General features: G+C 36.6%; 3 protein-coding genes and 2 long non-coding RNA genes across 6 annotated transcripts; 3 read left to right on the top strand and 2 right to left on the bottom strand.

Moving 5' to 3' along the window:
• The first annotated feature begins 43,885 nt into the window (after positions 1–43,885).
• On the top strand, positions 43,886–45,006 carry LOC135643698 (uncharacterized). The gene has a single exon (XM_065161008.1). The coding sequence runs from the start codon at positions 44,038–44,040 to the stop codon at positions 44,866–44,868; it is 831 nt and encodes a 276-aa protein (XP_065017080.1). The 5' UTR covers positions 43,886–44,037; the 3' UTR covers positions 44,869–45,006.
• Positions 45,007–48,346: 3,340 nt separating this feature from the next.
• On the top strand, positions 48,347–49,392 carry LOC135643697 (uncharacterized). Its single transcript, XM_065161007.1, has one exon. It carries the CDS (start codon positions 48,388–48,390, stop codon positions 49,228–49,230), a length of 843 nt encoding a protein of 280 aa, XP_065017079.1. The 5' UTR covers positions 48,347–48,387; the 3' UTR covers positions 49,231–49,392.
• A 2,969-nt stretch (positions 49,393–52,361) lies between these two features.
• On the bottom strand, positions 52,362–66,263 carry LOC135643699 (uncharacterized). The gene is made up of 12 exons (XR_010498341.1): positions 65,971–66,263; positions 64,284–64,493; positions 63,220–64,121; positions 61,520–62,391; positions 58,844–60,115; positions 57,760–57,978; positions 57,142–57,648; positions 55,540–55,749; positions 55,089–55,377; positions 54,217–54,480; positions 53,133–53,386; positions 52,362–53,021 (listed from the first exon to the last, which is right to left on the bottom strand). It is a non-coding gene; the product is annotated as an uncharacterized LOC135643699 (long non-coding RNA).
• A 42-nt stretch (positions 66,264–66,305) lies between these two features.
• Positions 66,306–70,617, bottom strand: LOC135643700 (uncharacterized). 2 transcript variants are annotated; one of them, XR_010498342.1, is made up of 5 exons: positions 70,338–70,617; positions 68,737–68,946; positions 67,673–68,574; positions 66,589–66,923; positions 66,306–66,494 (listed from the first exon to the last, which is right to left on the bottom strand). It is a non-coding gene; the product is annotated as an uncharacterized LOC135643700 (long non-coding RNA). The 2 variants fall into 2 exon arrangements; XR_010498343.1 differs by having other exon boundaries at positions 66,589–66,842.
• Positions 70,618–70,649: 32 nt separating this feature from the next.
• Positions 70,650–71,381, top strand: LOC135642905 (uncharacterized). Its single transcript, XM_065159385.1, has one exon. The coding sequence runs from the start codon at positions 70,650–70,652 to the stop codon at positions 71,379–71,381; it is 732 nt and encodes a 243-aa protein (XP_065015457.1).
• The last annotated feature ends 708 nt before the right edge of the window (positions 71,382–72,089 follow it).

The raw sequence follows: 72,089 nt of genomic DNA, 5'->3' as shown, positions 1-72,089 counted from the left end.
TCCTTCAATGGGCGAAGACCAACTACCCTCTTATAACTCTTTTTTCCTTTTACAAGTTTAGGAGATTACCTTTTATAAGCCTCACACCAATTTTATAGTGGTTCGATCGTCGTGACCTACGTCCACTCTCGATTCCTCCTCCGTTGAGGCCACTGGGATCCACTATCGATCTTCCTTCAATGGGTGAAGACCAACTACCCTCTCACAACTCTTTCTTCTTTTTACAAGTTTAGGAGGCGGAGAATACTTAACGCTTTTTTAATACTTTTACAACCAAAATCTGAAGACTTTTTTTTTACACTTTTCGTGCTCTTTTATGCAGGAAAGAGTGGGGTATTTATAGGCCCCAATGGCTTCAAAAATTGAGTCATAAAATGTCTCATCTTGGGATTTTGAGTTACTAGCGGTACCATCACCTATAGACTAATATTAGGCGATACCACCACCTAGTCTGGTGGTACTACCACATAACAAAGCTATTAGGAACAAGTCGGCAATAAAAGGGGGGGTGAATTAGTGCAGCAGATAAAAATTACGTCGGTTTAAAAATCTTTTGTTTCGATTAAACCCGTTTCAGAAAGATATTAACTTGAAACATATTCCTAAGAGTGTGTAGCTAAATTAATGAGGAAGTTGTTGAATCTCGTATTTTGATGATGAAACCACTTGATATGTGTTTATAATTTAAACTACATTTTGAGCGATGCAGGTCTACTCGATCAGGTTTAGACAGTTGATGCAGGAGGAATTGACGTTGCGCCGGAAGAGATCACGTCAGGATATTGGATGGCTGAATGCTTTGAACGTCGGGCATCAGGCCAAGGAGAGCGAAATTGCGCCAAGGATATCGGGGTTGTGGAGATCAACTGCCGATTGGGCAACAAGCCGCAAGAGAGGACGATGCACCGAAGAATCAGACGAAGCGCCAACCAATGACGTGTCGGGCAACAGAATGTCAATTCGCGTTGTAATAATTGTCTAGATCGGAGTTGAGTTTTGGTTTGTGTGTGCAGGATTAACTACGATAACGATGAAGACATAAAGCGAAACAAAGTGCTGGAGTCAAGCGCGAAGGATTTGTTGCGAGTTCGAGAGTTCGACGGAAGTCCGAAGGTTAGTCGGGAATGCTGTTGGAACTAGCCGAGAATGAGTAGGGAGCTTGCCGAAGGGTTTTTCGGAAGCTCGCCGGAAGGTTCGTTGGAAGTTCGCAGAGCTTGCCGAGAAAGATCGGAGCTTGCCAAAGAAGCTCGTTGGAACTCGCCAAGATCAAATCGTGAAGTCTATGAGCTTGTCGGGAGTCCGCAGAATGGTTTCCGAGAGTTTATCGGAAGACCGTCGGAAGTTCGCCGGAAGCTCGCTGGAAGAAGTCTTGACTTACGGACTTTGTAATAGCTTATAAAATGTCTTTAAATTCTTAGTTAGCATGTTAATTAGGGTTAGGATTAGGTGTTAATTTTATAACCCAAGTAGGGGCCAATTAGGCCCGAGTTCGGACTGGTTTGGGCCAAGTTTGGAGCCCAACCAGTGAGCTGATTTGGCCTAGGCAGTGGCACCGCCTAGGCTGGGCGGTGGCACCACCTAGCACTCGAGAGCTGGGCGGTGACACCTCCTGGGCTGGGCGGTTGCACCGCCCAGCACCCGAGCGCTGGGCAGTGGCACCGCCAGCATCGGGAACATACGAGAATTCAAATTTGGAGCCCAAATTTGAATCCTCTTGAGGCCTATAAATACCCCTCAAGTCTCAGCTGAGAAGACAACTTTTTGAGTAGCAAGTGTTTGAGAGAAAGGTCTTAGAAAAGTCCTAGCTAATCTTGTTTTCATTTTGCTAGTGTTCACCTCCTTCTTTCTTGCTGAAAATTTGTAAGAGAGTGAACCGCTTGTAAAGAGTTGTAAGAGGGGTATTTACCCTTCCCTTTCAAGAGATTTGCTAGTGGAAGGTGGGAGCCTCATCAAAGAAGGGCCTCGCAAGTGGATGTAGGTCATTTGACCGAACCACTTTAAAATCAACGTAATCTCCGGTTTGCGTTTATGTTTAGGCATTTATCTTTCTGCAAACCTTTACTTTGCTAAGTTCACTACCCTCATCTTATTACGTACGCTTTCAACGCAATTGAAACGGTTTCAAACGAAACATTATTTTTATCGTACGAAAGATTTTCAAAAACCGAAGTTTTAATCTGCTGCACTAATTCACCCCCCCCTCTTAGTGCCGCTCCGATCCTAACAATTGGTATCAGAGCAAGGCTCACTCTCATATTTGGTTTAATACCCAAGAGAGATGGCTTATTCCGGCATGCAAGAGGGACACTCTATCACACATCCACCTATGTTTAATGGGTCGGATTACACGTATTGGAAGACCCGTATGAGGATCTTCCTCATTTCTATGGATTTCGAGCTTTGGACTATTGTCGAAAATGGATTTCAAAAATCTTCTCTTCCGATGAACGAATGGAATGAATCAGAGAAGAAGGTTTTTGCCTTAAACGAAAAGGCTATGAATGCCTTGTTTTGTGCTTTGGACAAAAATGAGTTCAATCGGATTTCAACGTGCGAAACGGCTTTTGATATTTGGCGAACACTTGAAATCACGCACGAGGGAACTAGTAGAGTCAAAGACTCGAAAGTTAACATTTCAATACATGATTTCAATCTTTTTCGAATGAAGCCAAGCGAAACCATTGTTGACATGTACACCCGTTTTACGGATGTCGTCAATGGTTTACAAGCTCTTGGCAAATGTTTCTCGAATTTTGAACTTGTTAGTAAAGTTTTACGATCACTTTCTAAAGCTTGGGAATCAAAAGTAACGGCAATACAAGAAACAAAAGATTTAAATATTTTTCCACTTGAAGAACTTATCGGCTCATTGATGACATATGAAATGGTGCGCAATGCACATGATGAACACAATGAACACTTGGACCACCTTCCAAAGAACAGGAAGGATTTGGAACTCCGGACAAATAAATACCACTTGAGCGATGACTCAAGTGATGAGGACAATGATAAACTTGAACTTCGAACACTAACTCTTAATAAGTTCATTAAACAAAAATCTAAAATAAATAATGAACTTGAACGGAGGAAGAGGCCAAAGAAGAGGAAGGCAACCAAGGATGAATTAGGAACTTCCAAAGGTGAAATGACTAGGGCTTTGACGAGCTTCAACTACAAGGTAAGTAACTCAACTCTCTTGAATTATTTTGAAATTACTTAAAGTTTTTAATGAGTTCTTAATTTAGATAGTAGGAATAGGAAATAAAAAAAAATTGTTTTTCAAAAATTATATCATGTTTTTCTTTTTAGCATCTTTGAAAAAATTAAAAATTTGATCATGAAAAGTATATTGCTAAGGTTTCATACATGTTATGTTTTGAAATGTTGAATGATGTATGCAACATTATGGATGATAGTTATATATAATGCTTAGGATTAATTCATGCATGTGTATTTTGATGATTTTATGTCATGCATGAGTTTTTGAAGTGAATATTGATTTGATACTCTCATTTTGGATTAACATGTTTTTGGTTTAATCATTTTTATGATGAATTAAGATGACATTCTCATGACATATTAAGATGACAAAGTGTATATACATCTATGTATGAATTTCTTGATAGTCTTTTGATGATAGATGTGATATCATGATGTTTTATTTTTGGTGTGTTTGGTCTTGATGGTTTTATGACGAAACTTTTGTTTTGATTTTAAATGATGATACATGTTTTCACAAAAAGATTTGAACACCCTCACATGAAATCAATTATATGAAATGGAAATAAATTTTATATCCTATTGAGATTAATGAATTTAGTTTACCAATCTTGTGAATCTCATGAAAATAAACATGATGAATATTTTAAAAATAAATGAGTGTATCATGTATTTGGTCTTAATGATTTCTCTTAAACATATTTTTTTGAAATCATACTTGATGATGAATATCAAGATATTAAAAGGATGTTATCATGGAATCATACTTGATGATTTGTTCTATGAAATTTACCTTTCCGTCTTAAATATTGACACTTGTTTTATTAAAGGTAAAGGAATGCTTATAAGAAGCAAATCACATGAATAGAAATTTATAAAAACGAAATACGATCCTCTATCTTATCGATTTTTCAATAAATCTATGCTTGTCATGTATGAATTTATTGAATGTGATTTTGAGGATGATTTCGGATTTCACAAATGCTTGATTCATACTTATGACATGAGACACATTTTAAATATGAATCATGTTCAATGCTTCAATCATATTATATCTCCCTTAATTCATTTTGTTCTCCTAGATTTATTTATGAAAGAGGAGAATCTTCCAAAAATAAAATGATGCAAATGAATCACTTATTGATATATCTTTTTGAAATATCTTTTTAATGTGATGTTGATAATTTGAGATGCCTATTGGAATTCATGACATAAGATAATTGAATCCTTGACTTACTCTAGCTTGAAAATAGATGTTTAAAATCTTGCTTGATTAGCTGTTTTATAAGATTTTGCCTTTATGTCTTGAACTTTCATGCTTATCTTGATTTGGCATATAATGACTAAGGCATGCTTAGATGAAAAAGAATCACTTCAAAAATGCTTTTCCCATCGGATCAAGATTAATGATTTCATGATATTTTATGAATCTTGAAATTGATTTTGATGACTTGATTATGAGTTTCAAGTTACCGATTTGATTTGAATAAGTTTTATTTAAATCATAATCTTGATCTTGTAAAATTGGAATCACAAATAAAATCTTTTGGTATTCATGAATTGATACTCACAATATGAAAGTATTGGTATTCATGACTTGAATTTAATTGAAACATTGCATGCTTAAATTAATCATTCTCCTATGTTTCAAAAATTCCTTAAAAGCCTTATGAGATGATTGAAAATTAATTTGCTTTATGATGAATCACGAATCATGACTTGATCTATGATATTGATATATTTTAATCATGATCCTTGGTTGTATAATCCTTTTGCTCTATTAAAAGGATTTATTGAATGAATCATGTCCTTCTTGAATTTTCTTGATATCATGACATGATTTTGTAAGTTGGCTTGTATAATGATTAAAATCTTTTGGCCATCAATTTCTCCCTTCTTTTTGGTAATGACAAAGGGGGAGAAATATATGAATTGATACTATGAGTGCCATATTTGAATGATAAATATATGAATTAATAAGTGCCATATTTAAATTTGAATTATGTTGAGATATCAAAAGAAGCTTGCATTGAAATATATGGTAAATTGATAATCGAAATGCTATGATTGCCATATGCCATGTTTGCATCATATTAAGATATCAAGAACTAGCATTGTAATTTTACTTGCTGATATCTTGTCATATGATGAAATGCTACGAATTGTTGCTAAAATGATGCATGCAACACTTATGCTTTTTATGTGATGTATTGCATATGATGTGTATCATGAATGCTTTAAATGATGAATGTTTGGTATCATGATCAACATGTTGATAAATGCTTGAAAATTTTAATGTTTGAGTATCATGTATGATATGCTTATTAATGATGATTGATTTATTTTTCGGTATCGTGCATGAAAAATAAGGTTATTGAAATTGTGTATGTTTTAATTTGAATATATAATGATGCACAAATAAGAATGATACTTACCTTTGTCATAATATGAAAATTGATATAAGGGTCTTCCCTTCTTTTTGACAATGACAAAGGGGAGCAAGAATTTCTAGCGTGGACATCATGAAAAGAGGCAAACTAACTAGCTTGCACAATTCAAGATGAAAGCAAAAATTGCACTTCTCAAAAGAGAAGATGCAAATGTAACATTTGCCAAATTGTTTGCTTGCCTCATGTAAAACATTATCTCTTGCTAGTTTGACATTTTTGCTAGCTTGTATGTTGCAAAACTTGATCACTTTTTCAAACATTTTGCTAGCTTGCATGATGTAGAACTTGCTATCTTGAACATTACCAAAAGTGCTATCTTGTATGCTATAAAACTTGCATATCTAAAACTTGATAGCTTGAATGTCCTAAGCATGATGCAATACTTGCTAAATTTTCTAGCTTCAAAACTGCATGATGATAAAACTTGATATTATATTTTTCATTCAATGAGTTGAACTTATATTAAAAACACAAAGAATAGTTGTACTTCTCCTTTTTGTTGATGACAAAGGGGGAGAAGTATGTTGATGACATGATATGCATAAGTTTATGCATATATTCATGATGATGTGTTGTAAGTATTCATGATGAATATTGCAATGACTTGAATTCAGTTTGAATTCAAGGTTCTATCAATATGGCATATTGATAGGGGGAGTTTGTTTAAACTCCCGAAGTTAAGGTTAACTCCGTCATCAAGTGGTTGTCATCATCAAAAAGGGGGAGATTATTGAATCTCGTATTTTGATGATGAAACCACTTGATATGTGTTTATAATTTAAACTGCATTTTGAGCGATACAGGTCTACTCGATCAGGTTTAGACAGTTGACGCAGGAGGAATTGACGTTGCGCCGGAAGAGATCACGTTAGGATATTGGATGGCTGAATGCTTCGAACGTCGGGCATCGGGCCAAGGAGAGCGAAATTACGCCAAGGATATCGGGGTTGCGGAGGTCAACTACCGATTGGGCAACAAGCCGCAAGAGAGGACGATGCACCGAAGAATCAGACGAAGCGCCAACTAATGACGTGCCGGGCAACAGAATGTCAATTCGTGTTGTAATAATTGTCTAGATCGGAGTTGAGTTTTGGTTTGTGTGTGCAGGATTAACTACGATAACAATGAAGTCATAAAGCAAAACAAAGTGCTGGAGTCAAGCGCGAAGGATTTGTTGCGAGTTCGAGAGTTCGACGGAAGTCTGAAGGTTCGTCGGGAATGCTGTCGGAACTAGCCGAGAATGAGTAGGGAGCTTGCCGAAGGGTTTTTCAGAAGCTCGCCGGAAGGTTCGTTGGAAGTTTGCGGAGCTTGCCGAAGAAGCTCGTTGGAACTCGCCAAGATCAAATCGTGAAGTCTAGGAGCTTGTCGGGAGTCCGCAGAATGGTTTCCGAGAGTTTATCGGAAGACCGTCGGAAGTTCGCCGGAAGCTCGCTGGAAGAAGTCTTGACTTACGGACTTTGTAATAGCTTATAAAATGTCTTTAAATTCGTAGTTAGCATGTTAATTAGGGTTATGATTATGTGTTAATCCTATAACCCAAGTAGGGGCTAATTGGGCCCGAGTTCGGACTGGTTTGGGCCAAATTTGGAGCCCAACCAGTGAGCTGATTTGGCCTAGGCAGTGGCACCGCCTAGGCTGGGTGGTGGCACCGCCCAGCACCCGAGAGCTGGGCAGTGACACCTCCTGGGTTGGGCGGTTGCACCGCCCAGCACCCGAGCGCTGGGCGGTGGCACCGCCAGCATCGGGAACATACGAGAATTCAAATTTGGAGCCCAAATTTGAATCCTCTTGAGGCCTATAAATACCCCTCAAGTCTCAGCTGAGAAGACAACTTTTTGAGCAGCAAGTGTTTGAGAGAAAGGTCTTAGAAAAGTCCTAGCTAATCTTGTTTTCATTTTGCTAGTGTTTACCTCCTTCTTTCTTGTTGAAAATTTGTAAGAGAGTGAACCGCTTGTAAAGAGTTAGAGGGGTATTTACCCTTTCCTTTCAAGAGATTTGCTAGTGGAAGGTGGGAGCCTCATCGAAGAGGGGCCTCGCAAGTGGATGTAGGTCATTTGACCGAACCATTTTAAAATCGGCATAATCTCCGGTTTGCGTTTATGTTTATGCATTTATCTTTCTACAAACCTTTACTTTGCTAAGTTCACTGCCCTCATCTTATTACGTACGCTTTCAATGCAATTGAAACGATTTCAAATGAAACATTATTTTTATCGTACGAAAGATTTTCTAAAATCGAAGTTTTAATCCGCTGCACTAATTCACCGCCCCCCCTCTTAGTGCCGCTCCGATCCTAACAGAAGTATGACAATTTGCAATTAAAGTAAAGAGCAAAACAGAAATGCAAATCGAGTTTATAATAGTTCAATCATCGTGACCTACATCTACCCCCGATTCCTCCTTCGTTGATGCCACGGTATCCACTATCAGTCTTCCTTCAATGGATGAAGACCAACTACCCTCTTACAATACTTTCTCCTTTTTACAGGTTTAGGAGATAACCTTTACAAGTCACTCTTTTATAAGTATTCCCTCACACACCTCCCTTAGGACTAACTCTAAGTACTAGGAGGAGGGAACTCAAAGTTTTGGCAGAGTTTACTCATTTTTTTCTCTAGAATTCTTACTTGTTTCTTGCTACCCAAGTGGGGTATTTATAGGCCCCAAATGGTTTCAAAAATGGAACAAAAAATTTAAACTTCCAGGTCTTTCGGGTATGGGCGGTACCACCACCTGTAGCCTAACATTGGGTAGTACTATCGCCTGACACACTATCATTGGGCGGTAACACCGCCCAATCTAGTGGTACCACCGTCTGACAGCCTCGGAGATCGTGTTTTTCAAGTTTTCCAACACAAGTGGTTCTACCGCCTATTCTGGTGGTGCCACCGCTTGGCCCAACATTTGGGTCATTGAATGGGCCTCTCAATGAGCCCAAATCACTTCCAATTTAGGCCCAATTGGCCTCTAATTGAGTTGGCCTAATTCTAACCCAATTATATGCTAACTACGAATTTTAAGACATTCACTAAGCTAAATAAGTCCGTAAGTCTAGGTTTCTTCTTGTGATCTTCCGGCAAACTTCCGACGATCTCTCGACAATATTCCAACAGACTCCTAACAAGCTCCTGGACTTCATGATGATCTTCTTGGTGAGTTCCAACGAGCTTCTTTGGCAAGCTCCTGGACTTCTCGGTCAATTCCGATAGAACTTCTGATGAACTCTCGAATTCCTAATGAAATCTTGTTCTTGACTCCGAGACTTCATTTTGTTTTATGCCTTGATCGCTATCATAGTTAATCCTGCATATTTAAAACCTACTTTAATCTAGACAATTATTATAAAGCAAATCAAATATTGTCCGACATGTCATTGGTTCATCGGCGCTTCGTCCGAATCTTTGGCGCATCGTCCTCTCTGGCAGCATATTGCTCAATCGGCTAGTTGACCTTCGCAACTCCGATTTACTTGGCATAATTTTTGCTCTTCTTGGTCCGATGCTCGAACCCATGACCCTTTAGTTCCCTCCTATTTATAGAAGCACCCTGTTAACTTAACCCTAAAGGATCATACCATATTGGATATTGGATCTCTATCTAACTACCCAAGCTCTTATATTAGTGGGTCTCGACCCAATAATCTCATATTGGCTCTTATTATATCTCATTCATAGGATTCAATAATTCAAGGGCTTATTAGATATCCAATAAGATAGGGGCTCCAACGGATATCTCATATCCGAACCTGTACTCATCGTAACACCTATTATATGTGTGTGACCCTCTAGGATTAATATCGAGCTGGTCATGAGTCATACCTATTAGAACTCCTTCTAGATCAGTGAATTATTATCTCTATAATAATTCGCTCGACTTATTGACTGCGGATGTACTAGGCCACTACGATATAGGAAAATTCAATCTATTGGACATGTCTGTCCTTAGTTATCATGTATCTATAGCCCCTCATCTATCTAATATCCTAAAGATCGTATATCAGGCACAGTGTCATCAGGCCTATATGGCTTCTACTCGAATTTCGCTCTAATCGGATTCTCCCGAAAGACTCTTTCTCTCTCAATCTGAATGATCGTAGCTAGAGATTTACCTGAGTAAGAACATATGAAATATTCCTCTCATGACACTGAGAGAGAATGATCCTCTATTGACACTCGATAGCTCTCCTAAGATTGGCTGTCACTCCCAATAACTAGTTGTGTTAGACTTGGAACTTCCAAACTTATAAGTTTGGCATCAAAGAGTGAAATACTCATACAGGACTAGACACACTATTGGGATGACGAAATCACTATCTAATAATAATGCATCATCAACCATTTAGCATTATGTGAGCGGATGAATCAATAAACTCATTCTTCAATGAGCACTTGCATTATATCCCTAATGTCCCCATATGAGTAGTTATGAGACTAATCGCCTCCATCATATGGAAGGGTATACGGTATACCAGTCTGTCCTATTATCTCGATATCCCTCTCGAGTAACATATGATCAAAATTATTTCGGGTCTATGTTTAAAGGCGAATCGGTCTTATTATTATAATCTCATCATGATCTGATTCCTATTACACATATTTATGAACATCATAATATATGCAGTATGCAAAATAAAATGATAAAATATAAAATAATATAATAAGTAAAAAGAATATGTATCATGTCATATGTGTCATCACTCATGTGATTAGCTTTTAAGGCACCTATGACTAGCACTCATCTATAGGATCTAATAATTCAAGGACTTATTGGATATCCAATAAGATAGGGGCTCCAACGGATATCTCATACCCGAACCTCTACCCATCGCAACACCTACTATATGTGTATGACCCTCTAAGCCCAATATCAAGTTAGTCATGAGTAATACCTATCAGAACTCCTTCTGGCTAAGTGAATTATTATTTCCATAATAATTCACTTGACTCATCGACTATGGATGTACTAGGCCACTACGTTGTAGTCCCCAAACGGTATAAGGGAATTCAATACTTTGGACCTATCTATCCTCAGTTGTCATGTATCTATAATCCCTCATCTATCTAATATCTTGTAGACTGTATACTGGGCATGGTACTGTAAAGTCCATTGGTTTCTGCTCGAGTCTCTCCCTAATCGGATTCTCTTGGAGAACTTTTTCTCTCTCAATCTAAATGACCCTGGCCAAGGATTTGTCTGAGCAAGAATACATGGGATATTCCTCTCATGACGTTAAGAGTGGATGATCCTCTATTGACACTTAATAGCCCACATAAGGTTTGCTACCACTCCCGATGACCGGTTGTGCTAGATTTGAAACTTCTAAGCCTATAAGTCTAATATCAAAGAGTGGAGTACTCATACAGGATATCCTTGGTGTCTTAAATCTAAGGATGAGATATACCACTAGGACGACATAATCACTATTTGACAATGAGGTATCATCAATCATCCAACATTTTGTGAGTGAATCAATAAGAAACTCATTCTCCAATGAGCACCTACACTATATCCCTAATATCCCCACATGAGCAGCTATGAGACTAGCTGCCTCCATCATATGGATTGATGTATAGCACACTAGTCTATATGATCATCTCGATGTCTCCCTCGAGTGACCTATGATTTAGATTATTTGAGGTCTATGTTTAAAGATGAATAAGTCTCATTATCATGATCTCATCATGATCAAATTCTTATTGCACAGATCCATGGACATCACAGTATATGCAGCATGCAAGATAAATTAATAAAATTTTAAATAATAATAAGCAAAAAAAAATGTGTATCATGTCATACGTGCTATCACTCACATGATTGGCTTGTAAGACACCTATGACTAGCACCACCCTTATTACAACTCTTTTCTCCTTTTTAAAAATTTAGAAGAGAACCTTTATAACTCTTTTTTTATAAGTAGTCCTCACAACTCTCTTAGATTGACTTTCAACAAAGAATCACAAGTTTTCAACAAAGATTGCGGAGGAAGGACTCAACACTTTCAAAAAAGATTGCACACTTAGAATCACAAGTTTTCAAGCTCTTTTCTTACTATCTCAAGCAAGAATGAGTAAGGTATTTACAGACCTCAAATGACTTCAAAAAATAGAGTCAAAAAGTTTCATCCCCGGGTTTTCGAGGTACTGGCGGTGTTAGGATCAAGTTAGCACTAAGAGGGGGGGTGAATTAGTACTTACGATAAAAATATCGTCGATTCAAAAAACTTCAATGATTTTGAAAAGCTTGATTTGACGAAACTTGTATCAGAATTGATATCGAAAGTGTGTTTTACTTGAATTAAATGTAATAAGCAATTAAAAATAGAGAATAACAGTAATGAAGAGCAAAAAGAGAGTGCACACCAAATTTATAGTAGTTCGATCGTCATGGCCTATATCCACTCCCGATTCCTCCTTCGTTGAGGCCACCGGCATCCACTAACAGTCTTCCTTCAATGGGCAAAGATCAACTACCCTCTTACAACTATTTTTCCTTTTTATAGGTTTATAAGACAACCCTTTACAAGTCTCACATCTCTCTTATATTGATCATAAAGCTAAAGGAGGAGGAGGCAAGTTAGCACTTTTTTAACACTTTTACAACCAAAATCTCAAGACTTTTGTTCATACTTTTCATACTCTTTCATGCAGAAAAGAGTAGGGTATTTATAGACCCTAATGGCTTCAAAATTAGAGCAAAAAAGTATCTCATCTCGGGTTTCTCCAAGTATTGGCAGTACCACTGCTAGTACTAGGCTGTACCACCGCCTGCAAATTGACATTGGGCAGTACCACCGCTTGATAGAGCCACGGAGATTAGGCTCTGGTGATACCATCACCTGACAGCATTAACTGCCAATAATACCACTGTCCAGTCTGGGTGGTACCATCGCCTAAACCACCTAGGAGGCTGAGCCTCAAGCGGTTCCGCCACCCAGTTCGGGTGGTGCCATCGCTTGACGTGGCTCCAAGTGGCTAAATGAGCCATCCAATTGGCTAAATGAGCCATCCAATTGGCTCAATTTAGCACTATTTATGGCTCAATTGGCCCCTAATTGAGTTAGTAGGATTTCTCCCAAAACTTACTTAAATTAAAGTCCTAACTACGATAGTTAAGGCTAAAATAATTTATGATACAAGGAATCTAAGTTGTTCGACATGTCAATTGTTCTAAATTCTCGGTGAACTTCTAGCAATCTTCCTTCGAGCTTTCGGCGAACTCCCGGTGAACTTCATGAGCTTTCAACAAACTCCTGGTAAACTTCTAGCGAGCTTTCACTACATCGTATGATCCTTCGGTGTATCACCCGATTCATCTGGCCCGATGCCCGATCATTAACTCTGACCCAACATTAGATTCTTCTTCAATCGGTTTGCCTATCTCACAATTGTAGTTAATCCTGCATTACTTATATCAACACATGGATTAGATCATTAATTCATCAATTGATTTCATCAAGATTCAATAATCTCTCCATTTTTTATGATGATAACAAATTGATGATAGAGTTAACCTTAACTCCCCCTATCTATATGTCATATTGAGATAAGACAAACTTGAATTCAAAAGGAATCATAACATTTGAATTTAAATGAAATAATTTCGATCATAGTGATCAAATGTAATATATCATACCAAAATTTTATACATTGTGCATTATCATAATTTCAAGTCATCAAAGTATAACATGCATGATTTCATCGCCTCATGCATGATAATAGAATTAACATTATTTTGGGCATGATTCCAAAACATTCATCATTTCTCCTCAATAACAGAATTAACATTATTTTGGGCATGATTCTAAAATATTCATCTTTTGTCTCCTTTTTTCATCAAGAGAATCATTCAACAATTTGTGCAAGTATTTTAAATTATGCAAGTAAGTTTTACATGCAAGCTAGCAAATTTGTAAAATGAGAAGTTAAAGCAAAAACTTTACAAAATAACTATTTTTATTTCTTGAAATGGGAAAGCTAGCATTTTTGAGTGTAAGTACTTTTTGGTTCTTCTTGAGATGTGCAATTTTTTTTTCTTTTGTCATAAAAATAAGAAGAAGAGGAAGAAGAATAAGGGAAGAATTCATTCATCACAAGAAAAATCAAGTTATAAGAACCAAAGCCATAAAAGGATTTGAACCAAATCAAATCCAAGAAAAATAAGTTCATTGAATCAATCTTCTACTATCGCAAAGAGAAAGGATTCATCATAAAAGATCAAAATCTATATTCTTGTATCAAATCCCTATAAAGGATTGCATACTAAAAATTTATGAATCAAATCCCTATTCTTGTAAATAGAATTAAGAAGGATTCATAAAAGATCAAGTTGGCCAAAAATCCATGAATCGAATCTCTTCTTTAGGTAATTGCAAGAAGAAGGAATGAAGGAAATGATCTTGATTTAAAAAGAAAAGTTAAGTTACAAAAAATCAAGAAATCCAAAAAATATATAGAGGAATTCATGCATTTGGAAGATTTAACATGTCTAATTCTCTTCTAATAAAATCAAATTATTCCTTATTTAAAGGTTTTATAAAAACATCAGCTAATTGATATTTTATATTAATAAATTCTAAAGATATATCATGGTTATTAACATGATATCTAATAAAATAATGTCTAATGTCAATATGTTTAGTTCTATAATGTTGAATGTGATTTTTTGTTAAACATATTGTACTAGTGTTATTACATTTTATAGTTATGTTTTTCTAGTAAATTCCATAATCTTCCAATGTGTTTTTCATCTATATGACTTGTGCACAATATGTACTTGTTGCTATATACTTAGCTTCGGTTGTAGATAATACAATTGAGTTTTATTTCTTGGAAGACCAAGAGACAAGTACATAACCTAAGAGTTAATATGTTTCGGATGTGCTTTTTCTTTCTATTTGACAATTAGCAAAATCAGCATCGGTATAAGCAATCAATTCAAGAATTTTAGTTTTTGGATACAATAATCCTATATTAGGAGTTCCTTTTAGGTATCTAAAAATCTCTTTAACAGCTTTTAAGTGAGATTGCTTGAGATTTGACTGAAATCTAGCACATAGTCCAACACTAAATATAATATTAGGTCTAGTTGCTATAAGGTATAATAAACTACCTATCATACCCTTATAAGTCTTTTGATCAAAACATTCTCCATTAATGTCTATATGTAATTTTGTAGAAGTGCTTATTGGTGTATTCATAGCCTTAGCACTATCCATATTAAATTATTTTAATAGATCTAATGCATACTTAGTTTGAGTAACAAAAGTTCTAACACTAAGTTGTTTGATCTGTAGACCTAGGAAAAAGGTTAATTCCCCCGTTACACTAATTTCGAATTCATAACTCATACTATTGATAAAAGATTCACATAAAGACTCATTTGAAGATCCAAAAATGATATTATCAACATAAATTTGTACAATAAGAAAATTATTTTTAAAATATTTAATAAACAATATGGTATCAACTTTACCATTTATAAAATTATTCTTAATTAGAAAGGAACTAAGTCTCTCATACCGAGCCCTTGGGGCTTATTTCAAACCATAAAAAGCCTTAGATAACTTAAAAATATGATTAGGAAAAATGGTATTTCCAAATCCGGGTGGTTGTTCAACATAAACTTCTTCAGAAATGAAACCATTAAGAAAAGTACTTTTAACATCTATTTGAAATAACCTAAAATTATCACAACTAGCATAAGTAGAAGAATCCTTATGGCTTCAAGTCTAGCCACAGGAGTGAAGGTTTCTTCATAATTGATACCTTCTTCTTAGTTGAAACATTTGGTCACTAATATAGCTTTGTTTCTAACCATGATACCAAGTTCATCTTACTTTTTTCTAAAGACTCATTTAATACCAATTACTAAATGGTCACTAGGTCGAGGAATAAGCTTCCACACCTCATTTCTCTCAAATTGATTTAACTCCTCTTGTATTGCAATAACCCATGAATCATCTTTTAGGGCTTTGTCAATGCATTTTGGTTCAATTTGAGATAAAAATGCTGTATTCGCACAAAAATTTTTAAAAGAAGAATGAGTTTGAACATATTTTGATGTATCTCTAATGATTAGCTTCTTAGGATGAGCATCTACATACTTCCAATCCTTAGATAAGGATTCTTTGGAAGAAGATGCATCCAAGTTGCTTAGGGAAGGAGAATTTTTATTCAAATTTAAATCATCAAAATTAACATTATCATCAAAATTATTTTTTCTTAAATTCAGGAAGTTCATTAAAAACAACATGAATAGATTCCTCTATAACTAAAGTTATTTTATTAAAGACACAAAATACTTTAGATATAGAGGAGTAACAAAAAAAAATGCCTTCATCGGATTTTACATCAAATTTTCCTAAGACATCTTTTTTATTAAAAATAAAATATTTACAACCGAAAACTTTAAAAATATGAAATATTAGTCTTTTGTTGTTCCACAATTCATATAGAGTTTGAAAAGTAATGGTCTTACGAGAACCCTGTTCATGATATAGCATATTGTATTAATGGCTTCGAGGGTTTCTTGGAGTAGAGAAGTCATAGTTATATCTATTTAAATCGTAAATTTTTTTAAAATCATGGTTTTGAAATTCACGTCTATAATTACTTTGAATAGAGGCAATCATAAAACTCTTTTTATTTTGAACTAATTTAAAAAATATTTAAAAATATTTAAAGCAATTATTTTTATATACCAAGAAGTATGTCCAAGTATATCTACTATAATCATTAACAATTACAAAGGTATATTTACTACCTCCTAAGCTTGTTGTATTAATTAGTCCAAATAAATTCATATAGATCAATTATAGTGGTCTAGATGTGCTTATTTGATTCTTTGATTTGAAACTACTTTTTATTTGTTTTCCTAGTTGGCATGCATCACAAACTTTATCTTTTATAAATTTAATTTAGGTATACCTCCTACAAGTTCTCTAGTTGAAATTTAAAAGAATAGTTTCATACTAGCATAACCTAATCTCCTATGCCAAAGCCATGCATCATTGTCTAAAGCCGAAAAACTTGTTTTATCGTAAAAATCATCAATATTAGTATATATATTATTATTTTTTAAGGCAATCATAGATATATTTTTGTATAGTATTTTAGTTATACAAGCATTAGATTCAAATTTGATGATATATCCTTCGTCACACAATTGACTAATGCTTAGTATATTATGTTTTAAACTATCTACTAATAACATATCTTCAAATAAAAGGTTTGACTTGTTACCTATGGTTCATTTGCCAATAATTTTCCCTCTATTGTTGTCTCTGAATGTGACAGATCATTCATCTTGGCTAGTGAGCTTAGAGAAGTATGTTGGATCTCTAATCATGTGCCTTGAGCATCCACTAATCATGTGCTTTGGGTCCGTCGTGAAAAGGTCTATCTATTTTGATTAATGTCATTGAGTTATTTATGGTTCCTTTAAAAACTCAAACTAATTTGTGTGAACTATACCTTTTAAAAGAACATCTATAGGCATAATATCCATATTTTTTATAAAAATTATATTTATCTCTAGGTGAGACGTACAATGTAGATCCTTTAACGAAGATTATTCGCCTTTGTTGAGTGTGACTCACAAAGCCAATTCATTCCTTTATATGGACATGACCCTTATTAGCAAAGATCATGTTTAGATATTTATTATCTATTTTAAAATTTTCTAATATTTCTTGTAGTAAAACATTTTCATTCTTAAGTGAATCTATCTCATCACACTTAGTGCAAGAAGCTAACATACTATTATCATGCTCATTTTTAAATTTATCATATTCATTAACAAGAGAAGCATACTCCTTTTTTAACAACTTATATTTTTTACCAACTAGCTTACATTCATTATATAGATCATTAAAAGCAATAAGTAAATCATCATAAGCTAAATGAGATTTGATTAAGTTATTTACCTTATCATTAAGCGTCGTTAGAGCGTAATTTATAAATTTGTCTTTGTTGATTGGCTCATCATCTTTAGATGTACTCGAATTGTCCCAAGTTACTTTGAGTGCTTTCTTTTTTTTTTGGTAGCTTCTCCTTTACTTAGGGACATTCATTTTTGAAGTGCCCTAGCTTCTTACATTCATAGCATATTATTTGGTCCTTCTTAAGTTCACTTTTGTTCTTAATGTCTTATTTTATTTTGTTCCTTCTTAAGAATTTTTTAAACTTTCTTGTAAGGAGTGTCAAGCCATCGTCATCATCATCATCATTATCATACATGAGTTTTCACCCAAGTGGCCTTCTTTGATTTTAAGTGTCATATCCTTCTTATTCTTTAAAAAGTTATTCTCTCAAGTTCTTCATGTGCTATACATGTTATTTCAGAGGTCATCAAGGATCCAATAAGTTCTTCAAGCGGAAAGTTATTTAGATCATTTGCTTCTTATATTGCCATTACTTTAGGATCCCAACTTTTTAGAAGGAATCTTAATATATTGTTAACAAGTTCAAAATAAGAAAAACTTTTACCAAGTACTTTTAGACTATTGATGGCATCCGTAAAATGGGTGTATATATCTCCAATGGTCTCGCTTGGTTTCAAACAAAATAACTCATAGCTATAAACTAAAAGATTAATTTTTGACTCTTTAACCTTTCTTGTGCTAACTTCGAGTATTGCCAAATGTCATGTGCAGTTTCGTAATTAGAAATCTAATTAAATTTATTTTTATCAAGAAAATTCTTATTTTTATCAAGAGCCAAATGTCATCCATTCATTCATTGGTTTCAAAAACTTCTCAAAATCGCTTTCAATAATGATCCACAATTCGAAATCCATAGAAAGCAAGAAAATTCTTATTCTAGTTTTCCAATACATGTAGTTCGTTCAATTGAACATAGGAGGACGAGTAATAGAAAGACCTTCTTGATTACTAGCAAAAGTCAGCTCTCTTGGGTTTTAAATCAAATAGAGGGTAACCTTACTCTGATATCAATTGTTAGGATCAAGTTGGCACTAAGAGAGGGGGTAAATTAGTGCTTATGATAAAAATTTCATCGATTTGAAAAACTTCAATGATTTTGAAAAGCTTAATTCGATGAAACCGTATCGGAATTGATATCGAAAGTATGTTTTACTTGAAGTAAATGTAATAAGCAATTAAAAATAGAGAACAATAGTAATGAAGAGTAAAAAGAGAACGCACGCTAAATTTATAGTGGTTTGGTCGTCGTTACCTACATCTACTCCCAATTCCTCCTCCGTTGAGACTACTGGTGTCTACTAATGGTCTTCCTTCAATGGGCAAAGACTAACTATCCTTTTACAATTCTTTCTCCTTTTTATAGGTTTAAGAGATAATCTTTTACAAGCCTCACACCTCTCTTAGATTGATCACAAAAGTAAAGAAGGAGGAGGACACTTAGCACTTTTTTAGTACTTCTACAACCAAAATCTTAAGACTTTTATTCACACTTTTCATGCTCTTTCATACAAGAAAGAGTAGGGCCTATAGACTGACACTGGGCGGTACCATTGCCCAGTCTAGGCAGTACCATCGCCTAACAGAGCTTTGGAGATCGGGGTCTAGCAGTACCACCACTTGACAGCATTAACTATCGGTGGTACCAACGTCAGTTTAGGCGGTACCATCGCCCGTCCACCTGGGAGGCTGAGCCTCAAGCAATTCCATCGCCCAGTCTAGGCGATGCCATCACCTAACGTGGCTCCAAGTGGTTGGATGGGCCATCCAACCAGCCTAATTCAGCCTTGTTTAGGGCCCAATTGGCCCCTAATTGAGTTGGTAGGATTTCTCCCAAAACTAACTCAAATTAAAGTCCTAACTACAATAGTTAAGGCGAAAACAATTTATGATATAAGGAATCTAAGTTGTCTGACATGTCAATTGTTCAACCGAAACTCTCGATAAACTTCCGACAAACTCCCGACGATCTTTTGGCGAGCTTTCGGTGAACTTTCGATGAGCTTTCGAAGAACTCCCGATGAACTTCTGGCGAGCTTTCACTGCATCATCCTATCCTTCGGTATATCATCTGATTCATTCGGCTCGATGCCCAATCATTGATTTCGGTCCAACATTAGATTCTTCTTTAATCGTTTTACCTATCTTATGATCATAGTTAGTCCTACATCACTTATCTCAACATATGAATTATATCATTAATTCATTAATTGATTTCATCATCAAAATATGATATTCAACAAGCGATACTACCGCTAGTGCTAGGTGATACCATCTCCTACAGCTCTAAGCACTGGCGGTACCACCGGAAGTCTAAGTAGTACCACTTGTTGAATCTCGGATTTTGATGATGAAGTCAATTAGCATTTGTTATCTAATCCATATGTTGAGATAAGTGTGTAGGATTAACTACTATGGCAGTAAGACATGCAGCAGGAGTTGCGCCGAAGTCAAGACCATGATCACATTGGGGGTTCGAGAGTTCGACGGAAGTCCAAACGGTCGTCGGAGGTTCTACGGGAAAAAATCTGAGAAGTCCAGAAGCTTGCCAAAGAAGCTAATCGGAACTTGCCAAGTGGATCATCACAAGTCCAAGAGTTAGGCGGAAGTCTGCCGGAGCATCGCCGAGGGTTCGTCGGATGTTCGCTGGAAGCTCGCTTGAAGAAGCGATTGACGTACCAGAGCAAGTTGCAGTATTAATGTCTTAAATATCGCAGTTAGCATATAGATTAAGTTAGGAATGAGAGGTGATCCCATTAACTTAATTTAGGGGCAATTGGGCCCTTGACAGACCCAAATTGGGCCGAATGGATCAGCCCATTCGGACCCAGAATTCCTGGCCGATGGTGGCACCGCCCAGGAGACTTGGTCTCCTAGAATTCTGGGCGGCGGTACCCCCCCTGTCAGGTGGTGGTACCGCCTGAGCTCGGTCTCCGAGTGGTGTCAGGCGATAGTACCACCCAGTTATAGCGGTAGTACTGCCAGGACCACGAAAAACCGAGAGATAACACTTTTTAGCTCCAAATTCAAACTAGTTGGGGCCTATATAAACCCCACCCTTTCCTGTATGAAAGGGCACCGAAAGCTTGCATTTATTTTGAGAATTTGAGAGCTTAAAAGTGTTGTAAAAGGCTAGAAGTTCTTCTCTCTCTTTTCTTCTAAGTTTTGATCATTCAAGAGAGGAGTGAAAATCTGTAAGGGTTGTCTCCTAAGCCCGTCAAAAGGAGAAAAGGTGTAAAAGGTGATTGACCTTCGCCTATTGAAGGAAGGCCTCTAGTGGACGTCGGTGACCTCGTCGGAGGAGGAAGCCAAAAGTGGATGTAGGTCAAGATTGACCGAACTACTCTAAAATTATCGTGCTCTCTAGTTTGCATTTATTCTTGCTATTTACCTTACTGCAAACCTCCATATATGCTTTACTTCCTCATTACTTTTGCTGCACTCCTTTACGAACTCGCTTTCAAGTTAAGTTTCTGAAAATGGTTTTACGTCGAAAATGATTTCATCGTACGAACGTCGTTTGAAATCGACGAAAGTTTTTCCGCTGCACTAATTCACCCCCCCCCCCCCCCCCCCTCTTAGTGCTCTTGATCCTAATAATTGGTATTAGAGCCAGGTTAACTCTCAATCGGATTAAAACCCAAGAGAGATGGCATATGCCAGAAACCAAGAGGGCCACTCTATTACACGTCCGCCCATGTTCAATGGGATGGACTACACCTATTGGAAGACCCGAATGAGGATCTTCCTTATTTCCATGGATTTTGAACTTTGGAATATTATTGAAAATGGATTTGCAAAGTCTTCTCTTCCAATGATCGATTGGAATGAATTGGAGAAGAAGACTTTTGCTATTAATGCAAAGGCTATGAATGTCTTATTTTGTACGCTTGATAAAAACGAGTTCAATCGTGTTTCAGTTTGTGAAACTACATTTGATATTTGGCACACACTCGAAGTGACTCACGAAGGCACGAGTAGAGTGAAAGAGTCAAAAATTAATCTTTTAATATATTTTTTTGAACTTTTTCGAATGAAACCGAGTGAGACTATAGGCGACATGTACACCCGTTTCACGAATGTCGTCAATGGTTTAAAAGGACTCGATAAAAGTTTTTCGGATTTTGAGCTCGTGAATAAGATTCTAAGATCCCTTCCAAAGAGTTGGGACCCTAAAGTCACTACTATTCAAGAGGCTAAAGATTTAAACAACTTTCCTTTTAAAGAATTAATAGAGTCATTAATGACCTACGAAATGACTTGCAAAGCTCGTGAAGAGTAAGAAGACATCCTTTCAAAGAATAGGAAGGATATGACACTTAGAACTTTAGAAGACCACTTGAGTGAAAACTCAAGTGATGAGGACTATGACGATGACTTGACACTTCTAACAAGGAAATTTAAAAAAATTATTAAAAGAAACAAGTTTAAAAATAACACAAAAAATAAATTTGAACCCAAGAAGGACCAAGTTATTTGCTACGAATGCAAGAAGCTGGGACACTACAAAAGTGATTGTCCCCAAGCCAAGAAGAGAACATCAAAGAAGAAGGCACTCAAAGCAACGTGGGATGACTCAAGCGCGCCCGAAGAAGAGGAGTTCAACACCGAGCAAGTTGCTCACTACGCCCTAATGGCCATCGGAGAGGAGGTAACGAATTTAATTGATGCAGATTTATCATTTGATGAATTATTAAATACTTTCCATGACTTATTTGAGGAATGCAAAACAATTAGTAGAAAATATAAATTATTAAAAAAGGAGCATAAGTCTTATTAGTAATTTTGATTAATTAAAAACTGAATATCATGATAGTTTAGCTCCATATATAAAATGTCATGATTTAGAAACTCTCCAAAAGGAAAACTTGCTACTTAAGGACACCTTGAAGAAATTCGAGGTTGGTAGTAAGTCTTTAAATATGATCCTTACAAATAAGGGTCACGTTCCTAAAAGAAGTGGAATTGGATTTGTGAGAACTCCTTACCAAAATCTAACCACCTTCATTAAAGGCCCTATCTTACATATTCGGTACCAAAGCAAATGCAACTTTTGTTGCAAACATGGACATAGAACTTATCATTGTCCATTCAAGAAAGTTAGTCCGAACAAACTGATTTGGGTTCCTAAAGGAACCATGATAAATTCTATGCAACATGATAAACAATTTAGATCAGTTTTTGAGGCACCCAAAAGTAAATGGGTACCTAAAAATCATCCTTTCTTGTAGAAACATACACCATCACAAGCTAGGAGTAAGAGATGGTACCTCGATAGTGGATACTCAAGGCATATAACTGGAGATCCATCTCAATTCTCTAACCTCACTAATATAGACGAAGGCTATGTCACCTTCGGAGACAACAACAAGGGTAAAATTATTGATAAAGGAACTATAGGTAACAAATCCAACTTTTTTATTGAAGATGTTTTGTTAGTTGATGGTTTAAAACATAATCTCTTGAGCATTAGTTAACTGTGTGATAAATGATATATTGTCAAATTCGAATCTAATGCTTGCATCATTGAAAAACCACACAAAAATATATCTATGATTACATTAAAACAAAATAACATATACACCATTGACATCAATGATCTTTGTAATGAAATGTGTTTCTCAATTTTGAATGAGGATGCTTGGCTTTGGCATAGGAGATTAGGTCATGCTAGCATGAAACTAATCACTCAAATATCATCCAAAGAACTTGTAAGAGGAATTCCTCATATCAAGTTCATCAAAGATAATGTGTGTGATGCTTGTCAATTAGGAAAACAAATTAAGAATAGTTTCAAATCTAAGAATCAAATAAGCACCTCTAGGCCCTTGCAATTGATCCATATGGACTTGTTCGGACCAATCTCTACATCAAGCCTAGGAGGTAGCAAATATGCTTTTGTTATTGTAGATGACTATAGTAGATACACATGGACTTATTTCTTGAAACACAAAAATGAATGCTTTAGATATTTCACCAAGTTTTGTAAACTTGTTCAAAATGAAAAGGGTTCTATGATTTCATCAATTAGAAGTGATCATGGTGGTGAATTTCAAAACCGTGATTCCAAGAATTTTGTGAATTTAATTGATACAATCATAACTTCTTTACATCAAGAAATCTTCAACAAAATGGAGTAGTAGAAAGAAAAAATAGAAATTTACAAGAAATGACGAGAACCATGTTAAATGAACATAGCCTACCCAAATATTTTTGGGCCGAAGCCGTAAACACTACATGCTATATTTTAAATAGAGTTCTAGTAAGACCCTTACTCACCAAAACTCCCTATGAGTTGTGGAACAATAAAAAACCTAATGTTTCATATTTTAAAGTTTTTGGGTGTAAGTGTTTTATCTTAAATGAAAAAGATGTCTTAGGAAAATTTGATGCTAAATCCGATGAACAAATTTTTCTTAGTTATTCTTCGGTTTCTAAAGCTTTTTGTATCTTCAATAAAAGAACTTTAATTATAGAAGAATTCATTCATGTTGTTTTCAATGAGATTTCCGAAATCAAGAAAAATGATTTTAATAATGATGTTAATCTCGATTCTTTGAATTTAAATAAAACCCCTTCTCCAACTAGCAACTTGGATGCATCCACTTCTGAAACATCCTTACCCAACGATTGGAAGTATGTAGATGCTCATCCTAAGGAGCTAATCTTAGAAGACACATCTAAGGGGGTTCAAACACATTCTTCTCTTAAAACTTTTTGTGCCAACGTCGCTTTTCTCTCCCAAATTGAACCTAAATATATTGATGAAGCCATGAAAGATAATTCATGGATTATCACAATACAAGATGAGTTAAATCAATTTGAGAGAAATGAGGTGTGGAAGCTTGTTCCTAGGCCAAATGACCATTTAGTTATTGGTACTAAATGGGTCTTTAGAAACAAGCAAGATGAAAATGGTATCGTGGTTAGAAACAAGGTTAGATTAGTGGCCAAAAGTTTCAAGTAAGAAGAAGGTATCGATTACGAAGAAACCTTCGCTCCTGTGGCTCGATTAGAAACCATAAGGATGCTCCTTGCCTATGCTAGTAATAACAATTTTAAGTTGTTTCAAATGGATGTTAAAAGCGCTTTTCTTAATAGCTTTATTTCAGAAGAAGTTTATGTTGAACAACCTCCCGGATTTGAAAATAATAGCCTCCCTAATTATGTGTTTAAATTAACTAAAGCTCTTTATAGTTTAAAATAAGTCCCAAGGGCTTGGTATGAGAGACTTAGTTCTTTTCTTATTGAAAAAAATTTCACAAAAGGCAAGGTCGATACTACATTGTTTATCAAGAATTTTGAAAATAATTTTCTCATTGTTCAGATTTATGTTGATGATATTATCTTTGGTTCTACGAATGAATCTCTTTGTGAATCTTTTGTTAAAACTATGAATCTCGAATTTGAAATAAGTTTGATGGGAGAATTAACCTTCTTCTTAGGCTTACAAATTAAGCAACTAAGCAATGACATCTTTATTAATCAAACTAAATATGCATTAGATTTGCTAAAAAGATTTAACATGGATAGCTCAAAAGCTATCAACACTCCTATCAGCACCTCCACTAAGTTAGAAATGGATGAGAGTGGAGAAAACTTTGATAAAAAAACTTATAGAGGTATGATAGGAAGTTTACTTTACCTCACTGCAACTAGACCAGATATCATGTTCAGTGTAGGACTTTATGCTAGGTTTCAATCGAATCCTAAGATATCTCATCTCAAAGCTGTTAAAAGAATACTTAGATATCTTAAAGGTACCATAAATATAGGATTATGGTATCCAAAATCTGAGAATTTTGAGCTAATTGCTTATACTGATGCAGATTTTGCTGGGTGTAGACTAGATAGAAAAAGCACATAATGAACATGTCAATTTTTAGGACATGCCCTTGTTTCTTGGTTATCTAAGAAACAAAACTTGGTTGCACTATCAACAATCGAAGCTAAGTATATTACAGCTAGTGCATGTTGTGCACAAGTTGTGTAGATGAAAAACACCTTAGAAGATTATAAAGTTTATCTTAAAAATATTCCCATTAAATGTGATAACACAAGTGTAATATGCTTAACAAAGAATCTCATTCAACAATCAAGAACAAAGCATATTAATATTAGACATCATTTTATACGAGATCATGTCACTAATCATGATGTAATTATAGAGTTCATTGATACCAAACATCAACTAGCTGATATTTTTACAACGCCTTTAAGTGAAGAACAATTTGATTTCATTAAAAGAGAATTAGGAATGTTGATTTGTCTGAATGCATGAACTTATTAAAATTATTTTTTGGAATTTCTTGATTCAATCACTTAATGCTATGATGATAAGCTTATACGATTACATGTCTTAATAACATGTTAGAAATTATGTGTTTTGGATACAAAAATTTCCATGATGATAAGCATGTTTTATCTTCATGATTATGTTTGAAAATATATAGCAAAATCATGTTTGAATGCATGAAAGTGTTAAATTTCATTTTTGGATTTTCTTGATCCTAACATGATTTAGTATTTCTCTTCTGGACTTAATGTAGCTTTCATAAGCATATGTCATATCGAGTTTGTTTCATATCATTTACATATGGAATCAATTAACAAATGCATCTCTCGTAGACTTATCATGTGAAAAATATTTTTTTAAGAAATGAATTTGATGAAATGATTCCTTCTTATGAATTCTTTCTTGAAAAAGGAAGATCTTTTTTAACACTTGCAAGGATTTGATTCACATACATATCTTGATCCTTGCAAAAATGAAGCATGATTTAATCTCTTATCGATTTTAACTTCATTCAAGTAAGCTCACATATGGCTTTCCTCTTTCATGCAAAAAGATAATGACAAATAAAAAGGAAGAAGTAGTAAAAGCTATCTCCATGTCATGTTTTCCTTAAGATGTTTGTATAATTGATATCCTATCACTCATTGTTGAAAAATGACATAAATCATTACTGCACTTATGCTTAAAATTTGCTTAAATAGTTCTCCTTTTTGTTGATGACAAAGGGGGAGAAATACATGGTAAATTGATGATAGAATTGCTATGAGTGCCATATTTGAATTATGTTAAGATATCAAAAGCTTGCATCAAAATATATGATAAATTAGTGATAGAATTGCTATGATTGTCATATTTACACTATGCCATATTTGCACTATGTTAAGATATCTAGAGCTTACATCGCAATTCTACAAATTGATATCTTGTCATGTGATAAATTCTATGATTGCTAAACACTTGAAATGTTTGCATTATGTTAAGATATCAAGAACTTACATCGCAATTTTACATGTTGATATCTTACCATATGATGAATTACTACGATTGCTATCTTTCACATTTGAAATGTAAAACCTAAAAATGGATGTCAAGCCTTGACATCATTTTCAAAGAGATACATCATGATAGGAATCATGATGGGAGTATTGATAAGGTTAAACAATCTTAACTTATCAATATGTCTCTTGAATTCAAAGGCTTTGAATTCAAGAATGACTTATCTCAAGTATGGCATATAGATAGGAGGAGTTAAGGTTAACTCCGTTATCAATTGATTATAATCATCAAAAAGGGGGAGATTATTGAATCTCAGATTTTGATGATGAAGTCAATTATCATTTGTTATCTAATCCATATGTTGAGATAAGTGTGTAGGATTAATTACGATGGCAGTAAGACATGCAGCAGGAGTTGCGCCGAAGTCAAGACCATGATCACGTTGGGGGTTCGAGAGTTCAACGGAAGTCCGGACGATCATCGGAGGTTCTGCGGGAACAAATCCAAGAAGTCCAGGAGCTTGCCAAAGAAGCTCGTCGGAACTCGCCAAGTGGATCATCGCAAGTCCAAGAGTTTGTTGGAAGTCCGCTGGAATATCGCCAAGGGTTCATCGGATGTTCGCCGGAAGTTCGTCGGAAGCTCGTCGAAAGAAGCGATTGACTTACCGGAGCAAGTTGCAGTATTAATATCTTAAATATCATAGTTAGCATGCAAATTAAGTTAGGAATGAGAGGTGATCCCATTAACTTAATTTGGAGGCAATTGGGCCCTTGACAGACCCAAATTGGGCCGAATTGATTAGCCCATTTGGACCCAGAATTCCTGGTCGGCGATGGCACCACTAGGGCCGGGGGTGGCACCGCCCAGGAGACTTGGTCTCCTAGAATTTTGGGCGGTGGTACCACCTGAAATCGGTCTCCGAGCGAAGTCACGCGATAGTACTACCTAAGCTTGGTCTCTGAGTGGTGTCAAGCGGTAGTACCGCCCAGTTATGGCGGTAGTACCGTCAGGACACCGAAAAACCAGGAGATGACACTTTTAAGCTTCAAATTTAAACTAATTGGGGCCTATATAAACCCCACCCTTTCCTGCATGAAAAGGCATCGAATGCTTGCATTTATTCTAAGAATTTGAGAGCTTAAAAATGTTGTAAAAGGCTAAAAGTTCTTCTCCCTCTCTTCTTCTAAGTTTTGTTCATTCAAGAGAGGAGTGAAAATCTGTAAGGGTTGTCTCCTAAGCCCGTTAAAAGGAGAAAAAGTGTAAAAGGTGATTAGCCTTCACCTATTGAAGAAAGGTCTCTAGTGGACATCGGTGACCTCGTTGGAGGAGGAAGCCAAAAGTGGATATAGGTCAAGATTGACCGAACCACTCTAAAATTGTCGTGCTCTCTGGTTTGTATTTATTCTTGCTGTTTACCTTACTGCAAACCTCCATATGTGCTTTACTTCCTCATTACTTTTGCTGCACTCCTTTACGAACTCACTTTCAAGTTAAGTTTTCAAAAACAGTTTTACGTCAGAAACGATTTCATCGTACGAACGTCGTTTGAAATCGATGAAAGTTTTTCCGTTGCACTAATTCACCCCCCCCCCCCCCCCCCCCCCCTCTTAGTGCTCTTGATCCTAACAACACCGCCATACATAATCTCGAAGATTGTGTTCTAATGGTACTACCACTAATCTGGGTAGTACCACCACTAGTATGGGTGGTACCATTGCTTGACACTACGGTACCGCCATCGAGTCTTCCAGAAACGTATGCTTCATGCGTTCTAGCTCATAGGTGGTTCCACCACCTGACCTAACTATATGTTACTGAATATGCCTTCCAATAGACCCAAATTAGCCTTGATTTAGGCCCAATGGGTCCCTAATTGAGTTAGCATCATTACACCTAAACCTAACTCAATTGAAATCTAAACTACGACGATTAAGACATAAATATTTATCCAACATAAATCCTGTGTTGTCCGGTATGTCATTGGTTCATCCGAACTCCTGATGCATCGTACTTTCATTTAGCGTATTACCCGATCTATCGGTATATTGACTCCCACAACATCCAATCTTAGCTCAATGCTTGTTCCTTTTGGCCTGATGCCCGATCTCTTATTACGGCCCAACGTTTAATTATTCTACTTCAATCGATTTATCTTTTTATGATTGAAGTTAGTATTGCATCACTTTTCTCAAATACTAATTAAATCATAAACTCATCAATTGATTTCATTATCAAAATCTAGGATTCAATATGTGACCCATCCAAGACTCTAGTGGGTTGGCTCGGTTTAGGCTAATACTATACGACATAGTCTAATTTCCTCTCTCTTTATTGGTTTAAGCTCGTTAATTGACTAAATCAAATAGGTTTGATCAGTTAAAACTGGTTTAGGATGATTCTATACCAACTTGACTAGTTTAAACCTATTTGACCCAATCAAGATCAATCAAATCTAAATTAGAATAGTCTATAGTAATTCTTGACCAATTCTATAAGGATTTAAGATTGATTCTATTACATTGTAATCGAATTAAGTTTGGTTTAAGTTAAGCTATTCTAATTAGGGATTTGGTTGCTTGAGGACTATTGAGAGATTAATGTTTCATGTCTTTATAATTTAATGAACATAAAGGCTTTATACGAAGATGTCATTTAAATATAATTATTTTTTTTTTTACTTTTCTTAAGTTTATGTTGGGTCCAGCCCATATGTGGGCTTGGACAATTGGGCCTATTGAGCCCAAATCAGCAAATGAAAGAAATTAAAAAGAGGAGAGAGAAGGTGAGAAAAAGAGATCACATTGCGGCGTGCAGAGAAATATTAAGTTTCTGAGTTTTCTACTTGACGATCGGTGGCCAAACATTGTCAGTTTCGGTCCAAATTTTATGTGGAGAATCCTTGCAGCAAATTCTACAATCCTAACGGTGTTGATCTATAGTTTACCCTCTCTAAGGTACTTTCCTACGATATCCACTCTATGAGACCTAGAATTCTCTTTTGAGGAGATCCATCCTTCGTGATGAAGATATGCTATTGTTGAGCCAAGATCTATGTTCTTGATATTATTCTGATCATCTAGTTATTCTAGAGAAGACCTATTGTAAACCTATTATCATTATTATTGATAGTGGAAGTTTGAGGTGGACTACGGTTCGTGGTTTTTCCCACATTGGGTTTTCCACGTTAAAAGATTTGGTCTCACTATGTGATTGATTTTTTGCTCTATTATTTATGCTGTGCTGGTTGATATTTTCATTTGGATATCAAGTTAGTATTTTGATGAGGAACCCATTTTGATACACAAAGAGGGAAAAGAATATTCTGCTTTAACATATTTTTCCCAACAAGTGGTATCAGAGCATCAGGTTGTTTGGTGCTAGTTTTCTTGTGTGATTGAAATGGAGCAGTCAGATGGTATGATTAAATTGAACTCATCAAATTATTCCACTTGGAGGCGTCTGATGGAAGATTTGCTCTATTGCAAAGATTTGTATAAGCCTATCAAAGTTAAAGATAAACCTTCTACTATGGACGATGAAGAATGGGAAATTCAACATATAAAAGCTATTGCCTATATTAGAAGATGGATGGATATAAACTTGCATGAGCATATTTCTGATGAAACCAGAGCTGATGTTGTTTGGCAAAGGTTAGAAAACCTCTTTGCGAAAAAGACAATGGGAAATAGAATTTCTCTCCTCAGAAGGCTTGTAAATTTGAAGTATAAAGATGGTGGTAACATTGTTGAGCACATAAGCCTATTTCATAGTCTTGCAAACAAGTTGGTTGCTATGAAAATGAATATAGATGATGAGATGCAGGGATTATTACTTCTCAGCTCTTTACCAGAAAGTTGGGAAACGTATGTGGTGACTATTTGTAACTCCACGCCAGAGGGAACTCTAACTATAGATATGGTTAAAGATAGTTTGCTAAATGAAGATGCTAGAAGGAAAGAATATGGTGAATCTTCTTCTAGTGCATTTGTTACTAAAAAACAAGAAAGACATGGAAGAAGTCATAGCAGAAATCCACATGGATATAGAGGAAGATCCAAGTCTAGAAGAGATATCAAATGTTTTCACTGTAACAGGCTAGGTCACATGAAGAAAGAATGTAGGTTTTGGAAGCGAGAACAGAATGAAATGAAGAAAAATGAGAAAGAGACCAATACAATTACTGATGAAGGTAATATCACTATTGTCTGTGATGAAGGTTGTGTTAGCCTTATAGCTCAGGACAATAATTGGGTAATTGACTCTGGTGCTTCATTTCATGTTACTTCTCATGGTGATTTCTTTAGATCTTACACTATTGGTGATTTTGGTAATGTTAGAACGGGAAACAATGGTACATCTAAGATTGTGGGTATTGGAGATATTTGCTTAGAGGCCAGTATTGGGAGTAAATTGATACTCAAAGATGTAAGGCATGTTCCAGATATTTATGTTAAATTGATATCTACAAGTAGACTTGATGATGAGGGCTTTGCACACTATTTTGGTGAAAGTAAATGGAAACTCACTAAAGGTTCTCTAATTGTGGCAAAAGGAAAGAAGATTAACTCTTTTTATGTCATGGAAGCTAAGCTACATAAAGGAGAGATTAATGCAATTCAAAAAGGTGAAAGTATGGATCTTTGGCATAAGAGGCTTGGACATATCAGCGAGAAGGGACTTCAAACTCTTGCTAGAAAGCAGTTCTTACCAGAGTTACAAGGTACATCTCTTAAATCTTGTGATCATTGCTTAGTTGGAAAAACACATAGAGTTTATTTCAGACATATCCATCATCTAGAAGATTAGATGTTATTGATTTAGTTCATACTGATGTTTGTACTATGCAAACTAGAACTCTTGGATGTGCTCTTTATTTTGTTACTTTTATTGATGACCATTCTAGAAAAGTGTGGGCTTTTGCTTTGAAATCTAAAGACCAGGTACTCGATGCTTTCAAGGAGTTTCATGTCAGTGTTGAAAGAGAAACTGGCAAAAAACTAAAGTGTATTCGATTAGATAATGGTGGCGAGTACAGGGGTCCTTTTGAGAATTATTGCAGGTTCCATGGTATCAGGCTTGAGAAAACAGTTCCTAAAACTCCTCAGCAAAACGGTGTGGCAGAAAGGATGAACGGAACCATTGAAGAAAGGATTAGGTATATGTTGTCTCACGCCAAGTTACCGAAGTCATTTTGGGAGGAGGCTATGAGAACTACAATTGACCTTATAAATCTTTCTCCATCAGTTCCTCTAGAAGGTGATGTTCCAAAGAGAGTATGGAGAGGAAAAGATATATCTTATAATCATTTGAGAGTCTTTGGGTGTAAAGCATTTGTTCATATTCCCAAAGATGAAAGGTCCAAGCTTGATAGTAAAGCAGAAGCATGTATCTTCTTGGGATATGGTCATGAAGAGTTTGAGTACAGATTATGGGATCCAATGAACAAGAAGATTATTAGAAGCAGAGATGTTGTATTTCTTGAAGACCAATTGTTTGATGATGGTGATAATATTGAGAAGCCAGAAACCTCTGTTTATATTCCTTGGATTTTGGGTCCAGTTCCTTCACCTATAGTTCATGATGATCATGGGGGAGATGAACAAGAAGATTGTGGTGAGAATACCAGTGATGATACACCTGCAGTTGATGATGCTGAACCAATTTAACAAGCACCTCCATCACCAGTTGAGATTCTATTGAGAAGATCCACTAGAGAGCGACAACTCTCTACCAAATATCCTCCACATGAGTATGTTATGCTTACTGATAGGGGAGAGCCAGAAACTTACTAAGAAGCTATTCTACATGAGAATAAAAGTGAGTGGGTTAAAGCCATGCAAGAAGAGATGAGATCCTTGCTTGAGAACCATACCTATGACTTGGTAAAGTTGCCTAAAGAGAAGAAAGATCTCAAGAATAAGTGGGTTTACAAATTGAAGACTGAAAGCAATAGCTCACAATAGAGATACAAGGCACGACTAGTTGTGAAAGGATTCAGTCAAAAGAAAGGTATTGACTTTGAAGAAATATTTTCTCCGGTTGTAAAAATGTCCTCTATCCGAGTTGTTCTTGGTTTGGCTGCCCGCTTGAATTTAGAAGTTGAGTAACTTGATGTGAAAACAGCATTTCTTCATGTTGATTTAGAAGAAGAAATTTACATGGAGCAACCAGAAGGTTTCAAAGTCGAGGGAAAAGAAAATCTGGTATGTAAGCTTAAGAAAAGCTTATATGGACTCAAACAAAGCACCTAGACAGTGGTACAAGAAGTTTGATTCCTTTATGATAAGCTAAGGGTATGATAGAACCACATCTGATCATTGTGTGTTTATTAAAAAAATTTCCGATTATGATTTTATTATTTTACTGCTATATGTTGATGATATGCTAATTGTTGGCCATGATATTGAAAAAATTAGAAAGCTTAAAAGAGAGCTAAGTAAGTCTTTTGCCATGAAAGACTTGGGATCGGTGAAACAAATACTTGGCATGAAGATTCTTCGTGATAGGAAGAAAAGGAAGATTTGGTTATCTCATGAGACTTATATTGAAAATGTTCTTGAAAGATTCAACATGAGTAAAGCCAAAGTAGTTTGTTCCCCACTTGCAGGTCATTTCAAGCTGAGTTCGAAACAATGTCCTGCAAGTGAGAAAGAAAAAGAAGAAATGTCCAATGTGTCTTACTCATCTGCAGTAGGTAGTTTGATGTATGCTATGGTTTGTACTAGGCCAGATATAGCTCATGCAGTTGGAGTTGTCAGCCGATTTCTCTCTGATCCTAGAAAGGAACATTGGGCAGCAGTGAAATGGATATTAAGATATCTAAGAGGTACTTCCAGGTTATGTTTATGTTTTGGTAGTGATGAACCTGTGTTAGAAGGTTACACAGATGCAGACATAGCAGGTGATACTGATTCTAAGAAGTCCACTTCGGGATTCTTGATGACATTTGCAGGAGGAGCAATCTCTTGGTAGTCTAAGTTATAGAAGTGTATTGCTCTATCAACCACAGAAGCAGAATACATAGCAATTACTGAAGCCTGCAAGGAAGCTTTATGGATGAAAAAGTTTCTACAGGAATTGGGCTTGAAACAGGAAGGATATACTGTTTACTGTGATAGTCAGAGCGTCATTCACCTCTCCAAGAATTCAACATACCATTCTAGATCCAAGCATATTGATGTGAGATATCACTGGATTCGTGATGTGCTTAAGATGAAAGAATTACAGTTGGAAAAAGTGCATACCAATGAGAATGGTTCAGACATGTTGACAAAGTCTTTGCCTAAGGAGAAGCTTGAAGCATGTAGACGAAGAGCGGGCTTGGTACAGCCCACCATATGAGCTGGAGGGGGAGAATTGTTGGGTCCAACCCATATGTGGGCTTGGACAATTGGGCATATTGAGCCCAAATCAACAAATGAAAGAAATTAAAAAGAGGAGAGAGAAAGTGAGAAAAAGAGATCAGATTGCAGCGTGCGGCGTGCAGAGAAAAGAGGAGAGAGAAATAGAGAGAGAAAGATTAGGTTTCTGAGTTTTCTGCTTGACGATCGGTGGCCAAACATTGTCAGTTTCGGTCCAAATTTTATGTGGAGAATCCTTACAGCAAATTCTACAATCCTAACAGTGTTGATATGTAGTTTACCCTCTCTAATGTACTTTCCTACGATATCCACTCTGTGAGACCTAGAATTCTCTTTTGAGGAGATCCATCCTACGTGATGAAGATATGCTATTGTTGAGCCAAGATCTAGGTTCTTGATGTTATTCTGATCCTCTAGTTATTCTAGAGAAGACCTATTGTAAACCTGTTATCATTATTATTGATAGTGGAAGTTTGAGGTGGACTACGGTCCGTGGTTTTTCCCATATTGGGTTTTCCACGTTAAAAGATTTGGTCTCACTGTGTGATTGATTTTTTGATCTATTATTTATGCTGTGCTGGTTGATATTTTCATTTGGATATCAAGTTGGTATTTTGATGAGGAACCCATTTTGATACACAAAGAGGGAAAAGAATATTCCGCTTTAACAGATTTTTCCCAACAGTTTATGATATATGATTGGTAACATATAGTAGATGTGACTAGGCTAGAGGTTCACATTGGAAGTGCAACTTATGAAAGGAGTTGTGACATCACAATGCGGAGCCACCAATGAACATAGTCTAGCAAATCATACATCAACTATGGTTTCTTATAATATTTGATCATATTGATTTCTTAATGGATATGTGAGTGAATGGATGAATATAAATAAATGGTCATGGATATTTATGTATCCCTATCGAGGGTCGTTATAGAGATTCCCTTCAAGGATTAATGGGTCATTAGACATGACGGTTAGATAGTTCCTCCATCTATTATTGAGAGGAACATGTCCCTACTTGGGCGGGTGAGAGATATCACTCCATCCGGTATTGAAAGTGCAATATGGATTATCTCCATCAATTATTGGAAGGAATCCATCTCGTGGAGTATGCCTCTCCATCTACTATTGGGAGAGTGCATCATCGGGTGTAATATATATCTTTGTTATCTAGTTATTATGTATATGTTACATGTGGTTGATACATGATTTTGTTTATTACGTAAAAAATTATCATCATTTTTCTAATGCATAAGTTTTATAATGAATTGATATATTATCATTTTCTATTAATTATTGACATTTGTATATGTTTTATGAATATTGAATATTAATTTTATGATGTTTCATATGGTTGCTAATATGTTTTATCTTATATTTATTTTTAGAATAATCTACTATTTTGTAATAAATCTGAAGCTTGGGCGGAAGAGACTTATGACCCTACCAAGAAGATATGGTCTCTTTTAGTTAATAAAATATTTATTATTGTAAAGACAATGATTTGAATTCAAATATGAAGAAAAAAAAGAAAAGGAGTATATTTTATAAATTATGAATAATAAAATGATGATTTATTATATTTTATAAATCTGGGATGTGATATATTGCAACATATCATTTTTTAGAATCACTATTTTTTATAACTTATAAAAATAATGAGGGATCTTTTTTATTCCTATGTTATAATATAATTCTTTTTGATATATTATATAATAATAATAAATGATAGATCTCCTTTTCCTTTGAAATATTCTCAAAACTATCAATTATGGTTGTTCTACAAAATTATTAGTGATGATATTAATATTATATGAAGTTCATAAATGTTATTGTATTGGTTACCCTCATTAATTCTTTCAGTGATTTGAGGAACAATCCCTTGAAAATGATAAAGGAATATCAACCTATATCTCCTCAGATTAAATTTTAAGATTTTTACTCTCACTTATTCATTATTTTTTAGGAATCATGTATTACCATATTCAACTATCTGATTAGGGTAATAAAATTTATATCCCTTTGAATTTTTTCTAAATCAATAATAAAATATTTAAAAATAGTCTTTGAATTTATTTTCTTTTTATGTGAATTGAAGACCCTTATGTTTGTGGGATAATCATAAATATATAAATATTTCAAGTTGAATTTCCTATAAATCTATAACTCAAAATAAGATGATGAAATTAACTTACTAGGATTCCTATTCAAGATATATATAATTGTCCGTAAAGTTTCTCCTCACATTAATTTAGGTGCCAAAGAATAACCAATCATGCTCCTAATAATATTTACAATAGTACAATGTCTTTTAGCAATTGTGTGCTACTGTACACATCTAGTAAAATATATTAAGCATAAATACCTGACCTTTTAGGAATCTAGTAAAAAAATAGAATTATGATCGGGTTCATCATAACTATCATAAAATTTATCACCCTTATTAGATCTGATAATTTTTAACTTGTTTATCTAATTATCTCTCGACTTTATTTATATACACATAAAGCTATCAATAGCCTAAGATCTTAAATAGTTATTTATCAATATGTAATCTATAAAGTTGATAAATATAGCTCTCTCCACTAAAATAAAGAACATGGAGTAACCCATAAGTATAAGTATATATAATCTCAATGAGTTTATAAAACTATGTTTTATTCCAATATTTGGTTACAGGATTATTGTAAACTCAAGATTCACGTTAATTCTATACAAACTATTATACATAATTTAAAAGTTAACTTTTATTAAATTATGATTAGTTTACTTCCACCAAAAGAGAAATAATATCTTAACAATTTCAGATAAAATCTTAAATTTCTAGAATTATAGAAACATAACATCTGATAAATCATCTCTAGGCATAGATAATAAGTACCAACTAATATCACTTTCCTTTTAAAATGATTCCCCTGTAACGATGATTAATTGATATGCTTTTAGTTTTCATATTAAAATAAATATCTATTATTGGCAAGATAAGTTGAAGTATTAGTATTAATTTACCAAGTATTAGAAAATGACTTCTATAATATTTGATTCAAAATATATGAAGATTATACTTACACTTTTTCCTTTTCGAACCGTCTTATAGTTTGTCGATCTTTTTTACCGTAAAAGTAACACTTTATTATGAAGACTTTTCTTTTATGATTTTATCTAGTATTTATAAACTCAAGTGATATACATTTCAACTTTCTTATATTGTTTCTTATTCAGTACAAAAAATATTATGAGTCATTCTTACTCTAAATTTAATTCTTTCTTTACACATATACTAGTTAGCTCATTTAATTTTCACTTGTTCTTAATTTTATTATATAAATTTCAAATGAGTCATACTAGAAAGAAATATAATTAAGAATAAATTGTATAAGAAGGAAGGTTACAAATTTGTAAGGCATATTAGGGGTATAATCTTAAATTTCTCAAATATTGTTGTATTAAATTTCAATCAATTATTTAATTAATAATAATATAATAATAACAATTATTATTATTATCAATCTTAATCAACATAAAAAAATTTATTATGATAATTATAATCATAAATTATGTTCTTATGTAAAAATAAATATTATTTTATAATTTCAACCATATGCATCTACATAACCAAATAAATATCGGAGAATAATATTTAAGATTTAATTATCACATGCAAAAATTTTATCAAATAAAATCATAATTTATAAAAGAAATTATATTTATAGATTTTTTTAATTTTTTAAAAATTATAATTTATATGCATGTGAATAATTTATAATTTATATGCATGTGATTAGTTTATAAAACTATAAAAGAAAATCATAATATATAATTTTTTAATTTCGCTTGGAACTTGAAATTAGATTATTTATCATATGTAATTGGGTAGGCGTAGAATTAGCCTCAAATTGGGCTCCTAATTTAGACCAACTATTTGTCCAATTAAGCCTATTAAAATTAAAGTTGATCGAAGACAAAAATTGATTAAATTTTAACTTTCTCTGAATTCAATCAAAACTTGATTGATCGAATCTAAATCCAATCAAGTAATAAAAAAATAATCTTGATCAAGTCCTATCAAAATATTTAATTAAAATAAATTAAATTAGTCAATTTTATAATTGAGGATGTAAGTCAGATATTTCTAATTTTTTTAGGGCAAAACTATATTTTTTCTTAGGATATATAGTAAAATTATATAATTTCTAAATAGTAAAACCATCAAAAAGGATGTAAATTTGAATTAAAAGGATTTATAAGTGTAAAACTATAATTTTAAAAGAAAAACTATAATTCTTTCTTCTTTTTTTGCGATTGTTGTGCGATGCATGCGATTGCCACGGTGCACGGTCGTTGCCTACGCACAACCTACAACCATCGCTTTAGGTAATGACTACCTTTACACTACTGACCAACAACCTATCCGATTATCGTGCGGTACTCTACAGTTATGCCCATGTGCGGCTATGCATATGAGTCGTTTGACAACTATGGTGAGAGTCGTCAGGGGCATAGTAGTCACTAGCCTTCGGTATCTAATTTATGTCGATTGCAGCTAGTAAATGCCATAAGCAATGGCATTACTGCAACTATCACATGCTGCAGTCATTGTAGGCAATGACAATGTTGCAGCTGCCATAGGTAGTGGCATTGCTATAATCGAATGCAACTAAGTTAGGCTGACCACTATAAGGTTACTATACATAGGCAGTCATGCATGTAGTCGCCATCGACTATCACACCTTATGGTGTTTCTACTACGTATAGTCGCTACCTGTGACTATTGGAGGTTACCATCCTTAACAATAATATCACCAACAATAAGCTATCGACGATGGTCCATCGATCAGAGACATATAGAACCTCGCATTACGTGCAAGCAAATAATAGGACGGATGAGATAAAAAAATAAATCGATAATACAAATAGATCGTTTAAGCATCGTAAATCAAAAATCGAAGAATACCTTTTCATAAACAAAAGGTGCTAATAAATATATGTAAATATAAAATAAATCTAAAATACTTTTATGGTCTAAAGTATTTAATTTCAAAACATAGCTCTAATATTAATTATAAGTATAAAAATCATAAGATGCTATTGTTTTGCAAAGAACTTTAATGTCAGAAACTAAATTAAATAATAATATATTAAATATATAATGCTATCTTTTGATGTTACTTAGAAAGCTTATCATTTATCCTCTTTTTCTATCCTTCATAAAATCACTATAAGTAATGGATTAACAACAAGAGGGAGATGAGAGAAAATTTATGATTAAGGGCAGACGAGAGAATATCTATAATCTTTGTCAAGTATCTACACAAAGGTCTTAGAGATTATCCCTATTTAAAGAGGAGAGCATAATTATCTCCTAAGAAATCTATTATAATTAAATATTTTTTATTAATCAATAATTATAATCTAATTATAATATATCTTAGATCACATAATATAATATATATTTCGTCCATTGTCCGCCATCCACCATCCACCATCCACCATCCACCGTCTGTCGATGCATGAGACTATTGTTTTCTTGTCCCATTCTCCTTTTACATAAACCTAGCAGTGGTGCCTCCTTCCTCCCTGGTGTCATGTGTCTGTCACCCTCCCCCACTGCAATTGATGAGCTGCCGACCTATTAGTCTTCTCACTGATGTCAAACTTTGAAAGGAGGAGATAGATTTGGTTAAAGTGTTCTGACCATTTTCTAGACCATCTAGATTTCAATAACTGGGTTCGAAGAGGCTTGACCTCTTTACAAACAAGAATAGAAAAATCTAGTGGAGATTCATGTTGCAAAGGAAGACATACCTTGCGGTGTTCATGTCCATAGGGGTAGCTTGTGTGTTAGAATAGATATACATGTCAAGGGAAATGATTGAAAAAAAATAGCATGTGGACATTAAGATTAGTATTAGTCGGGTACAAAGTTGGACACCTAATCAGCCTTAGACAGCAATCCTCAATAGGGTGCTTAATCATTATACAATGTTATTATCGACTATTCAGATTACTCTTCGTATTCAAATAACGTCAACAAAATGGTGAAATTACTGCTTTCTAAATATCAATTATAAATCTCAACTATAAAAGATTCCCCAAGTACATCCATTATATCTCTCGAGCAAATAATCTCTAAGCAAACGCTTTTATCTTTATATGTTCGAAATATCCAACTTTGAGTGTTGTAGGCATCACATCGGGCATACTATTATCAAAGTCTTGCAAGTCATACAGTCAACTCTCATTTGTTTCCGACACCAATCTTATAACGAACATGGTGGTTCTGCAACATTTCGACAAAACAATCAAATCTGAAATTAATAATGTATGTTTTTTCTACATAGTTTCAAAGTCAAATCATGTTCCACAAGGTGAAGATACTAGGATAGAAGTTATTGCTGGGAATAAATTGACTTTATATTTTTGGGAGGCAAGATTCTATTTAATTTTTAACCCCCTTTGATTACCAAAATTGAAAAATATCATGGAACTTATCATTGTATTGATTGCCAATATTTCATAATGTATTTGGTTAGGATGGCTCAATGTTTGGTTCGTTAAGGCTCACTAGAGACCATACTTCTTATGGGAGTTAAACGGGAGCTTAGTTCCTTAACTCAATCTTCAAAGAGCCGACACCGAATGTAGTCAAACTCGGTTAATTTAGACTTAACTTGCAAGCACACTCGAGGTAAGTTTGTGAATAAGCTCTCTCAAGGACATAAATAAAAGCTTAATGCAAAGAGGAAATGAGAAGTTATGCACCACCAAATGGTAAATTCTAAGTACCCATTTTATGGAGGTTTGATCAAATGCTACTTGGATTTAATTCGTGATAGATATGATATTAGTGACAACCACATGAAGGACTTTTGAATCTTAGGTTTAGTAGAGATAAGAATGAGACTTGACAGGTTGGCCACAGGTTGACCATATCCACAACTTTGTGTTCCTTGAAGAAACCCCAACCATAAAATACTTTGGAATCTGGAGACCATCTTGCGTTGAGATCACTCAAAGATGTGCACTGCAGACTAGATGTACTGCAGGGCCATTCTCAACAGGTGCACACTCCTACTTCACCTAAAACATATATCAGCAGAACCAGAAGACCGCCATAGAGAGGGGTAGATTATTGGGCAGACAAACAGGCATACTGAACCCGTGCATCATAAAAAAAATACTTCAGTTGAGGAGTTAATATATTCTAATGCCGTCACACGTCTAGAACAGATTGTGTGTGTGTGTTTTTGGCTGCATTGATCCATGTGATTGCATCTTGCAGCTGATTGGTGGGACATGACATGTTGGGTGATGAACAAAGTGCCGGGCATCCATTTCTATAAGAATTACAGAAACAGAAATGATCGCTGACCTGTTTGGAAGATGTCAGCAAAAGAATTACAGTGCAAGCCAAGAACCACCTTCACATCACATGGGATAGCAGCACCTTGCAACTCACGAAAGAGTGGGAGAGTAAAGAAAAGAAATACCGCTATTCTTGTCGTTTCCCATCTGACCAACCTAAAGATGCGGATGTTGTTGGCTTATATGCAGGGGAGCAAAAGATTGAAACCCCACACACATTTCCTTTCCTCTTCTTCAGTTGTTATGCTGATATGCGTTTCAATATATTCAAGCGGTTGAGAGAGATTGCAGCTGCACAAGAATCAATGAGGGGCTTGTTCAGTCGCCATGCAACCAAGCCTTCACTTTCACATGCAGTGGAAATGGCTGGAAGATGAGTTGATGCCGGATTTATGTGGTAATTCGAAAGACAGCGTGGCCACAGTAAAAAAACACATCCGAGATGAGATGATGCTGCGCTCTGAGAAGAAGTGAATGCTCACATTCGCTTTGGTAAGATGGCAGACAACAATGTGATGTAATTCTCGAGATCACCGAAGCAGATTAAGGGCAAATGTGTTTATAAGGATTGTGACACACCTATGGTGGGTAGATTCTCTGGGGAACGGAATCCAATCACAACTGCATCTGCTTCATCTGGTGTCATCTTTCTTGACAATGCAGACAGGGAGATTGAAGACTTGCAGGTGGTCGTTTCTCTTCAATGCACTGAAAAAGATGTTACGTGGCACGCGACAGAAAGTAGAGGGATGGAAATGGGACATATCATGCTTCTTTAAAGTACGTATCCTGCAAAGAGTATCATGACTATTATTACAGGGTAGTGAGTTCCATAATAGAATGCAAATGCTAGAGCATAGCACTGAAGTTTGTTAGTGTTCACGTAGATCATTCAGAGCATTGTTCATCTGCTTAAGAACCTGGTTTCAGAAAGGCATGACGATGCACCCTATGATCAGTATGACAATTTTAGTAGATTACCATATCAGCCATACTCCAACATTTTGTATCGCAATCCATATTCATATAAATATCTGATACAATAATTCCAATACTTCAAATATTTTTATTGTCTTCACAGTTAACTAAGATTTCTTGTTCAACAACTCAAAATGGATGACTAAAGCAAGAATTGGTCCATCAATCATAGATATCTTCTGAAATATTTTTCAAATTGAAAAGTTGTGTAGTGGAGTGTAGATGGAGATTTGAATGATCAGTGATTTACCATGTGATTTAGATGACGGAGGAGTCGAAGTATATGTGCAGCTACCAAATAGATATCTGTTAGTAGAGACATCACTATATCAATATAGGCAGGCATCATTGCTTGCAAAAAGAAATAAATAAATCAATAAAGATAAGGCAATATGGAGTGTGAGAGGAGTCTTAGGTACGGACAGACCAAAAAGAAGAACGGTGTTTAAATACATAAGGAAAAATTTCAGAATAAACTATGAAAGGCCATTGACTTCAATTAGATCACCAACTACAAAATGGTTTTGGAAAAACTAAAGTATCAATATTTGTCTTCGAAAAGATTTATGATTGCGTGAACAAATTTTGGCCAAATGCTAACCGTTATTTCTATATTTTCCATTATAACTAATCATTGTGCACCATTGTAATGCCAACAATTTGTCATAATAACAAAGATATGACAGACCTGTCATAATAACCTTATAACTGCATTTCATGTTTCTTTGTAGTTGTGCCATTTCTTATATCTTGCCTGAGAATTATGACTGAGATCTGATGGTATTAGTAACTTCAGAAACTAATATGATCACACACAAGAACTCAGAAAACACTCACGTGGGTTCTGTCATTAATTAGCTATTGTCTCACCACTAGTATACATATTAATCATCTTTCTTCTGGTTGTTGGTTATTGCATTGTATGCCAATTTGTCTGTGACCTGTATTAATGATTAGATATTGCTCGATCATTGACCTTCGCATCAAGGTGTCACCTAACAAGCAGACACATAACACTCGTGCATCTTGGATTTGTGCAAATCATCAAATTCAGAACTAGGACATTAACAAATATTGAAATCAACCAGCTTAAAGAAAGTGTTCAAGATCCAGATGACACCAATGTATAAAAATAAAGATAGTGAGGTGTACCATCACAAGCTTGACACAAGCATGTGGAACACAGTGGCATTTAAAAATTGAGATGTGAGTATGACCTGATCAGAGATGATGCTACAAAATCCAAATTGCAAGATTGGCATATCATATTGAGCTCGGCTGGTTAGATTCCACTTGCCTCCCATCTGCTTTATGAAATAGGGACTATAAGTAGGGGAAGTTCCAGGCTTGTTCACATCTTCCCATCGTTTTTGCTCTACTCTTCATTTGGCAATCCATTCCAAAGGCCTTCCAAAAACATACTGGTGGATATGGCTGGTTGTCCTGCAACACCTGATCAGTCTTACCATGTCAGATCCATCAGCATGCCATCTAGAGATCACCCTCTCAAGCTCGGAGTAGAGGAAGAGATGCAGAAGCTCAAGTCTATGGTGGCTCAATCCTGTTTATCAGCCCAAACTATATGCGAGGGATTGAGAGCGCTCGGAGGTTTGTACGAGTGCATCGAGGAGCTTCTCCACTTGCCTATGAGCAAATATTCCAACATACAAGAAAAAGAAAGTGTGGAAGTGGAGTTGGACGGATCTGTCAGGCTGCTGGACTTGCTTGGCATCATGAGAGACTGCATGATGACAACAAAGGACCAGATCAGAACGCTTGAAATAGCCCTCAGAAGACAAGGAGTAACAGTTGCAGAGAGCAAGATGTATACTCACATTCGTTTTGACAAGAAGGCAGAGAAGGGTATCAAGAGTATCTTCAAATTACTGAAGCAGATGGATGACAAGTATGTCTCATGTTGTACCAACGGCAAGGACTCATGGATGGTGACCGAGATTCTGAGGGAAGCAAGAACAATCACCATTTCCCTTCTCCAGTCCATCTTCAAATTCTTGTCCTTGCCGAGGCCGCAAGGCAAAGCTAGCAGATGGTCTCTTATCTCAAAGGCATTGCAAAAGAGGAAAGTGGCCTGTGAGGGCGAGCAAGAGGAAATTGAAGATAATGATGGGAAGATACAGAGGGCACAAAATCAGTTGCAGACATTACAAAACAGCATCGAAGATATTGAAACAGAATTAGAATGCTTATTTAGAAGACTAATAAAAAATAGAGTCTCTCTTCTTAACATCCTAAGCCTGTAATGATCTCAACAGCCTTTTTGCTCGCATGCCCTCATTAGCATCTGCATTTTAGAGGAACTGCTAATGACTGTATATTGTATCAATTTTGTAAAAGAGTTACAATGCACTCTATATTGTTTCCCATTTCCCGTAGTAGTGATTGACAATAATTTTTTTCCCTATTCTTTTCAGGGTAGCTTCTAAAAATATGTGTCTGATTCAAACCATTTTTAATAAGCATAAATGTAAGAATTTCAGAAAAACGCTTCTAATAACTTGCAAAAAATACTTCTACAACCTGAGCTCAAATTTGGATTCATCATGGCTCACCAGAGCTCATACTTTTTTTGGGTGTTAAACGTGATCTTTGTTACATAATTCAATTTTTAAAGAGCCATGTTGGAATATGACTAACCTCAATTCACTTAGACCTGTGAGCAGCCGCGATGTAAACTCATGAATAAGCTCTCTCAAGGACATAAATAAGCTTAATAAAAAGAGGACATGACACATTATGTTCTCTCAAATAGTAAATTCTAAGAAACATATTTGTGGAGGTTTGATCAAATGGTATTTAGATTTAAAATGTGACAAATATGATATTAGAGTAACAACCACATGCAGGACCTGCACATCATGGTGAATCTTAGGTTAGTAGAGCTAAGAATGAGACATACCAGGTTGGCCACAGCATGACCATATACACAACTTCTTTGTGTTTCTTGATGGAACCCCAACTATATAATACTTTGGAATCTTTCTGTTCTGCAGAACATCTTGCCATTGAGATCACTCCTGGATGTGCGTTGCTGACCATATGTACTCAAGGGCCATTATCAACATGTGCACACTCTTACTTCACCTAAAACATATATGTGCAGATCCAGCAAACCACCATAGAGAGTGGTAGATTGTTGGGCAGACAAGCAGCCATACTGCACCTGTGCATCATAAACAAATACTTTAGTTGAGGAGTTAATATATTCTAATGCCGTAACATATGTCTTGATCAGATTCTTTGTGTGTTTCTGACAGCGTTGAACCATGTAATACTTGTTAGTCTCTGCTCTTGCACCTTGCTTGTAATTGATCGGACATGACATGTTGGGTGATAAACAAAGTGCCAGGAATCCATTTCTTCAAGAATTACAGAAACAGAAATGATCACTAACCTATTTGGAAGATGTCAGTAAAAGAATTACATTGCAAGCCAAGAACCACCTTGACATCACGTGGGATAGCAGCACCTAGCAACTCACGAAAGAGTGGGAGAGTAAAGAAAAGAAATACAGCTATTCTTGTCATTTCCCATCTTACCAACCTAAAGATGGGGATGTTGTTGGCTTATATGCAGGGGAGCAAAAGAATGAAACCCCACACACATTTCCTTTCCTCTTCTTCAGTTATTATGCTGATATGCCTTTGAGAGAGATTGCCGCTGCAAAAGAATCAATGAGGGGTTTGTTCAGTTGCCATGCAACCAAGCCCTCACTTTCACATGCAGTGGAAATGGCTGGAAGATGAGTTGATGCTGGATTTATGTGGTAATTCGAAAGACAGCCTGGCCACAGTCAAAAAACACATCCAAGAAGAGATGATGCTGCGCTCTAAGAAGAAGTGAATGCTCACATTCGCTTTGGTAAGATGGCAGACAACAATGTGATGTAATTCTCGAGATCACTGAAGCAGATTAAGGGCAAATGTGTTTATAAGGATTGTGACACACCTATGGTGGGTAGATTCTCTGGGGAACTGAATCCAATCACAACTGCATCTGCTTCATCTGGTGTCATCTTTCTTGACAATGCAGACAGGGAGATTGAAGACTTGCAAGTGGTCGTTTCTCTTCAATGCACTGAAAAAGATGTTACGTGCCACGCGACAGGAAGTAGAGGGATGGAAATGGGACATATCATGCTTCTTTAAAGTACGTATCCTGCAAAGAGTATCATGATTATTATTACAGGGTAGTGAGTTCCATAATAGAATGCAAATGCTAGAGCATAGCACTGAAGTTTGCGTGTTCACACAGATCATTCAGAGCATTGTTCATCTGCTTAACTACCTGGGTTCAGAAAGGCATGACGATGTACACTATGATCAGCATGACAATTTTAGTAGATTACCATATCAGCCTCACTCCAACATTTTGTATAGCAATCCGTATTCATATAAATATCTGATACAATAATTTCAATACTTCAAATCTTGTTGTTGTCTTCACAGTTAACTCAGGTTTCTTGTTGAACAACTCAAAATGGATGACAAAAGCAAGAATTGGTCCATCAATCATAGATATCTTCTGAAATATTTTTCAAATTGAAAAGTTGTGTAGTGGAATGTAGATGGAGCTTTGAATGATCAGTGATTTACCATGTGATTTAGATGACGGAGGAGTCGAAGTATATGTGCAGCTACCAAATTGATATCTGTTAGTAGAGACATCACTATATCTATATAGGCAGGCATCATTGCTTGCAAAAAGAAGTAAAAAATCAATAAAGATAAGGCAATATGGAGTGTGAGAAGAGTCTTAGGTGTGGACAGACCAAAAAGAAGACCTGTGTTGAAATACATGTGGAAAAATTTCCGAATAAACTACGAAAGGTCATTGCCTTCATTTAGATAACCAACTACAAAATGGTATTGGAAAAACTAAAGTATCAATATTTGTCTTCAAAAAGATTTAGGATTGCGTGAACAGATTTTGGCCAAATGCTAACCGTTATTTCTCTATTGTCCACTATAACTAATCATTGTGCACCATTGTAATGCCAACAATTTGACATAATAACAAAGATATGACAGACCAGTCATAATAACCTTATAACTGCATTTCATGTTTATTTGTAGTTGTGCCATTTCTTACATCTTGCCTGAGAATTATGAATGAGATCTGACGGTATTAGTAACTTCAGAAACTAATATGATCACACACACGAACTCAGAAAACACTCACGTGGGTTCTGTCATTAATTAGCTATTGTCTCACCACTAGTATACATATTAATCATCTTTCCTCTGGCTGTTGGTTATTGCATTGTATGCCAATTTGTCTGTGACATGTATTAATGATTAGATATTGCTCGATCATTGACCTTCGCATCAAGGTGTCACCTAACAAGTAGACACATAACACTCGTGCATCTTTGATTTGTGCAAATCATCAAATTCAGAACTAGGACATTAACAAATATTGAAATCAACCTGATTAAAGAAAGTGTTCAAGATCCAGATGACACCAACGTATAAAAATAAAGAAGGTGAGGTGTACCATCACAAGCTTGACACAAGCATGTGGAACACAGTGGCATTTAAAAATTGAGATGTGAGTATGACCTGATCAGAGATGAGGCTACAAGATCCAAATTGCAAGATTGGCATATCATATTGAGCTCGGCTGGTTAGATTCCACTTGCCTCCCATCTGCTTTATGAAATAGGGACTATAAGTAAGGGAAGTTCCAGGCTTGTTCACATCTTCCCATCGTTTTTGCTCTACTCTTCATTTGGCAATCCATTCCAAAGGCCTTCCAACAACATGCTGGTGGATATGGCTGGTTGTCCTGCAACACCTAATCAGCCTTACCATGTCAGATCCATCAGCATGCCATCTAGAGATCACCCTCTCAAGCTCAGAGTAGAGGAAGAGATGCAGAAGCTCAAGTCTTTGGTGGCTCAATCCTGTTTATCAGCCCAAACTATATGCGAGGGATTGAGAGCGCTCGGAGGTTTGTACGAGTGCATCGAGGAGCTTCTCCATTTGCCTATGAGCAAATATTCCAACATACAAGAAAAAGAAAGTGTGGAAGTGGAGTTGGACGGATCTGTCAGGCAGATGGACTTGCTGGGCATCATGAGAGACAGCATGATGACAACAAAGGACCAGATCAGAACGCTTGAAATAGCCCACAGAAGACAAGGAGTAACAGTTGCAGAGAGCAAGATGTATACTCACATTCGTTTTGACAAGAAGGCAGAGAAGAGTATCAAGAGTATCTTCAAATTACTGAAGCAGATGTATGACAAGGATGTCTCATGTTGTAGCAACGGCAAGGACTCATGGATGGTGACCGAGATTCTGAGGGAAGCAAGAGCAATCACCATTTCCCTTCTCCAGTCCATCTTCAAATTCTTGTCCATGCCGACGCCGCAAGGCAAAGTTAGCAGATGGTCTCTTATCTCAAAGGCATTGCAAAAGAGGAAAGTGGCCTGTGAGGGCGACCAAGAGGAAATTGAAGATAATGATGGGAAGATACAGAGGGCACAAAATCAGTTGCGGACATTACAAAACAGCATCGAAGATATTGAAACAGGATTAGAATGCTTATTTAGAAGACTAGTCAAAAATAGAGTCTCTCTTCTTAACATCCTAAGCCTGTAATGATCTCAACAGCATTTTTGCTCGCATGCCCTCATTAGGATCTGCATTTTAGAGGAACTGCTAATGACTGTATATTGTATCAATTTTGGAAAAGACATACAATGCACTCTATACCGTTTCCCGTTTCCCGTAATAGTGATTGACAATAATTTCTTTTCCCTATTGTTTTCAGTGTTGATTCTAAAAATATGTATCTGTTTCAAACCATTTTTAATAAGCACAAATGTAAGAATTTCAGAAAAATGCTTCTAATAACTTGCAAAAAATACTTCTACAACCTGAGCTCAATATTTTGATTCATTATGGCTCGCCAGAGCTCATACTTTTTTTGGGTGTTAAACGTGATCTTTGTTACATAATTCAATTTTTAAAGAGCCATGTTGGAATATGGCTAACCTCAATTCACTTAAACTTGCGAGCAGCCGCGATGTAAGCTCATGAATAAGCTCTCGCAAGGACATAAATAAGCTTAATAAAAAGAGCACATGACACATTATGTTCTCCCAAATAGTAAATTCTAAGAAACATATTTGTGGCGGTTTGATCAAATGGTATTTTGATTTAAAATGTGACAAATCGGATATTAGAGTGACAACCACATGCAGGACCGGCGCATCATGGTGAATCCTAGGTTAGTAGAGCTAAGAATGAAACATACCAGGTTGGCCACAGCTTGACCATATACACAACTTCTTTGTGTTTCTTGAAGGAAACCCAACTATATAATACTTTGGAATCTTTCTGTTCTGCAGAACATCTTGCCATTTAGATCACTGCAAGATGTGCGTTGCTGACCATATGTACTCAAGGGCCATTATCAACATGTGCACACTCCTACTTCACCTAAAACATATATGTGCAGATCCAGCAAACCACCATAGAGAGTGGTAGATTGTTGGGCAGACAAGCAGCCATACTGCACCTGTGCATCATAAACAAATACTTTAGTTGAGGAGTTAATATATTCTAATGCCGTAACATATGTCTTGATCAGATTCTTTGTGTTTCTGACTACGATGAACCATGTAATAGTTGTTAGTCTCTGGTCTTGCATCTTGCTGCTACTTGATGGGACATGACATGTTGTGTGATGAACAAAGTGCCAGGCATCCATTTCTTCAAGAATTACAGAAACAGAAATGATCGCTAACCTATTTGGAAAATGTCAGTAAAAGAATTACATTGCAACTCACAAAAGAGTGGGAGAGTAAAGAAAGGAAATACCGCTATTCTTGTCGTTTCCCATCTGACCAACCTAAAGATGCGGATGTTGTTGGCTTATATGCAGGGGAGTAAAAGAATGAAACCCCACACACATTTCCTTTCCTCTTCATCAGTTATTATGCTGATATGCCTTTCAATATATTCAAGTGGTTGAGAGAGATTGCAGCTGCACAAGAATCAATGAGGGGCTTGTTCAGTCACCATGCAACCAAGCCTTCAATTTTACATGCAGTGGAAATGGCTGGAAGATGAGTTGATGCTGGATTTATGCGGTAATTCGAAAGACAGCCTGGCCACAGTCAAAAAACACATCCAAGATGAGATGATGCTGCGCTCGAAGAAGAAGTGAATGCTCACTTTCGCTTTGCTAAGAAGGCAGACAACAATGTGATGTAATTCTCGAGATCACTGAAGCCGTTTAAGGGAAAATGTGTTGATAAGGATTGTGACATACCTATGGTGGGTAGATTCTCCGGGGAACTGAATCCAATCACAACTGCATCTGCTCATCTGGTGTCATCTTTCTTGACAATGCAGACAGGGAGATTGAAGACTTGCTGGTGGTCGTTTCTCTCCAGGGCACTGAAAAAGATTTTACGTGGCACGCGACAGGAAGAAGAGGGATGGAAATGGGACATATCATGCTTCTTTAAAGTACGTATCCGGCAAAGAGTGTCATGATTAATATTACAGGGTAGTGAGTTCCATAATAGAATGCAATTGCTAGAGCATAGAACTGAAGTTTGCGAGTGTTCACGCAGATCATTCAGAGCATTGTTCATCTGCTTAACTACCTGGGTTCAGAAAGGCATGACGATGTACACTATGATCAGCATAACAATTTTAGTAGATTACCATATCAGCCTCACTTCAACATTTTGTATAGCAATCCGTATTCATATTAAATATCTGATACAATAATTCCAATACTTCAAATCATGTTGTTGTCTTCACAGTTAACTCAGATTTCTTGTGGAACAACTCAAAATGGATGACACAAGCAAGAATTGGTCCATCAATCAGAGAAATCTTCTGATATATTTTTCAAATTGAAAAGTTTGTGTAGTGGAATGTAGGTGGAGCTTTGAATGATCAGTGATTTACCATGTGAATTAGATGACGCAGGAGTCAAAGTATATGTGCAGCTAGAAAATTGAAATCTGTTAGTAGAGACATCACTATATCACTATAGGCAGGCATCATTGCTTGCAAAAAGAAATAAATCAATCAATAAAGATAAGGCAATATGGAGTGTGAGAGGAGTCTTAGGTGTGGACAGACCAAAAAGATGACCTGTGTTGAAATACATGAGGAAAACTTTCTGAATAAACTACGAAAGGCCATTGACTTCATTTAGATAACCAACTACAAAATGGTTTTGGACAAACTAAAGTATCAATATTTGTCCTCGAAAAGATTTATGATAGCGTGAACAGATTTTGGCCAAATGCTAACCGTTATTTCTCTATTTTCCATTATAACTAATCATTGTGCACCATTGTAATGCCAACAATTTGTCATAATAACAAAGATATGACAGACCTGTCATAATAACCTTATAACTGCATTTCATGTTTCTTTGTAGTTGTGCCATTTCTTATATCTTGCCTGAGAATTAAGACTGAGATCTGACGGTATTAGTAACTTCAGAAGCCAATATGATCACACACACGAACTCAGAAAACACTCACGTGGGTTCTGTCATTAATTAGCTACTAGTATACATATTAATCATCTTTCCTCTGGTTGTTGGTTATTGCATTGTATGCCAATTTGTCTGTGACCTGTATTAATGATTAGATATTGCTCGATCATTGACCTTTGCATCAAGGTGTCACCTAACAAGCCAACACATAACACTCGTGCATCTTGGATTTGTGCAAATCAACAAATTCAGAACTAGGACATTAACAAATATTGAAATCAACCTGCTTAAAGAAAGTGTTCAAGATCCAGATGACACCAATGTATAAAAATAAAGATGGTGATGTGTACCATCACAAGCTTGACACAAGCATGTGGAACACAGTGGCATTTAAAAATTGAGATGTGAGTATGACCTGATCAGAGATGAGGCTACAAGATCCAAATTGCAAGATTGGCAGATCATATTGAGCTCAGCTGGTTAGATTCCACTTGCCTCCCATCTGCTTTATGAAATAGGGACTATAAGTAGGGGAAGTTCCAGGCTTGTTCACATCTTCCCATCGTTTTTGCTCTACTCTTCATTTGGCAATCCATTCCAAAGGCCTTCCAACAACATACTGGTGGATATGGCTGGTTATCCTGCAACACCTAATCAGCCTTACCATGTCAGATCCATCAGCATGCCATCTAGAGATCACCCTCTCATGCTCGGAGTAGAGGACGAGATGCAGAAGCTCAAGTCTTTGGTGGCTCAATCCTGTTTATCAGCCCAAACTATATGCGAGGGATTGAGAGCGCTCGGAGGTTTGTACGAGTGCATCGAGGAGCTTCTCCACTTGCCTATGAGCAAATATTCCAACATACAAGAAAAAGAAAGTGTGGAAGTGGAGTTGGACGGATCTGTCAGGCTGCTGGACTTGCTGGGCATCATGAGAGACAGCATGATGACAACAAAGGACCAAATCAGAACGCTTGTAATAGCCCTCAGAAGACAAGGAGTAACAGTTGCAGAGAGCAAGATGTATACTCACATTCGTTTTGACAAGAAGGCAGAGAAGGGTATCAAGAGTATCTTCAAATTACTGAAGCAGATGGATGACAAGTATGTCTCATGTTGTACCAACGGCAAGGACTCATGGATGGTGACCGAGATTCTGAGGGAAGCAAGAGCAATCACCATTTCCCTTCTCCAGTCCATCTTCAAATTCTTGTCCATGCCGACGCCGCAAGGCAAAGCTAGCAGATGGTCTCTGATCTCAAAGGCATTGCAAAAGAGGAAAGTGGCCTGTGAGGGCGAGCAAGAGGAAATTGAAGATAATGATGGGAAGATACAGAGGGCACAAAATCAGTTGCGGACATTACAAAACAGCATCGAAGATATTGAAACAGGATTAGAATGCTTATTTAGAAGACTAATCAAAAATAGAGTCTCTCTTCTTAATATCCGAAGCCTGTAATGATCTCAACAGCCTTTTTGCTCGCATGCCCTCATTAGCATCTGCATTTTAGAGGAACTGCTAATGACTGTATATTGTATCAATTTTGTAAAAGAAATACAATGCACTCTATACTGTTTCCCGTTTCCCGTAATAGTGATTGACAGTAATTTCTTTTCCCTATTCTTTTCATTGTTGCTTCTAAAAATATGTGTCTATTTCAAACCATATTTAATAAGCATAAATGTAAGAATTTCAAAAAAATGCTTCTAATAACTTGCAAAAAATACTTCTACAACCTGAGCTCAAAATTTTTGTTCTTTATGGCTGACCAGAGCTCATACTTTTTTTGGGTGTTAAACATGATCTTTCATACATAATTCAATTTTTTAAGAGACATGTTGGAATATGGCTAACCTCAATTCTTTTAGACTTGTGAGCAGCCGCGATGTAAGCTCACGAATAACCTCACTCAAGGACATAAATAAGCTTAATAAAAAGAGAACATGACACATTATGCTCTCCCAAATATTAAATTCTAAGAAACATATTTGTGGAGGTTTGATCAAATGGTATTTAGATTTAAAATGTCACAAATATGATATTAGAGTGACAACCACATGCAGGACCTGCGCATAATGGTGAATCTTAGGTTAGTAGAGCTAAGACAGAGACATACCAGGTTGGCCACAGCATGACCATATACACAACTTCTTTGTGTTCCTTGAAGGAACCCCAACTATATAATACTTTGGAATCTTCCTGTTCTGCAGAACATCTTGCCATTGAGATCACTCCAAGATGTGTGTTGCTGACTATATGTACTCAAGGGCCATAATCAACATGTGCACACTCCTACTTCACCAAAAACATATATGTGCAGATCCAGCAAACCACCATAGAGAGTGGTAGATTGTTGGGCAGACAAGCTGCTATACAGCACCTGTGCATCATAAACAAATACTTTAGTTGAGGAGTTAATATATTCTAATGCCGTAACACAAGGTTCGCCGTACCGTACCGTACCGACGTTTCGACCCGGGCTCGGTACCGGTACGGTACGGTATACCGCTCGGTACACCCAGGTGTACCGAGCGGTACACTCACGTGTACCGAGCACTGTACACTGCTACAGTGTTACTGTACATTGCTACAGTGTCGGTACGATACGGAGCGGTCCGCGTACCGCTGGCATGTCGGACCGGTACGTACCGCCCGTACCGGGCGGTACAGTCCGGTACGGCAAACCTTGCCGTAACATATGTCTTGATCAGATTCATTGTGTGGTTCTGACTGCATTGAACCATATAAAAGTTGTTAGTCTCAGGTCTTGCATCTTGCTGGTAATTGATGGGACATGACATGTTGGGCGATGAACAAAGTGCCAGGCATCCATTTCTTCAAGAATTACAGAAACAGAAATGACCGCTGACCTATTTGGAAGATGGCAGTAAAAGAAATACATTGCAAGCCAAGAACCACCTTGACATCACATGGGATAGCAGCACCTAGCAACTCACGAAAGAGTGGGAGAGTAAAGAAAAGAAATACCGCTATTCTTGTCGTTTCCCATCTGACCAACCTAAAGATGTGGATGTTGATGTCTTAAAAGCAGAGGAGCAAAAGAATGAAACCCCACGCTCATTTCCTTTCCGCTTCTTCAGTTGTTATGCTGATATTCCTTTCAATATATTCAAGTGGTTGAGAGAGATTGCAGCTGCACACGAATCAACGAGGGGCTTGTTCAGTCGCCATGCAACCAAGCCTTCACTTTTACATGCAGGGGAAATGGCTGGAAGATGAGTCGATGCCGGATTTATGTGGTAATTCGAAAGACAGCCTGGCCACAGTAAAAAAACACATCAAAGATGAGAAGATGCTGCGCTAGAAGAAGTGAATGCTCACATTCGCTTTGCTAAGAAGGCAGACAACAATGTGATGTTATTCTCTAGATCACTGAAGCAGATTAAGGGAAAATGTGTTGATAAGGATTGTGACATACCTATGGTGGGTAGAATCTCTGGGGATCTGATTCCAATAACAACTGCCTCTGCTTCATTTGGTGTCATGTTTCTTGACAATGCAGACAGGTAGAATGAAGACTTGCAGGTGGTCGTTTCTCTTCAATGCACGGAAAAAGAGGTTATGTGGCACGCGACAGGAAGTAGAGGGATGGAAAAGGGACATATCATGCTTCTTTCAGGTATGTATCCTGCAAAGAGTATCATGACTATTATTACAGGGTAGTGAGTTCCATAATAGAATGCAAATGCTAGAGCATAGCACTGAAGTTTGTGAGTGTTCACGTAGATCATTCAGAGCATTGTTCATCTGCTTAAGAACCTGGTTTCAGAAAGGCATGACGATGCACCCTATGATCAGCATGACAATTTTAGTAGATTACCATATCAGCCTTACTCCAACATTTTGTATAGCAATCCATATTCATATAAATATCTGATACAATAATTCCAATACTTCAAATCTTTTTATTAACTTCACAGTTAACTAAGATTTCTTGTTCAACAACTCAAAATGGATGACACAAGCAAGAATTGGTCCATCAATCATAGATATCTTCTGAAATATTTTTCAAATTGAAAAGTTGTGCAGTGGAATGTAGATAGAGCTTGAATGATCAGTGATTTACCATGTGAATTAGATGACGGAGGAGTCGAATTAGTTGTGCAGCTACCAAATTGATATCTATTAGGAGAGATATCACTATATCACTATAGACAGGCATCATTGCTTGCAAAAAGAAATAAATAAATCAATAAAGATAATGCAATATGGAGTGTGAGAGGAGTCTTAGTTGCGGACAGACCAAAAAGATGACCAGTGTTTAAATACATAAGGAAAAATTTCTGAATAAACTATGAAAGGCCATTGACTTCATTTAGATAACCAACTACAAAATGGTTTTGGAAAAACTAAAGTATCAATATTTGTCTTCGAAAAGATTTATGATTGCATGAACAGATTTTGGCCAAATGCAAACCGTTATTTCTCTATTTTCCATTATAACTAATCATTGTGCACCATTGTAATGCCAACAATTTGACATAATAACAAAGATATGACAGACCTGTCATAATAACCTTATAACTGCATTTCATGTTTCTTTGTAGTTGTGCCCTTTCTTATATCGTGCCTGAGAATTATGAATGAGATCTGACTTCAGAAACTAAAATGATCACACACACGAACTCAGAAAACGCTTACGTGGGTTATGTCATTAATTAGCTATTGTCTCACCACTAGTATACATATTAATCATCTTTCCTCTGGTTGTTGGTTATTGCATTGTTTGCCAATTTGTCTGTGACCTGTATTAAATATTAGATATTGCTCGATCATTGACCTTCGCATCAAGGTGTCACCTAACAAGCAGACACATAACACTCGTGCATCTTGGATTTGTGCAATCATCAAATTCAGAACTAGGACATTAACAAATATTGAAATCAACCTGCTGAAAGAAAGTGTTAAAGATCCAGATGACACCAATGTATAAAAATAAAGATGGTGAGGTGTACCATCACAAGCTTGACACAAGCATGTGGAACACAGTGACATTTAAAAATTGAGATGTGAATAAGACCTGATCAGAGATGAGGCTACAAGATCCAAATTGCAAGATTGGCATATCATATTGAGCTGGGCTGGTTATAATCCACTTGCCTCCCATTTGCATTCTGAAATAGGGACTATAAGTAGGGGAAGTTCCAGGCTTGTTCACATCTTCCCATCGTTTTTGCTCTACTCTTCATTTGGCAATCCATTCCAAAGGCCTTCCAACAACATACTGGTGGATATGGCTGGTTGTCCTGCAACACCTAATAAGCCTTACCATGTCAGATCCATCAGCATGCCATCTAGAGATCACCCTCTCAAGCTCAGAATAGAGGAAGAGATGCAGAAGCTCAAGTCTTTGGTGGCTCAATCCTGTTTATCAGCCCAAACTATATGCGAGGGATTGAGAGCGCTCGGAGGTTTGTACGAGTGCATCGAGGAGCTTCTCCACTTGCCTATGAGCAAATATTCCAACATACAAGAAAAAGAAAGTGTGGAAGTGGAGTTGGACGGATCTGTCAGGCTGCTTGACTTGCTGGGCATCATGAGAGACAGCATGATGACAACAAAGGACCAGATCAGAACGCTTGAAATAGCCCTCAGAAGACAAGGAGTAACAGTTGCAGAGAGCAAGATGTATACTCACATTCGTTTTGACAAGAAGGCAGAGAAGGGTATCAAGAGTATCTTCAAATTACTGAAGCAGATGGATGACAAGTATGGCTCATGTTGTACCAACGGCAAGGACTCATGGATGGTGACCGAGATTCTGAGGGAAGCAAGAGCAATCACCATTTCCCTTCTCCAGTCCATCTTCAAATTCTTGTCCATGCCGACGCCGCAAGGCAAAGCTAGCAAATGGTCTCTTATCTCAAAGGCATTGCAAAAGAGGAAAGTGGCCAGTGAGGGCGACCAAGAGGAAATTGAAGATAATGATGGGAAGATACAGAGGGCACAAAATCAGTTGCGGACATTACAAATCAGCATCGAAGATATTGAAACAGGATTAGAATGCTTATTTAGAAGACTAATCGAAAATAGAGTCTCTCTTCTTAACATCCTAAGCCTGTAATGATCTCAACAGCATTTTTGCTCGCATGCCCTCATTAGCATCTGCATTTTAGAGGAACTGCTAATGACTGTATATTGTATCAATTTTGGAAAAGACATACAATGCACTCTATACTGTTTCCCGTTTCCCGTAATAGTGATTGACAATAATTTCATTTCCCTATTCTTTTCATTGTTGCTTCTAAAAATATGTATCGGTTTCAAACCATTTTTAATAAGCATAAATGTAAGAATTTCGGAAAAATGCTTCTAATAACTTGCAAAAAATACTTCTACAACCTGAGCTCAATATTTTGATTCATTATGGCTCACCAGAGCTCATACTTTTTTTGGGGTTTAAACGTGATCTTTGTTACATAATTTAATTTTTAAAGAGCCATGTTGGAATATGGCTAACCTCAATTCACTTAGACTTGCGAGCAGCCGCGATGTAAGCTCATGAATAAGCTCTCGCAAGGACATAAATAAGCATAATAAAAAGAGGACATGACACATTATGTTCTCCCAAATAGTAAATTCTAAGAAACATATTTGTGGCGGTTTGATCAAATGGTATTTTGATTTAAAATGTGACAAATCGGATATTAGAGTGACAAGCACATGCAGGACCTGCGCATCATGGTGAATCCTAGGTTAGTAGAGCTAAGAATTAGACATACCAGGTTGGCCACAGCTTGACCATATACACAACTTCTTTGTGTTTCTTGAAGGAAACCCAACTATATAATACTTTGGAATCTTTCTGTTCTGCAGAACATCTTGCCATTGAGATCACTCCAAGATGTGCGTTGCTGACCATATGTACTCAAGGGCCGTTATAAACATGTGCACACTCCTACTTCACCTAAAACATATATGTGCACATCCAGCAAACCACCATAGAGAGTGGTAGATTGTTGGGCAGACAAGCAGCCATACTGCACCTGTGCATCATAAACAAATACTTTAGTTGAGGAGTTAATATATTCTAATGCCGTAACATATGTCTTGATCAGATTCTTTGTGTTTCTAACTACGTTGAACCATGTAATAGTTGTTAGTCTCTGGTCTTGCATCTTGCTGCTAATTGATGGGACATGACATGTTGGGCGATGAACAAAGTGCCAGGCATCCATTTATTCAAGAATTACAGAAACAGAAATGACCGCTGACCTATTTGGAATATGTCAGTAAAAGAAATACATTGCAAGCCAAGAACCAGCTTGACATCACATGGTATAGCAGCACCTTGCAACTCACGAAAGAGTGGGACAGTAAAGAAAAGAAATACCGCTATTCTTGTAGTTTCCCATCAGACCAACCTAAAGATGTGGATGTTGATGTCTTAAAAGCAGACGAGCAAAAGAATGAAACCCCACGCTCATTTCCTTTCCGCTTCTTCAGTTGTTATGCTGATATGCCTTTCAATATATTCAAGTGGTTGAGAGAGTTTGCAGTTGCACACGAATCAATGAGGGGCTTGTTCAGTCGCCATGCAACCAAGCCTTCACTTTTACATGCAGTGGAAATGGCTGGAAGATGAGTCGATGCCAGATTTATGTGGTAATTCGAAAGACAGCCTGGCCACAGTAAAAAAACACATCCACGATGAGATGATGCTGCGCTCGAAGAAGTGAATGCTCACATTCGCTTTGCTAAGAAGGCAGACAACAATGTGATGTTATTCTCTAGATCACTGAAGCAGATTAAGGGCAAATGTGTTGATAAGGATTGTGACATAACTATGGTGGGTAGAATCTCTGGGGATCTCAATCCAATCACAACTACCTCTGCTTCATCTGGTGTCATCTTTCTTGACAATGCAGACAGGGAGAATGAAGACTTGCAGGTGGTCGTTTCTCTTCAATGCACGGAAAAAGAGGTTATGTGGCACGCGACAGGAAGTAGAGGGATGGAAAAGGGACATATCATGCTTCTTTCAGGTACGTATCCTGCAAAGAGTATCATGACTATTATTACAGGGTAGTGAGTTCCATAATAGAATGCAAATGCTAGAGCATAGCACTGAAGTTTGTGAGTGTTCACGTAGATCATTCAGAGCATTGTTCATCTGCTTAAGAACCTGGTTTCAGAAAGGCATGACGATGCACCCTATGATCAGCATGACAATTTTAGTAGATTACCATATCAGCCATACTCCAACATTTTGTATAGCAATCCATATTCATATAAATATCTGACACAATAATTCCAATACTTCAAATCTTTTTATTGTCTTCACAGAAAACTAAGATTTCTTGTTCAACAACTCAAAATGGATGACACAAGCAAGAATTGGTCCATCAATCATAGATATCTTCTGAAATATTTTTCAAATTGAAAAGTTGTGCAGTGGAATGTAGATAGAGCTTGAATGATCAGTGATTTACCAAGTGAATTAGATGACGGAGGAGTCGAATTAGTTGTGCAGCTACCAAATTGATATCCGTTAGGAGAGATATCACTATATCACTATAGACAGGCATCATTGCTTGCAAAAAGAAATAAATAAATCAATAAAGATAATGCAATATGGAGTGTGAGAGGAGTCTTAGGTGCGAACAGACCAAAAAGAAGACCTGTGTTTAAATACATAAGGAAAAATTTCTCAATAAACTACGAAAGGCCATTGACTTCATTTAGATAACCAACTACAAAATGGTATTGGAAAAACTAAAGTATCAATATTTGACTTCGAAAAGATTTATGATTGCATGAACAGATTTTGGCCAAATGCAAACCGTTATTTCTCTATTTTCATTATAACTAATCATTGTGCACCATTGTAATGCCAACAATTTGACATAATAACAAAGATATGACAGACCAGTCAAAATAACCTTATAACTTCATTTCATGTTTCTTTGTAGTTGTGCCCTTTCTTATATCGTGCCTGAGAATTATGAATGAGATCTGACGGTATTAGTAACTTCAGAAACTAATATGATCACACACACGAACTCAGAAAACACTCACGTGGGTTCTGTCTTTACGTAGCTATTGTCTCACCACTAATATACATATTAATCATCTTTCCTCTGGTTGTTGGTTATTGCATTGTTTGCCAATTTGTCTGTGACCTGTATTAATAATTAGATATTGCTCGATCATTGACCTTCGCATCAAGGTGTCACCTAACAAGTAGACACATAACACTCGTGCATCTTGGATTTGAGCAAATCATCAAATTCAGAACTAGGAAATTAACAAACATTGAAATCAACCGGCTTAACGAAAGTGTTCAAGATCCAGATGACACCAATGTATAAAAATAAAGAAGGTGAGGTGTACCATCACAAGCTTGACACAAGCATGTGGAACACAGTGGCAATTAAAAATTGAGATGTGAGTATGACCTGATCAGAGATGGGGCTACAAGATCAAAATTGCAAGATTGGCAAATCATATTGAGCTCGGCTGGTAAGATTTCACTGGCCTCCCATCTGCTTTATGAAATAGGGACTATAAGTAGGGGAAGTTCCAGGCTTGTTCACATCTTCCCATCGTTTTTGCTCTACTCTTCATTTGGCAATCCATTCCAAAGGCCTTCCAACAACATGCTGGTGGATATGGCTGGTTGTCCTGCAACACCTAATCAGCCTTACCATGTCAGATCCATCAGCATGCCATCTAGAGATCACCCTCTCAAGCTCAGAGTAGAGGAAGAGATGCAGAAGCTCAAGTCTTTGGTGGCTCAATCCTGTTTATCAGCCCAAACTATATGCGAGGGATTGAGAGCGCTCGGAGGTTTGTACGAGTGCATCGAGGAGCTTCTCCATTTGCCTATGAGCAAATATTCCAACATACAAGAAAAAGAAAGTGTGGAAGTGGAGTTGGACGGATCTGTCAGGCTGCTGGACTTGCTGGGCATCATGAGAGACAGCATGATGACAACAAAGGACCAGATCAGAACGCTTGAAATAGCCCACAGAAGACAAGGAGTAACAGTTGCAGAGAGCAAGATGTATACTCACATTCGTTTTGACAAGAAGGCAGAGAAGAGTATCAAGAGTATCTTCAAATTACTGAAGCAGATGTATGACAAGGATGTCTCATGTTGTAGCAACGGCAAGGACTCATGGATGGTGACCGAGATTCTGAGGGAAGCAAGAGCAATCACCATTTCCCTTCTCCAGTCCATCTTCAAATTCTTGTCCATGCCGACGCCGCAAGGCAAAGCTAGCAGATGGTCTCTTATCTCAAAGGCATTGCAAAAGAGGAAAGTGGCCTGTGAGGGCGACCAAGAGGAAATTGAAGATAATGAAGGGAAGATACAGAGGGCACAAAATCAGCTGCGGACATTACAAAACAGTATCGAAGATATTGAAACAGGATTAGAATGCTTATTTAGAAGACTAATAAAAAATAGAGTCTCTTTTCTTAACATCCTAAGCCTGTAATGATCTCAACAGCCTTTTTGCTCGCATGCCCTCATTAGCATCTGCATTTTAGAGGAACTGCTAATGACTGTATATTGTATCAATTTTGAAAAGAGTTACAGTGCACTTTATATTGTTACCCATTTCCCGTAATAGCGATTGACAATAATTTTTTTCCCTATTCTTTTCAGGGTTGCTTCTAAAAATATGTGTCTGTTTCAAACCATATTTAATTAGCATAAATGTAAGAATTTCAGAAAAATGCTTCTAATAACTTGCAAAAAATACTTCTACAACCTGAGCTCAATATTTTGGTTCTTTATGGCTGACCAGAGCTCATATATTTTTTTGGTGTTAAAAATGATCTTTCTTACATAATTCAATTTTTAAAGAGCCATGTTCGAATATGGCTAACCTCAATTCTTTTAGACTTGCAAGCAGCCACGATGTATGCTCACGAATAAGCTCTCTCAAGGACATAAATAAGCTTAATAAAAAGAGGACATGACACATTATGCTCTCCCAAATATTACATTCTAAGAAACATATTTGTGGAGGTTTGATCAAATGGTATTTAGATTTAAAATGTGACAAATATGATATTAGAGTGACAACCACTTGCAGGACCTGCGCATCATGGTGAATCTTAGGTTAGTAGAGCTAAGACAGAGACATACCAGATTGGCCACAGCTTGACCATATACACAATTTCTTTGTGATTCTTGAAGGAACCCCAACTATATAATACTTTGGAATCTTTCTGTTCTGCAGAACATCTTGCCATTGAGATAACTCCAAGATGTGAGTTGCTGACCATATGTACTCAAGGGCCATTATCAACATGTGCACACTCCTACTTCACCTGAAACATATATGTGCAAATCCAGCAAACCACCATAGAGAGTGGTAGATTGTTGGGCAGACAAGCTGCCATACTGCACCTGTGCATCATAAACAAATACTTTAGTTGAGGAGTTAATATATTCTAATGCCGTAACATATGTCTTGATCAGATTCTTTGTGTGTTTCTGACTGCATTGAACCATATAAAAGTTGTTAGTCTCAGGTCTTGCATCTTGCTGGTAATTGATGGGACATGACATGTTGGGCGATGAACAAAGTGCCAGGCATCCATTTCGTCATGAATTACAGAAACAGAAATGACCGCTGACCAATTTGGAAGATGTCAGTAAAAGAAATACATTGCAAGCCAAGAACCGCCTTGACATCACATGGGATAGCAGCACCTAGCAACTCACGAAAGAGTGGGAGAGTAAAGAAAAGAAATACCGCTATTCTTGTCGTTTCCCATCTGACCAACCTAAAGATGTGGATGTTGATGTCTTAAAAGCAGAGGAGCAAAAGAATGAAACCCCACGCTCATTTCCTTTCCGCTTCTTCAGTTGTTATGCTGATATGCCTTTCAATATATTCAAGTGGTTGAGAGAGATTGCAGCTGCACACGAATCAATGAGGGGCTTGTTCAGTCGCCATGCAACCAAGCCTTCACTTTTACATGCAGTGGAAATGGCTGGAAGATTAGTCGATGCCGGATTTATGTGGTAATTCGAAAGACAGCCTGGCCACAGTAAAAAAACACATCCAAGATGAGATGATGCTGCACTCGAAGAAGTGAATGCTCACATTCGCTTTGCTAAGAAGGCAGACAACAATGTTATTGTATTCTCGAGATCACTGAAGCAGATTAAGGGCAAATGTTTTGATAAGGATTGTGACATACCTATTGTGGGTAGAATCTCTGGGGTTCTGAATCCAATCACAACTGCCTCTGCTTCATCTGGTGTCATCTTTCTTGACAATGCAGACAGGGAGAATGAAGACTTGCAGGTGGTCGTTTCTCTACAATGCACGGAAAAGGAGGTTATGTGGCACGCGACAGGAAGTAGAGGGATGGAAAAGGGACATATCATGTTTCTTTCAAGTACGTATCCTGCAAAGAGTATCATGATTATTATTACAGGGTAGTGAGTTCCATAATAGAATGCAAATGCTAGAGCATAGCACTGAAGTTTGCGAGTGTTCACGTAGATCATTCAGAGCATTGTTCATTTGCTTAAGAACCTGGTTTCAGAAAGGCATGACGATGCACCCTATGATCAGCATGACAATTATAATAGATTACCATATCAGCCTTACTCCAACATTTTGTATAGCAATCCATATTCCTATAAATATCTGATACAATAATTCCAATACTTCAAATCTTTTTATTGTCTTCACAGTTAAGTAGATTTCTTGTTCAACAACTCAGAATGGATGACACAAGCAAGAATTGGTCCATCAATCATAGATATCTTCTGAAATATTTTTCAAATTGAAAAGTTTTGCAGTGGAATGTAGATATAGCTTGATAGATCAGTGATTTACCATGTGAATTAGATGACGGAGTAGTCAAATTAGTTGTGCAGCTACCAAATTGATATCTGTTAGGAGAGATATCACTATATCACTATAGACAGGCATCATTGCTTGCAAAAAGAAATAAATAAATCAATAAAGATAATGCAATATGGAGTGTGAGAGGAGTCTTAGGTGCGAACAGACCAAAAAGAAGACCTGTGTTTAAATACATAAGGAAAATTTTCTGAATAAACTATGAAAGGCCATTGACTTTATTTAGATAATCAACTACAAAAAGGTTCTGAACAAACTAAAGTATCAATATATGTCCTTGAAAAGATTTATGATTGCGTGAACATATTTTGGCCAAATGCAAACCGTTATTTCTCTATTTTCCATTATAACTAATCATTGTCCACCTTGTAATGCCTACAATTTGTCATAATAACAAACATATGAAATACCTGTCATAATAACCTTATAATTGTATTTCTTGTTTATTTGTAGTTGTGCCATTTCTTATATCTTGCCTGAGAATTATGACTGAGATCTGACGGTATTGGTAACTTCAGAAACTAATATGATCACACACACGAACTCAGAAAACACTCACGTGGGTTCTGTCAGTAATTAGCTATTGTCTCACCACTAGTATACATATTAATCATCTTTCCTCTGGTTGTTGGTTATTGCATTGTTTGCCAATTTGTCTGTGACCTGTATTAAAGATTAGATATTGCTCGATCATTAATCATCTTTCCTCTGGTTGTTGGTTATTGCATTGTTTGCCAATTTGTCTGTGACCTGTATTAAAGATTAGATATTGCTCGATCATTGACCTTCGCATCTAGGTGTCACCTAACAAGCAGACACATAACACTCGTGCATCTTGGTTTTGTGCAATCATCAAATTCAGAACTAGGACATTAACAAATATTGAAATCAACCTGCTTAAAGAAAGTGTTCAAGATCCAGATGACACCAATGTATAAAAATGTGTACCATCACAAGCTTGACACAAGCATGCGGAACACAGTGGCATTTAAAAATTAAGATGTGAGTATGACCTGATCAGAGATGAGGCTACAAGATCCAAATTGCAAGATTGGCATATCATATTGAGCTCGGCTGGTTAGATTCCACTTGCCTCACATCTGCTTTATGAAATAGGGACTATAAGTAGGGGAAGTTCCAGGCTTGTTCACATCTTCCCATCGTTTTTGCTCTACTCTTCATTTGGCAATCCATTCCAAAGGCCTTCCAACAACATACTGGTGGCTATGGCTGGTTGTCCTGCAACACCTAATCAGCCTTACCATGTCAGATCCATCAGCATGCCATCTAGAGATCACCCTCTCAAGCTCAGAGTAGAGGAAGAGATGCAGAAGCTCATGTCTTTGGTGGCTCAATCCTGTTTATCAGCCCAAACTATATGCGAGGGATTGAGAGCGCTCGGAGGTTTGTACGAGTGCATCGAGGAGCTTCTCCACTTGCCTATGAGCAAATATTCCAACATACAAGAAAAAGAAAGTGTGGAAGTGGAGTTGGACGGATCTGTCAGGCTGCTGGACTTGCTTGGCATCATGAGAGACTGCATGATGACAACAAAGGACCAGATCAGAACGCTTGAAATAGCCCTCAGAAGACAAGGAGTAACAGTTGCAGAGAGCAAGATGTATACTCACATTCGTTTTGACAAGAAGGAAGAGAAGGGTATCAAGAGTATCTTCAAATTACTGAAGCAGATGGATGACAAGTATGTCTCATGTTGTAGCAACGGCAAGGACTCATGGATGGTGACCGAGATTCTGAGAGAAGCAAGAGCAATCACCATTTCCCTTCTCCAGTCCATCTTCAAATTCTTGTCCATGCCGACGCCGCAAGGCAAAGCTAGCAGATGGTCTCTTATCTCAAAGGCATTGCAAAAGAGGAAAGTGGCCTGTGAGGGCGAGCAAGAGGAAATTGAAGATAATGATGGGAAGATACAGAGGGCACAAAATCAGTTGCCGACATTACAAAACTGCATCGAAGATATTGAAACAGGATTAGAATGCTTATTTAGAAGACTAATCAAAAATAGAGTCTCTCTTCTTAACATCCTAAGCCTGTAATGATCTCAACAGCATTTTTGCTCGCATGCCCTCATTAGCATATGCATTTTAGAGGAACTGCTAATGACTGTATATTGTATCAATTTTGGAAAAGACACACAATGCATTCTATACTGTTTCCCATTTCCCGTAATAGTGATTGACAATAATTTCCTTTCCCTATTCTTTTCATTGTTGCTTCTAAAAATATGTATATGTTTCAAACCATTTTTAATAAGCATAAATGTAAGAATTTCAGAAAAATGCTTCTAATAACTTGCAAAAAATACTTCTACAACCTTAGCTCAATATTTTGATTCATTATGGCTCACCAGAGCTCATACTTTTTTTGGGGGTTAAACGTGATCTTTGTTACATAATTCAATTTTTAAAGAGCCATGTTGGAATATGGCTAACCTCAATTCACTTAGACTTGCGAGCAGCCGCGATGTAAGCTCATGAATAAGCTCTCGCAAGGACATAAATAAGCTTAATAAAAAGAGGACAAGACACATTATGTTCTCCCAAATAGTAAATTCTAAGAAACATATTTGTGGCGGTTTGATCAAATGGTATTTTGATTTAAAATGTGACAAATCGGATATTAGAATGACAACCACATGCAGGACCTGCGCATCATGGTGAATCTTAGGTTAGTAGAGCTAAGACAGAGACATACCAGGTTGGCCACAGCTTGACCATATACACAATTTCTTTGTGTTTCTTGAAGGAACCCCAACTATATAATACTTTGGAATCTTTCGGTTCTGCAGAACATCTTGCCATTGAGATCACTCCAAGATGTGTGTTGCTGACCATATGTACTCAAGGGCCATTATCAACATGTGCACATTCCTACTTCACCTGAAACATATATGTGCAAATCCAGCAAACCACCATAGAGAGTGGTAGTTTGTTGGGCAGACAAGCTGCCATACTGCACCTGTGCATCATAAACAAATAGTTTAGTTGAGGAGTTATTATATTCTAATGCCGTAACATATGTCTTGATCAGATTCTTTGTGTGTTTCTGACTGCATTGAACCATAAAAAAGTTGTTAGTCTCAGGTCTTGCATCTTGCTGGTAATTGATGGGACATGACATGTTGGGCGATGAACAAATTGCCAGGCAACCATTTCTTCAAGAATTACAGAAACAGAAATGACCGCTGACCTATTTGGAAGATGCCAGTAAAAGAAATACATTGCAAGCCAAGAACCACCTTGACATCACATGAGATAGCAGCACCTAGCAACTCTCGAAAGAGTGGGAGAGTAAAGAAAAGAAATATCGCTATTCTTGTCGTTTCCCATCGGACCAACCTAAAGATGTGGATGTTGATGTCTTAAAAGCAGAGGAGCAAAAGAATGAAACCCCACGCTCATTTCCTTTCCGCTTCTTCAGTTGTTATGCTGATATGCCTTTCAATATATTCAAGTGGTTGAGAGAGATTGCAGCTGCACACGAATCAATGAGGGGCTTGTTCAGTCGCCATGCAACCAAGCCTTCACTTTTACATGCAGTGGAAATGGCTGGAAGATTAGTCGATGCCGGATTTATGTGGTAATTCGAAAGACAGCCTGGCCACAGTAAAAAAACACATCCAAGATGAGATGATGCTGCACTCGAAGAAGTGAATGCTCACATTCGCTTTGCTAAGAAGGCAGACAACAATGTTATTGTATTCTCGAGATCACTGAAGCAGATTAAGGGCAAATGTTTTGATAAGGATTGTGACATACCTATTGTGGGTAGAATCTCTGGGGATCTCAATCCAATCACAACTACCTCTGCTTCATCTGGTGTCATCTTTCTTGACAATGCAGACAGGGAGAATGAAGACTTGCAGGTGGTCGTTTCTCTTCAATGCACGGAAAAAGAGGTTATGTGGCACGCGACAGGAAGTAGAGGGATGGAAAAGGGACATATCATGCTTCTTTCAAGTATGTATCCTGCAAAGAGTATCATGATTATTATTACAGGGTAGTGAGTTCCATAATAGAATGCAAATGCTAGAGCATAGCACTGAAGTTTGCGAGTGTTCACGTAGATCATTCAGAGCATTGTTCATCTGCTTAAGAACCTGGTTTCAGAAAGGCATGACGATGCACCCTATGATCAGCATGACAATTTTAGTAGATTACCATATCAGCCATACTCCAACATTTTGTATAGCAATCCATATTCATATAAATATCTGATACAATAATTCCAATACTTCAAATCTTTTTATTAACTTCACAGTTAACTAAGATTTCTTGTTCAACAACTCAAAATGGATGACACAAGCAAGAATTGGTCCGTCAATCATAGATATCTTCTGAAATATTTTTCAAATTGAAAAGTTGTGCAGTGGAATGTAGATAGAGCTTGAATGATCAGTGATTTACCAAGTGAATTAGATGACGGAGGAGTCGAATTAGTTGTGCAGCTACCAAATTGATATCCGTTAGGAGAGATATCACTATATCACTATAGACAGGCATCATTGCTTGCAAAAAGAAATAAATAAATCAATAAAGATAATGCAATATGGAGTGTGAGAGGAGTCTTTGGTGCGAACAGACCAAAAAGAAGACCTGTGTTTAAATACATAAGGAAAAATTTCTGAATAAACTACGAAAGGCCATTGACTTCATTTAGATAACCAACTACAAAAAGGTTCTGAACAAACTAAAGTATCAATATTTGTCCTTGAAAAGATTTATTATTTCGTGAACATATTTTGGCCAAATGCAAACCGTTATTTCTCTATTTTCCATTATAACTAATCATTGTGCACCTTGTAATGCCTACAATTTGTCATAATAACAAACATATGACATACCTGTCATAATAACCTTATAACTGTATTTCTTGTTTATTTGTAGTTGTGCCATTTCTTATATCATGCCTGAGAATTTTGACTGAGATCTGACGGTATTGGTAACTACAGAAACTAATATGATCACACACACCAACTCAGAAAACACTCACGTGGGTTCTGTCAGTAATTAGCTATTGTCTCACCACTAGTATACATATTAATCATCTTTCCTCTGGTTGTTGGTTATTGCATTGTTTGCCAATTTGTCTGTGACCTGTATTAAAGATTAGATATCGCTCGATCATTGACCTTCGCATCATGGTGTCACCTATCAAGCAGACACATAACACTCGTGCATCTTGGATTTGTGCAATCATCAAATTCAGAACTAGGACATTAACAAATATTGAAATCAACCTGCTTAAAGAAAGTGTTCAAGATCCAGATGACACCAATGTATAAAAATGTGTACCATCACAAGCTTGACACAAGCATGTGGAACACAGTGGCATTTAAAAATTGAGATGTGAGTATGACCTGATCAGAGATGAGGCTACAAGATCTAAATTGCAAGATTGGCATATCATATTGAGCTCGGCTGGTTAGATTCGACTTTCCTCCCATCTGCTTTATGAAATAGGGACTATAATTAGGGGAAGTTCCAGGCTTGTTCACATCTTCCCATCGTTTTTGCTCTACTCTTCATTTGGCAATCCATTCCAAAGGCCTTCCAACAACATACTGGTGGATATGGCTGGTTGTCCTGCAACACCTAATCAGCCTTACCATGTCAGATCCATCAGCATGCCATCTAGAGATCACCCTCACAAGCTCAGAGTAGAGGAAGAGATGCAGAAGCTCAAGTCTTTGGTGGCTCAATCCTGTTTATCAGCCCAAACTATATGCGAGGGATTGAGAGCGCTCGGAGGTTTGTACGAGTGCATCGAGGAGCTTCTCCACTTGCCTATGAGCAAATATTCCAACATACAAGAAAAAGAAAGTGTGGAAGTGGAGTTGGACGGATCTGTCAGGCTGCTGGACTTGCTTGGCATCATGAGAGACTGCATGATGACAACAAAGGACCAGATCAGAACGCTTGAAATAGCCCTCAGAAGACAAGGAGTAACAGTTGCAGAGAGCAAGATGTATACTCACATTCGTTTTGACAAGAAGGCAGAGAAGGGTATCAAGAGTATCTTCAAATTACTGAATCAGATGGATGACAAGTATGTCTCATGTTGTACCAATGGCAAGGACTCATGGATGGTGACCGAGATTCTGAGGGAAGCAAGAGCAATCACCATTTCCCTTCTCCAGTCCATCTTCAAATTCTTGTCCATGCCGACGCCGCAAGGCAAAGCTAGCAGATGGTCTCTTATCTCAAAGGCATTGCAAAAGAGGAAAGTGGCCTGTGAGGGCGAGCAAGAGGAAATTGAAGACAATGAAGGGAAGATACAGAGGGGACAAAATCAGTTGCGGACAATACAAAACAGCATCGAAGATATTGAAACAGGATTAGAATGCTTATTTAGAAGACTAATAAAAAATAGAGTCTCTCTTCTTAACATCCTAAGCCTGTAATGATCTCAACAGCATTTTTGCTCACATGCCCTCATTAGCATCTGCATTTTAGAGGAACTGCTAATGACTGTATATTGTTTCAATTTTGGAAAAGACATACAATGCACTCTATACTGTTTCCCGTTTCCCATAATAGTGATTGACAATAATTTCTTTTCCCTATTCTTTTCAATGTTGCTTCTAAAAATATGTGTCTGTTTCAAACCATATTTAATAAGCATAAATGTAAGAATTTCAAAAAAATGCTTCTAATAACTTGCAAAAAATACTTCTACAACCTGAGCTCAATATTTTGGTTCTTTATGGCTGACGAGAGCTCATACTTTTTTTGGGTGTTAAACATGATCTTTCTTACATAATTCAATTTTGAAAGAGCCATGTTGGAATATGGCTAACCTCAATTCTTTTAGACTTGTGAGCAGCCACGATGTAAGCTCACGAATAAGCTCTCTCAAGGACATAAATAAGCTTAATAAAAAGAGGACATGACACATTATGCTCTCCCAAATATTAAATTCTAAGAAATATATTTGTGGAGGTTTGATCAAATGGTATTTAGATTTAAAATGTGACAAATATGATATTAGAGTGACAACCACATGCAGGACCTGTGCATCATGGTGAATCTTAGGTTAGTAGAGCTAAGACAGAGACATACCAGGTTGGCCACAGCTTGACCATATACACAACTTCTTTGTGTTTCTTGAT

This window comes from Musa acuminata, chromosome BXJ3-7 (assembly GCF_036884655.1).
Source record: "Musa acuminata AAA Group cultivar baxijiao chromosome BXJ3-7, Cavendish_Baxijiao_AAA, whole genome shotgun sequence".
NCBI lineage: Eukaryota > Viridiplantae > Streptophyta > Magnoliopsida > Zingiberales > Musaceae > Musa > Musa acuminata.
Note: the sequence above shows the minus strand (reverse complement) of the source record. Positions and strands in the feature narration are given on the sequence as shown.

Bases quoted from the DNA above. Each gene is read 5' to 3' on its own strand.
- LOC135643698 (XM_065161008.1), top strand. From the start codon at position 44,038: ATGGCTGGTTGTCCTGCAACACCTGATCAGTCTTACCATGTCAGATCC.
- LOC135643697 (XM_065161007.1), top strand. From the start codon at position 48,388: ATGCTGGTGGATATGGCTGGTTGTCCTGCAACACCTAATCAGCCTTAC.
- LOC135642905 (XM_065159385.1), top strand. From the start codon at position 70,650: ATGCAGAAGCTCAAGTCTTTGGTGGCTCAATCCTGTTTATCAGCCCAA.